A 72,089-nucleotide genomic window follows, 5' to 3' on the forward strand; every position below is an offset into this window, starting at 1 on the left:
TAGCCAAGACTGAACCACGAAATCAAACCCTCACCATCGCTTAATTAACCCATCTAATCGGCGCTCCTGCTCCACCGTGTTTCTACTCATTGCGTGTGATAGACGCTTCCCCTGCAGCTCTTCCGGTTCTAGCTTGACTTGAACCTTCGCAAAGGCCAGTCTATATGTATGGGGGTGTGCTCCAGGTAATCAAGTTTAGTTAGAATTACTTGAATATATATTCTATATATCCTATCTAACTACACCGCCTGTCGTACAACACTGATATATACTTGAAACTTCCCAGTACCAAAGGAAAAACATCTTGTGCAATGTGTCATACTAAAATCATTAAGAATTTCTTATTAGCGAGTCCATACCATGTGCCAGTCAGTACAAATACCATTGACTTTCAGAGTTGAGAAGATAAAACACACTGTGCAACATAGTTTTATTATTTGGTTTGACTGATTGTGCTTGAGTCTTGCACATTTATTTTGACCCACCCATGGCAACCTGCAGACTTTCAATAAACATACTAGTATTTGTTTTTTCTCATTCCATTTTGTATGCATAAGAAGCAAAATTCAGTAGACGTTCAGCCTCAGATGAGCAGAAGCTGCTTTGATATGTTTATGGTATGGATTGAACTGTTCACAGATTGCAATGTTGACACTTATATTTTCCCATACAGATGCCTCCTAAACATGTCCATTACATGGACAACACAGCAGAAATAAAGATGGAAGAATTAAGAATCTTTAAATGAAGGTTCTCCAGTCAAGCAATGTTTGGAGAGTGAAAATAATCAGTCATAAAAGACATATTTTGGTGGTTTAGGCGCTTAGTTCAATACTGAAGTAAAACGTATCTTTTCAGTCATCACTTTGTGGAATGATGTTGATCACCCACTCTTGTGTTGACGACGACAACAAACATGACAAAACCAGACTAACACACTATTGTGTGAATCTGTCCTGACACTAGATAAGTCCTTAACACATCTCTTAATAGCTGCTGGTTGATCATCAGTTTAGCTATTCTTGTTTCTGTACAGATAGGAAGCTTTCTAACCTGTTCTCCACTTTTAGTACAATGATCAGCCACACTGATTTTCAGCATTGTAAGACGTTGTGACTTTATAAGCATCTTGATAAGTAGATAAATATTTGAGCAACGTGTTGGCATAGACTGCAAGGTATGCTATGAATTCAGTCTCTTGCATCTGTTGCAGTTGCTGTGCGAGATTGGCCAAATACAACACAAGGTACTTCAGAAGATGTACATAATGAATGTCGAATCTTCCTGAAGTTGACCTTCACACTAGCAGCCTAGGATTAAAGATGGTTGTTAAACGTGTTAAATGTACTGTGTGACAGTGAACACTGAAAGAGCTTGTCAGTCCATATAGAAAGTTCATCAATAATGGCATTTTCTTTCCCTTCATTTTCCCCTGTATGATAAGACTACAGTGACCCTTACTGTAGTAATAGGGGCAAGTCTGATGTAAAGTGTTTTGTGCTGTGCTAGTGTAGTAGGTTAATGCCATGTGGGTTTTTTTGTACATCAAGGTATGTGTCCTGAAAATATTTAGGCATGCAATGATTATTCAGTGCCTTTCTCATTTAAAAATTAATGTGTGAATTTGCACCAAATGTTATAAATAAACTATATAAACATGGCAAGTCAGGTTTTCAGCATGCCATTCAAAAAGCATAAACTGAAATTTCAGATTCTTGAAACTGTCACCAACTGCCTATTTCAAGGGATCTCTCATGGCATTACATTCTATTTATATTTATTACAATCAGTATTTACATTCTGTTTCACAAGACTTTTGATGTGGAAAGGTGCTGCCTTCTTCCGCTGCCAAATGTTCCACTTCAGGTGTTTTGGGTGAATATTCTGAGTAGCAACAAAATATTCTCCACAGAGGTTGTTACAGAATGAGTGACTGGAGTGACCTACAAGTTTTCAAGCGAGTGCCAAGCTAATCTTTGGGCTTGCCTAACCATTTAGCAAGAGTTATGTACAAGCCTGGGCGTTTTTTAAAATGATAGCTACGTCCCTGGTTTTACTCCACTTTAAGCAATATTCCAGCAATATAACATTGGGGAAGATCAGAAGTAGGCTTCCCATGTTAGCATTATTTATCTCACTATATATGTCTATATCACTTGCTCATGTTTTTGTCTTATAATGCAACAGTCATTATTATCAATTATCAATTTTTATATTATCAATTTTATCAACAGATCAACCCCTTGCTGGACATTAAAATTGTGAAAGAAACCTGTTACTAGTTGAAGTCTTCATAGGTGACAGAGGCCATTTTAGAACTCAAAACACAATAAGCATGTTTCACATGTGACCACAATCCATACCACTGAATATAACCCATGGACAAATGTGTACATTGACTAGAAATATAATAATATCAGGTAGAGATTATGAATACACGGTTCCGACTTTCGCGCCAAGCTCCGCCCACCGTGTTACTGTTGCTACGTCCCCCGAGCTTTCGGATGCTGAGCTGTCAAAATGGCGCATAGATCTACATTGGCAGGCACCTATGTTGACAGTTGACAGTTTCAAACACAATATCTAATGTGTTTTAGCCAGATCACGCTACATTAACGCAGAAATCGCAGTGTTATGTCCATGACATACGAGTTTATAATTGTGACAACACCAGGGACATTGATGCCAAGTGCTGGCTGTCAATGTCGAAGAATTACAGACACTGAATGGTCCTTAAAATTACCCATTATATCAAAGACGTGTACGGGATGTATATATACGTGTTTGTTTGCATCAAATGCAGTGAACAGAATTGAGTTTAAATTGAAAAAAAGGAGTGTCCCGAGAATGTTATGGATGTAAAATTTTGACTTGGAACCCCTGCCACAAAACGTTCGCAACCAACAGAACGTAATGTACCGTAAGAGTTATCTCCCCTTGCCTGAACTAAAGTTTGAACCTCAGTATAATGTTAACTTAAGTGCACAGTACGACACAATAAGCATGGCATAGTAAGCACTCAGCGGTGATACAGGTAGAGGTAAGAGTTCCGCCAGTACCCACGTACCCTATTAAAAACCAAAATTACAAACTGACATGCATGCCTCACCCTACAGAACAGATATAAAACTCAATCACGAACTCATTTCAGCTTTGGAATATTACTACAGGGAAGGACTCCCTTTTACTGTGTAAAAAGAGAGGGTACGGGCGGATGGCTTTCGACGGTGCTATATATTTGCCCATGTAGATCCGGTACGGTTGGTTGTATTTACAATTCCAATGGTTCATCCTCGTGTTTGCAAGTGTAATTTTATTGAGATGGAATGTAATACGCACGTTGATAAGACCATTCGCCCTAAATGGAGCAAAAGTATTATAGCATGTGTACTTTCGCAAAAGCAAAAGAAAAGTCATGACGCTTAAGACAGATGTACACATACGTGAGATGATGAAGAAAATATGATATGTACTATCGAGTTCTGTTTGTCTGTGTTCCAGGACCTGTTCCTGCTTCTGAGGTACGTTGTGTTTCAAAGCAGATTTTATTTTCATATCTTATTTCATTTTTTTGTCCAAAACCTCTTGATTTCTGTGGAAACTTACACCTTTTCTCCGATAGAAAATCAAAACTTAGAAGTGTGAAAAATCCATGCTTATTTTTAGAGTCTGTCTCTCATTTTACTCTTGTGTAAAAGTAACAAAAAAATCTTAGGTTTGAGTCAAATTTCGTGAGGGGTGGTAATGAGAAACAAAGATATTTTATATATATGGCCTAACAATCTAACACTTTCAGTGTTGATTATATGCTAATGTAAATCCTTCAATAAGTGAATGGATTTCAACGAATGATCCACGATTAATGGGTAGATTTTCAATGCTCACCAGGTGTGCAGTACATGGAATCACCTTTGCAACAGGAGAGTTACAATTTAGAGGTAGGATATGGAAACAACCGACTGAAATTACCAACATACATTGCTAGGATCAGATTCCCGCTGATTAATCCATCAAAATGATGATATTGGTGTTACCATGATTTTTTATCTGAAAAAAAAACCTCAAATAATAATGTGCAGTTTACATTTTGTCTATACATATTTATTTTAAAAAACAACAACAACAACAACAACAACAAAAATCAAGCAAGCAAAAAAACCCACCCAAAACAACAAAAAACAAAAACAAAACAGTAACCACAGAAAAAAACCCAAGACTCGAAACAAACACTTGATCTAATTTTAAGTCCCTCTGAAGGGAGTGAGTGAATATGGTTTTACGCCAGTCAGATCACATCGAGGGACTCCAGAAATGGACTTCATGATAAGGGTCTGTCCTCGCCCACTATCGTGCACACAAGAATGCCCCATATGTTTGTCCGTGCGATCCGGATTAGAAATGGTCTTCATCAGCCCATGTTGAAACTAAGAGGCGAGTTGAGAATTCTTGTTTCCGTTGTGGTTAGCGTCATCACACAGTTTATGCCAAATTTGAAGCACCGATTTTATGACTGCTTCATACAATCAATCGAATGTGAATACACGGATGTACTCTCTCGGATGCCTCAAGCCGTTCGACATACATTGATGTACTAGGCGCATTACTCTCACTCGTATGGCACAAGAATAATTTCTTATATCAGTTTATTTGTAAGAGCACTTGTTTCAACAATAATATATAGACTGATACAAAGATCACTTTATTTCATCTGATATTCATCAACACCATGGATGTATAATTGAACTTTGCATACATCAATAATACATCATACTGCAAATATATCTAGCTGTCTGATTTATCACGATGGCTCATTTATCTCATCTGAATGTCGTATTAAACAGAGTGTATCGTTACTTTACATATGCCAATATATCTAAATTGCAATTATGGCGGTAGTCACGGTAAAGGTCCAGGTTCGATTCCCCACATGGGCACAGTGTATGAAGCCTATTTCTTGTTGTTTCAAGCCGTGAAATAGGTGAAATATTCTTAAAAACGGCGTAAAACTAAACTCATTTACTAAACTGCTACTTGTTGGAAAATATATCTAACTGGTTGCTTTGTATCGATGCCTGTAGTGATTTATCTCATCCGCTTCTCTCTCATTGTGCAGAGGATAGCACTGTTTACCGCTGATCAACGTCCGAGGGAGACACACCCAGGGATCGTCTGTTTCCCACAGCCATTCATACAGTTGCTTTTGCAGGGTTTTTAGCACTGCTTGGTGCGAAGAATCAAAGGCCAAATTTATCCTTTCCTTGAAATCAGCCCTGATATCGTAAAGTTCCCATTCGGACCGATAATAATACTCCGACATGGACTTGAACCATACCCATGGTTGAACACTTGACCTTGACCTATTTAGAAGGTCAAGGAAGGTAGGGGAGAAGTACACATCGGTTGCTATGGGATACGGGGTATCTGGGAAAATGTTGTGAATTAGTTTGTATTGGGATGTTCTGAGTACCCGCATTGGATAGTGCTGGTGAACACCATGCAAAGTGTGACTTGAGAACACGTGATCGTAGGTCAGGTTACTTGGGTTCTCGAGGACAGGAAGTAAGGATTTGCCTGAGAGCTGTACGACATCTGAAAATATCTTGTATTTAGGGTAGGAGACATTGAACCAGTCCAGTACTGTCGGCGTGAAATCCATCAAGCTTGCCATTGACTCGGTTACCTGAAACATAGTTCATTGACAGTAAACAACTGATAATAGGTTGACCAATATTTTGACAATATACGTTTTTGATACTGTTACACAAACATTTGTATTGCCCCGATATCCAGCTCAAATGCTCAGAGGCACTTTGTTTGAGACGAGTGAGTGAGTGAGTGAGTTTAGGCAGTTGGAGACAGTTACTGACCATGTGGTTTGAGGGATTGGGGGTTTGGGGTTTGGGGTTTGGAGTTTGGAGTTTGGGATGTGTTCTCCAACATCTTGCAGGATTTACTTGTTTGAAAAGTTTCATTGAAAGCAATACATAATCACAATCTAGATCTATTGTGCAGTTTGTAATATGAATATTAAAAACAATAAAGTCATAAGAATCAAATGGAAATAATTACAAATGCGAAACGTGATACGTCTATACTCTGGATCGTAGGGGTCACCACAAAGTGTTGGGTTCAATTCCCGATATAGGTTCAATGGGTCAATCCCAGTTCTGGAATCCAAGTGGCCTAACATTTCATGGCGAGTTGGATCTGAATGAGTTATTTTATAACCTTCCAGTCCATTATAGTGTTATATTAGTGATTTCACTGATTAACGGCGGTCTGTAAATAGCCGAAACTTGGCGAAACAATCCAGTGATTGATATTGTGAGCATCGACCTCCTCAACATGAATACGATGATATGGATCAACCAAGTCATCGAGTCTGACCACCCGATCCCGATTGTCGCCTCTTATGACAAGAATGGGTTGCCATTTCTGCCCGTGGAGTTCAGGTACGTACTTTTCCCCAACTGTCCCTGTGAAGTGGGGATGATATCATCATCGGCTCTCCCATACCCGGGTCATACAGATTTGTCTTGGCGCCCGGGAAAGGGATGCCGTTGTCGGACGAGAAGAGAATGAGAGTGTCGTCCATGTGCCCAGCTGCTTCCAAAAGACCGAGAAAAAGACCTATGCCTGAAACAGTAGACAAATAACAACATAAACACAGGAGCTGATGAGCAAGTCTTCTTGTTTCATGCACCATGGGCAATTTTGTATGGACGTTGCACTTCGAAATGTGACGACTGGCACGAAGGGTAAGAAAGAAATACACGAGATAAATTATATAATGTATTTTCTTTCTTACTTCAACAAAATATCAAGATTATGATTTTCGTGAGTCGGATCAGAGTTTAGGTCTATGCGTTAGCCAAAATCTCCTCTAAATCTCCACTACGAACAGCAAGCTAGCAAATGGGGTGTCCGCTACGAATTAAAAGGAAACGTGATACACCATTTCGACAATACTGAAAGCAATGATTATAAATAGGGCGAAGGTGGAATTCGAAACTTAGATAGTGATCCTGTCACATCTAACAGATTTTATGAAATTATTTGGAATTTACCCTGGTCCATTCGACTGAAGGTGGTGTACATATCAGCAATGTCCTGTCTGGCCGCGGGCGTGTCCGGCAAAAAATAGGGAACGATGACTTCATCAGGGCCGTACTTAACAGGCGTCCAGTCAGAGATAACACCCATCCCAGGTTCTCCATTTCCAAACCTCTCACAGAATGCACCATATTTAGGAATCTGGTCACATCGATGCGGATCGTGGAAACCAATATAGAGAAAGAAGGGCCTAATGGAAAAGAGTGACAAAACGTCAAGTATATTCGGTGTTAGTGGTAAAAAACCCTGGTTCAGTAATATTCGAGCTATGTGTCTGTAAATAACCGAATCTGGACCAGATGAATTGTCCTTTGAGTAATGGGTAAGTTAGTTGTGATTAACACAACTTTTAACAATGATCTAGCAATATCACCGCGCAGAAAGACTATAGATAGACTTCACACACAGTACCAATGCGGGGACTCGAACCTGGGTCTTTTGCGTGACAAGCAAATCACCAGGCCATCCCGGATTCGATTCCCCAAATAGCGTTACGCCCCCGACTTGGGTCGTGCTGATATTGCTCGGAAGTATTGCTTAAAGACACTCATTTCTGTCATATAGTCAGCTTCGAGAGTGAGTGAGTGAGACAGCGAGTTTAGTTTTACGCCGCGCTGAGAAATATTCCATCTATATGGCAGCGACCTGTTACTAATAAAGTCTGGACCAGACAGTCCAATGGTCAACAGCAAGAACATCGATCTACGCATTTGGGATACGATGACATTTTTCAACAAGTCTTCGAGGCTGATCACCCTATCCCGCTAGTTGCCTCTTACGACAAGCAAGAGTTATCGAAGATAAAGTTTAACCCTTATCTTTACGGGTATACTGGAAACACCTAAAATGAACCGACGGATTGAACTCTCCACGTCCCATCCACCTGCTGTGTTGTTGAGCTGAAATGAGAATGACGAGTTATAACTAAGTTGATGAACCCTATTACTGTACTGATCCAACGTACCTTGTGTCATTTTCCTTGAGGAATTCCTGAATATATTGCTTCATATAGGTGATATTCCTTCCTATTTGATTAGCATCGTGCGTTTCTTCGGTTTGTTCATAGTCAAACTTGTATACGGCATCAGGACCAATGTGTTTCTTGCCTACGATACCTGAAGATGGAGAAGATTGAATTGTGTGCCCTGTTTCCAAAACTTAATTATAGTTCCCTATTAGCTATTTATATAAATTAAGATTATGTACTTGTAAATATACAGAGGACAACAATGTGGCTTTCAACTATGACCAGTATTAATACAACTGCATGTATTAATATAACGTTATGGTATAACATATTGTACATGTAATGAAAGAAAGGGGCAGCAATAAGACTGATAGCTATTCCTTGTTAACTATTAAAATAAATGTGTACCGTAATGCTATAACGTAACTATAACACATTGAAATCGTGAACATCCGGGGTAGAAACAATCTTGAGCAACTCATGCCTGTCGTAACAGGCGGCTAATGATGAGATCAGGTCATCATGTAGCCTGACTCGGTTGACACATGTCGCCGAATACCATATGCATAGATCGATGCTCATGCTGATGGTCACTGAATTATCTGGTCAAGACTCGATAATTACAAACAGGTGCCATATAGCTGGAATATTGCTGAGTGCGGTGTAAAACTAAACTCACTCACTTTAACATATTTGAAGTGCCAGGTGTACGGGAAGCATATGCCGGCAACGTCATTGAGTCATGTGTCTGTGGTGTTCCGTCTCCATCCCTTCTCCATCATTAGGTTAAAGGTCACATGTTTAATTATAGTTGAAACATGCTTTTTTTTTCATTTTTAGGACATAAATTATGCGAAATACTCGACAAACTAGTCTGATGTACTTTTTATGATCAGCGTTTCATTGAGTATTAGAGCTGCAATTAATCGGTGCGCTTTGAGGCAAAGTTACCCAAATGAAGTGTTCTTACCTGTCCTGATGCCAGCGTTGTCGAGGATGACGGGAAGACTCCTGACGCTGTCGAAGGAGTTGAAATGGTGCCATCCACTATGGATTCCATACATCCCGTTCTGGTGTTCCGGAAGGCCGGTTAGAAGTACAGCTCTTATGGAAAAGGCCACGAGGAAATATTTCATTTCAAACTGTTTTGATCAGCGTTTTCTGACGTGTCAACCTAATATAATTGGAGCGACCATAGCATCGCAAATGTTGGAGTAATATTATGCTACAATCTGAAACCCAATGGGACAGTGCTGAGATGTTATATTACATGCTTTGTGTATATATTGTGTCCGCAGGATTATTGTTTGGTTGGGAATGTATGTCTTGCGTTTAAAAAGAAATCGTTTCATTATTTGATATAATAATGCATACAATTATTTCGACACAGGATGCGTGTCTGCATGTATAGCAGACGTACACATCTCTAAAGGGCATTTAGAAGTGGAATGCATTGGAAAGCCAGATTTATATATGTCAGCTTCTGTATTGTGGACAACACGACGTTTTGGAGAGTATGCATCAACTGATGAAGGAGCAAGCATACGCTCTGAAACATCGTGTTACTCACAACAGAGAAGCTGGCATCCCTTAATCTTGTTTTCGTTCGACACGTACATACTTTGTAGTTTACCTCTAGGCATCCCTTAATCTTGTTTTCGTTAGACACGTACACATTTTGTAGTTTACCTCCAGGCATCCCTTAATCTTGTTTTCGTTAGACACGTACACATTTTGTAGTTTACCTCCAGGCATCCCTTAATCTTGTTTTCGTTAGACATGTACACACTTTGTAGTTTACCTTTAAGCATCCCTTAATCTTGTTTTCGTTAGACACGTACACATTTTGTAGTTTACCTCCAGGCATCCCTTAATCTTGTTTTCGTTAGACATGTACACACTTTGTAGTTTACCTTTAAGCATCCCTTAATCTTGTTTTCGTTAGACACGTACACATTTTGTAGTTTACCTCCAGGCATCCCTTAATCTTGTTTTCGTTAGACACGTACACACTTTGTAGTTTACCTCTAGGCAAACAGATACACGTTTAGGGCTACATTGTGGTGTATGAGTCAGTTATACAGAATTAACAACTCCTATACATGAATGTACTATGTATGAACTACCGTTGGGCTACAACAACACCATGGTACTTGCGGTCACAGTATGACGTACATCCCGTGGGCTGGCCCTTATCACTGACATGGGTTATGCTATCAGCTTGGAAATCAGCTGCAGATTAACGACTCTGTTCTGGATAACGTCCTGCCTGCTAAGGAAACAGCTGCATGTCATTGAGCCCGGTATGATTTATTGATTGACAGCACTCACATGGGTTACCTAATTTCAGCAAGTACTATCCTGTGGACCCCATATATCGGCCATATCCTACCTGCTCGGTGAACAGCTGCTGACGGAGGTATATCCCTGTTTAAACAGCACACTTCTTGCAGCTAGTTTGTCGAAATTCGGTGTCTTGCAGGCGGTGTTGTTATAAGCTCCCATTTGAAAACCTGCATCGTCACCTGGGCATCAACGAAGATCAGTTGGACAGATTCCGCTTTCACAGTCTACCCACGAATACCATATAACATATGAATAAATTGTACATTATATGCACCACATGGACTTTTGCTTGATGTTGAACCACCGATAGCTGCAAATCAAACTAGTAACCGTTCACTGACTAGATTGATTTATGTCAAGGTATCTCAGCTGTGTAGATCGATGTTCAAGATGCTAGTCACTGGATCGTCTGTTAACTGCCAATTGTTTTTAAAAAATCAAAGCCGCCAAGTAGCCGGAATAATAGCTGAGTGCGGATAAAACAGAAACAGCCCAGTGTACGAGTGCTTTCCGTCTCCGATATTGCCAAGGAAGTGCCTATATACGAGCGAGTGGGTTTAGTTTTACGCCGCACCCAGCAATATTCCAACTATGTGGCGTCGCTGTGTAAATAATCTAATCGGAACCAGACAATCATGTGATCAACAGCATGAGCATCTATCTGCGCAGTTGGGAACAGATGACATGTGTCAACCAAGTCAGCGAGCCTGACCACCCGATCCCGTCAGCCACCCTTACAACCAGCATGGGATTACTGAAGGCCAATATTCAAACACGGACCTTCAAGGGTAACACGACAGGAATCTGTAACATACAAAGAAGTTACTTGTGTGAAATGCAACTACAAACAAGAATACTCGCTTCTGGCAAGCATGGGTTACTGAAGGCCTAATCTACCCCGGATCTTCACGGGTCGCCCATATATGAATAAGTACCTACTTATACCAAGTGAACAGTTTGTTTGTTTGTATGTTTAACGTCCCACTCACCAATATTCCAGGTCTATGTTGTTGGTGTGTAAATAATCAAATCTGGATCAACAGCATAGACACTGATATACAGATTCGGCATGCGATGATATTTATTCAGTCAAGACAACACGTCTGACCCTCCCAACCTAGTTAGTTGCCTTTAACGATAATCACGGGTTGCTGAGGACTAATTCTAGCCAGGAACCTCGCGAAATGAATTTAATATTATCATCACATCAACAATGTTTCAGTCACAGAATAAAGTATACACACTAACAGAATACCAAAAGCCTTAAAAATGCCGACAATATGCAAAAATACAATGGATACAGATTTCTGCTTAAAACGCGATTGTTAAAAAGATATCTCAATACAGGTATACTAAGGAACTTAAGATGAAGATAGATCAACATGACATGGACCATGTGATCTTACGATTTAAACATAAGAAAGAAGATCCAACTTTGCAGCCGTTCATGCCTTTCTGATCAAATGTAACAGGATAGATCGTGAGTACCATTTGCCAGACATTTAGCGGATTCATTTTAGCGGAACCCATGCTGGCTGAGTGGGCTTGTGTGCTTTGTATTAGTGAGGGTTCGAGTCCCGGACTAGAATCAACCTAACATCGGTATTAGAATCTGTACTCTCCTGAGAAGGGTTAATCACAAATATAACAAATATTAGCATATTATAATGTCACCAGTATAAAACCCTATCCCTATCTAAAAGATATTCCTAACACATGAACTGATACATACCCAAGATGAGAAGAACGTTTCTTTTAGCCCCTGTGATGACAAGTGGCAGGACAAGGGCGCCCACTAAGACACTCGGGCCGAACATCTTGCTGAAAGTGACTTACACAGGTGTTTTGCAGTGGATGGATAAACCGATATGTTAGGTCAGTAAATGGGATTATCATAACGAATATGTGGCATGTCTGAGATAACAAATGAGCTCTTGATGACAATATGCACATCATACGTAGATCGTACTGTGGTTCGGCGCTTACTAAAGAGCCAGTGCGATATCCGTGCGGAGGATGAGCGGAGATCGTACGGTGATAGTGCAGTTGCTGTGCGATGTTTTAAAACTACACAATAGTTAGTTTACCTCACGATCAAAGTGCGGTCTCCGTGCTGTGCCCCCTACGATGCCCCACCTACGGCTACAGGCTTACGGTTACTCCACATTTGTCAAATTGTTCGACAAAATCGTAGAGGCAACGGCGCAAGTAGAATCGTGCGAAAGATCTGAGGGCCGTCACACGACAACAGCTCGGAAATGGAAGTACGGGCTGTTTACGGACGCCGCAAACCAAACGCAGGCTAAATATGAACCAGGTGAAAGTAAATCAGATGTTCACGTATGGCAAAAACAAACATACATGGTTTTCTTGAATGTCCACAAGCTAACACTGCAAGGATAGTATGTACAGTTTACCACATGTATCTGAGAACAGTTGTGAGAGAGTGAGTTTAGGTTTACACCCCAACCACCAATATTCCAGCTGTGTGGCGGCGGTCTGTAAATAACAGAGTTTGGACCAGACAATCCAGTGATCAACAACATGAGCATCGATCTGCCTAATTAGGAACCAAGTCAGCGAGCCTGACCACCAGATACCGTTAGCCGCCTCTTACGACAAGCATAGTCGCCTTTTGTGGCAAGCATGGGTTGCTGAAGGCCTACCCCGGACCTTCACGGGTAGAGAACAGTTGTGACGGGTTGCAGTTACCACTCTTTTTCTTTTCTTTCATTAAATAACGCTATGGCATTCCTCCACTCTCCTCAAATGCACAATCATTTGTTGATATCGCATGTACAAGCGGAAAGTGAAGGTCAAGTACACCTGAAAACAAAACCAGACAATAGCCTTGACGTCGATATCGGACTGATAAAGTACTTCAGCGTTCAGAGTATCGAAAAGACTCGTCATGTTACAAGGCCTCCGTAAGGCGGTTGATATGTTCATGGTGGTTTGTACAAACACTTTTTATAGCATTGTTCAGACGTTCAGATATGACGAAGATTAATTTTTTTAGGAATTACACCATTAGATTTGACCAAGCGTGCAAAACAGACCCTCACTGACTCAGAACTGACTCGCTCACTTTAACGCGTGCGTATAAGGGACACATAATAGCTTCTGTTCTGTTAATGGGTTCTGTGAACAATCAGTAACTTTATTACTCAAAATACTTCGTTTGTTAAAACTCTGACACGCATGATTAAAATGTTTAACGTGTTCTCAAGTTTGCCATTACCTGAAACCACGACATTCATAAAACGTAACAAAGTTAACTCATTTGGTCTTCAGTAGCCCATACTTGCCATAAGTTTATTTGGGTAGTCAGGGCTCAGATTTCCGAAGCTCTTTTATCGCTAAGATAGTCGTAAGTGCCATATCTTAACATTAGCTTACGACTATCTTAGCGCTAAGACAACTTCGAAATTCTAAGCCCAGCCACGGAGACATAATCGTAGTATCTTATGTACGTAGGTCCATGCTCACGATGTTAATCACTGGAGTGGTCAACTGACTGGTCAACATTCGGTTATCTACAGACTGAACAAAACACGATCTAAGCTACGCTATATGAGACATGTTTCCTATAACACAGAAAAGCTTTGCTGTAAAACTATTTTTTTCCATTTAAACGATACATTTCCAATACAATACATATTCTTAATTATAATCGTATTTATACATGTACATCATACGTAAGTAACAACTATATTTACCCATTTTCAGAGTTGTTTTAATTGAAAACGTCCAGACGAAACGCATAGGTATTGAGTTGTAACATTATTTCTTAGTCATGGTGGATTTTTATCTCTGAAAGAGAAAACCCAAACCCTCTCCTTTAATTATGTTAAACGATGGCGTAGAACAGCCAGCAGTTGTTGCCTGTTTGTCTATACATCGTCTATACATCATTGCTTTATCGGTATGACTGAAAGAGTGAGTGAGTGAGTTTAGTTGTATGCCGCACTCAGCAATATTCCAGCTATGTGGTGGTTGTCTGTAAATAATCGAGTCTGGACCAGACAATCATGTGATCAACAACATGAGCATCGATCTGCGCAAATGGGAACCGATGACATGTGTCAACCAAGTCAGCGAGCCTGACCACTCGACGCCGTTACTCGCCTCTTGCGACTAGCATAGTCGCCTTTTATGGCAAGCATGGGTTGCTGAAGGCCTATTCTAACCCGGACCTTCACGGGTCTATGACTGAACAGAAAGCCTTTGTGACATTAAATACTAACCCACTCAGTCATCATGTGTTACTCTTAAGTTGAATCTTGACTGTTGATTTTTCCCATTTAAATATGTGAATGTGATGTTTGAGATTTTAATGATCTTAAAAACACAAAATATGTTTCTCGCAGCGAATAGCTACAAAAATGCTGCGACATTTCTCACTTACGCTCTCCCCACATGGACACAGTATGTGAAGCTCATTTCCAGTATCTCAGCTTTGATATCGCTGGAGTGTTGCTAGTCTAAAAGTGGCGTAAAACTAAGCTCACTCACTCACTTACTCACTAACTCATTCCGTCTCCACTGACAAACATTACAGCCCCCAAAACAATCAGTAATGTTATTTCAGATCTGAATATAGTGTTTTTTCAAATCTGAAGATTGTGTTCTCTTACTGAAAGTATTATTAGTTGTGGCCTTGAAGGGCACTAAGTATTCAACATTCACTTAAGTGAGTATCGTATCTCCATACCATTCAACGAATATCATATCTGCTACTTTTCAGCTGCGTTTGAGGAAATACGGACTTTACAAGGGTCTTACAGCCCGTACAGACTTTCAAGACACCTTGGAAGTGAAAGTATTCAATAGCTTAACAGTTATGTATTTACCGATTTTACATTAATATTTGTGATGTTCTCGGTGCTGTTTCTGTCCATCGTTTACAGGTTCATAATTTCTTTTCACTCAATAGCCCTTGTTACAACAGGTTCATAAAATCATGAATAATTTATGTATCATGGATCGTTTTAGTCACATGGCTGACACACTGTCGATGTGACTAAAATCTTACCTCACACACGCTCGAAAAACTCAACGATTAAGTGTATGTTCCATTTTATTGCGTACATCGGTAAGCTCACTGTTTGGAGTATTGTCTATGCTGTCAACCCATTGATGTTCTCGTCTTGATCAAGGGCGTTGAAGTAGCCAAGTGGATAAAGCCTTCGCTCGCCACGTCGAAGTCCCCCAAACCCGAGTTCGATACCCAACATTATTACAATATGTGAAACCCATTTATGGTGTCCCCACCGTAATATTGCTGAAAAATTGCTAAAAGCAGTGTAACCTCATTTACTAATCTCACTCATTTACACGTCCTGATCCGGGTAGTGGCAATAGTAATGTTTCGATATCTTGCACAGAGTACTGTCCCATAAATACTTCATGTCTCGCTCTTCATACTGAACACAGTTCTGAGGCAGCACAGTATAATCCGGTTCGTCGGGCAGCCAGTAGAACCTTTCTATGTCCCCGCCATCAGTCCACGTCCATTTAGCAGAGGCATTTGCTCTTGATGCCCCAACGAAGAGTGGTTTACCGCTGGCTGTAAGGATAAGTAAACGATACCTAGTTGAGGATTCACATTATCAAAATGAGGGTGAAGTAGTCTAGTGGTTGAAGCTTTTGCGTGTGAAGCCAAAGATCAGAGTTCGACTCTCTACCTATGTACTGAAATTGTGCTAAATTCACTCACTTATCCTAATGAAAATCACATGAATTTATATTCAGGGACACGAGCTATCCAGATCCCTCTATCTAACTAAACTACTTTTCTGGATCATAAGATGAGGTCATTTCAAGAGTAGATGTTAAAGACACAAAGCATACCGCTATAGTAAATTGCGCTCACAAGGAACTAGTCAGTGAAAATGGTTCTACGCCAGTTTTAGCAATATTCCAGCAATATCATGGCGGGGAACACCGGGTTCCGCCATAACGAACTAAAAGGCAAGACTAAATACGGTTCGTTATAACCGACTGTTTTCATAGTCTCTAAGCACTATTGTCCACGTGTCATTGAAATGTGTAACGATTAGAAAGGAGAAGGTCTTACTGTGCGAGAGTAATGTGGCCCCTCTTTGTCAAATAGACGTTCCTTGCACTGAAGAAACGACATAACCAATTCGGTTCGACTATTCGGTGACTATCACTCAAAACACTATGGTCATAGCAATCTGGTGTCACTTGTACGAAGGTGACACTTTGCATGTTTCCAGTATAAAATGTTGAAGAGGATGAAAACTCACTTTCCCTTTTGACTACTCTATCGAAGAAATTGTGTTTAGCAGGGCTGTCTATGTTGAAAAGTGTGCCACCGAGTTTTTCACAGTCGCGCTGGGCGTTTTCCCAATATCTCTTAATGATGGACTGTCGATAGCACAGTCCTTCAGTCTGGGCAAAACGATGACCCTTTAGGTGGCATTCTTCTTCTGCAACAAAACAGGAATGAGTAAGATCAGCATAAAGAACTTCCTTGCAAAGGGTTAACCTTTAAAGGTTACAGTACCTGTAGTTCTTGATGCCGAATGACCATCAGTGGTTCCAATTACACACGTAAATGTACGATCCACACATACAAGTCTGATATTAATTTACAGAAATTTTAACTGCCAATATAAAATGCGCCAGGAGAGCAGTATACCTGATTTTCTTCACCAGTCACATTTCGAAATATCTTTAAATAACCAGGGCACAATCTACTCATTGATTTCTGCGGAGTGTGAGAGAGTGAAATTTTATGCCGCTCTGGTATTATTTCAGTATTATTTCAATGAAGGGGGATAAGAAAATGGATATTACACAACATACCAATGGTCTTCGACGTGACTAGGCAACTAATCCTACATACTAAAGTCTGTACTTCTATTGACAAAACGTAAGGTTGCAGCAGTTTCAATGACTGTACAACAGTATTAAGAGATAACGTTGTGAAGTTTGAGTACATGAGGTGAATGTTAACGTCACTTCATTGCTTTCCAATAAAACAATATTTTTACTGAAGCAAATATCACTGTGAGACATGGTGCAATAGCTAGATTATCACAGATGTCAATGTATCAATTAAACAACACGTAACAACAATGTGTTATGGATATCCCCAGCAGCAATAGGTACGTCACCAGCATCTCAGCTTGAAGTTCCTTTAGTAATTCCTGTAGTTCACCCCATTTCCTTCTACGCATAGTTTTGCCAAATATTAATCATAAACAGAAAATAGAATACTTTGAATGAATTATAATTTACATGTCTTATTGGGATAATTTTCAAACTGTTTTAGAGGCATTTTAGAAGTTGCTAAGCTAAAGGTAAAGGAACAAGTTTTATGGATGATCAACTTCTTTATTTTCACAATGGCGACGTTTCGGTATGGACTCTCATGATTGAAAGTGGTATAAGAATCCATACAGAAACGTCGCCATTGTGAAAATAAAGAAGTTGATCATCCATAAAACTTGCTCCTTCACCTTTGGGATAATTTTCAGCCCCAGTAAAGGATACAGCCACTTACAATGTTTCTTACGAGCAGTACGTGTTCGCAAATTGTGAACACCTTATACAGCAAATATTTTAGTTAACTATATTTATTCCAGCGGTCAGTAATGTTCATCACGTGAATTAGCGGCACTGTTTGCAACTGTGGTCATCATTTATCAAAATTGTATTGAGAGAAAACGTGAACTTAACTTTATTTTTGGTTCCTGTGAGTGATGGATATTATCGAAAGGCTGCATGTGTACTAAATTTTAATACCCACTTTATGTTATGATGAATTCTAAACATACTCCTGTATTTATCAGAGTAAATTAGAGTTGCTGTTTGGAGATCCTTTGATAAATGTCTTGGTTTCTTTGTACACACGAATGTTGACGAAACTTTTTGACATAACATATATTGATAACTGACTAATTACCTTTGCTGATCTGTTTCCTGTAATAACTGAAAGCTCCAGTCCTGTGCTCGTTTGTTATCTGAATGTTGCTAGAGGAAGGATAACATTTCTGCAAGGTGGGGTCATAAAAAGAAAGAGACGCAGGTGCTGTCCCCATCACACGCATGTCCGCATTTCACCAGGGACATGGTCTTCGGAAGAGAATCGACATCATTGGTGATGGCCTGTTTCTTAACTACCATAAACCGGACCACTGTAATGGGATGCATTACGATTCTACCTATTTGACCCTATCTGAAACTGATGTGATTTGGAGCAAAGAACAAGTCCAATGCTCTCTGCGGTGACACGCTCCTTCCTTAACAATACTTTCGAAAGTTTTGCACGTTACTGAAAACATAAAATATTACTGATAACATACCACATACGAACGAATGAAACATGACGTGGAACGTCGTTAAATGCACGGGATTTGGAGCGGAGATTGGTTTCAGCCAGCGTCGTCTCATTGTTGCTCTTCCCAGTCGTTTGTTTTCTCCTCCATGAAAGTGATAATTACACCATGTGAACAGTCCGAGAAGTCTAAATTATCTTCATAAACAGATCAGTTACGAGTTTTATGGATAACAACTTTCTTATTAAACCTTTATAGAGTATGGGCTATTTTGCAAAAGGTAGTTTAGAACAGATGCCTGAAGTAAGTGGCCAAGTTAACACTAGTGAGGCTAAACATTTGATGTGTAGTATATAGTGTAATGTTAGTTGATGGACTACTTGGGATGGTGGGGTAGCCTAGTGGTTATGAGCGTTCACTCGTCACACCGAAGACCTGGGTTCGATTATCCACCTTGGTACAATTAAAGTGGATGTTTGAATCTGAACTCGCCCATTGATAGATTATTTAGTAAATGCATCTGAACAAGTTTTCAGATATGTGTGGCGGATTTGTCGTTAGCTGTATATCAACAACAGGACAAACAGGCATGTTAAACTCGCTAGGGACACTGGTTTCGCTTCATTCTACATGGCTTAATCATATTTATTTTCAGAAACCTGGGTTGATAAACAAACATTTTTCTGCTTACACAAATACCGCCTCGACAACATAACTATTCCAAAATCGGGATGGTTACAAATAAACGAAAATAATTGATAGCTCCTGTTTTCATAGATGAAGCAGAGTAAACGTACAGGAATACATAATCATGCGAAACATGCCTAAGTATTTACAAATCGAGAAATCGATTGCTTTTAGTTATGAAGTGATAAAAATATTTCAAATATATCCATTACAACATTTTTTGCTAAAAGATCACTCATTGAGTATGAATACTGCACATGATACAGTGGAGGCGGATTGTTTCGGGGACTGCCGTGCACACGAGGATGCCACTTTGTATACATCTTAAAGGAACAACATACAGATCTGGTTTAAACATCACATGACACAATGGAGACAGATTGTTTCCGGGACTGCCGTGCACACGAGGATGCCACTTTGTATACATCTTAAAGGAACAACATACAGATCTGGTTTAAACATCACATTATTCACATTGTGTGAACACTGTGTGCAACATTCATTATTCACAGTGTGTGTTCTCGTCCTTGTCGAGAACATTTTGAACATGGGACACCGTACTTCCTTTTTCAGCAGCAAACAGCTATGTGTGTCATTTCAAATGCATTATTAAGTGCTGTAAGTCTGAAAACTGCCGTTAGGATTAATAGTTCTCAAAACTACCGTTGTTTTGTTGTATTTTGCAATAAAAATGTGCGCAAATGATTTTAAGGTTCATTTAGAAAAACATAACCGTTTCATACCTCGTGAAAGTTCCTATACATGTCAGTGAGATGAAGATATGTCTTTTATGTTCCGAAACATGATGCATATTTTGCCTATCAAAAACTCCATGGGTAAACGCGTTGTTTTTATCCGGTACCGATGTTTAATTATCAACACACTAATTTTACTTGTCACAAGCTAAAGATGGATTTGAAAACTGGTGCCATCAGAAACTGCTGAAACACATGAATCAGTGTAAGCACGCTTGTGGGAGTCATCCCGTGTTTGAAAAATGGTAAAATAAAATATTGTTCCTGTGTTTGCTTCTCTATGACTTGCTTCATGTAATACTTTAATCTTAAGATACACCACGGCAGACATGGTGTCTGAATGGGAAATCTGTTCTTAGGGCCTGATGTGAAGTTACCCAAGGGTGAATTCATAAACTTTTTGTGACTCGTGTCCTGAGTACATTGGGCCACCTTCAGTTCTATATGCTGGATGTTTGTTAATACATCAACCTGAATCGTAGCATTATCTTAAAGTTGCATGCTTGCTTTTATACTATATACCTATAATATTCTAGCTGCTACTGTCCTTTGTTGACAGATTTTACGTCGATATCCATCACTTGTTTCAGTCAAGGAATTTTACAGCATAAAACACGGTAAGCTGTATAGAAATTCTGTCGTCGAAGAACTGTATGATAACTTCATTATCACATTCTATTTTAAAGAACTGTTAGAGAGCAGGTAATATGTACAAGAAAAAAGTATTTTAAGACCTAGGATTTTACCCCTGTATAGAAATATAAATTTTATATTCATATCCATATTGTGTTTTTATGATTATTTGGACTCTTCCGGCACTGCAATCATTATACAGTGGAAACTGTCAAAACCGGCATCTCTCCAATCCGGCAACTTGTCATATAATCTCCCTCCCTCCGTGGTTTGTACAATTACCATCAGCCCTATAATCCGGCACATTGCTTATACTGGATTATATCTTCCGCCCCAGTGCCCACTGTACATTTATTCCATATATGTAAAGACTACGATCAAATGAGAGCACCACTTGCAATAACTGTACCCTTTGAAGAACAAATACCAAGTTCAGTAAACTGTTTCTACAGTTCAGAAACAATTGTTCATTAATAAATATTGAAGCTCCTCAAATGACAACTGCTCAAAGATAGCAAGATACTGGTATACAGAAGGCTGGCATGGCATTGAGGTTGACTGGTTGTCATCCAGCAACTGTCAGCCGATGTACAATGACTTCATTATCACATGTTATGTTTAAAAGTTGCTAGAAAGCAGGCACTATACACATGTAATACAGTATTGCAAGACCTATGATTTTACTCTTGTAGACCCATTTATACGTATGTCATAATTATTTTCGTATGGCTATTTTGAACCTTCTAGCACAGTATATACTGTACGTTGTATCTAGAAGTGTACATGTCACGATCAAAGCCGAGCGCCACGTGAAATAACTATACCTGTCATTAAGCAAATACCAAGCTTCAGTAAACCGCATCCATGGATTACTGCTCAAAAAGCATCAGCAACTGATGTTCGGGTGGTTGGTACCTTCAGGAAATCCTGGAACCAGACCGTAAGGATCTGGGAGGGTAGTATTTTTTAAGAACATTTGACAGGTAGATGGGGGCAAGTCCAATCATGCACTTGAACACTAAAAACAGTATTTTGTACTGGATCTTGTATCTGACTAGCAACCAGTGTAGACTGTAGCATACGGGAGTGATGTACTCGTATTTCTGGTGACGGGTTATCACCCTAGCTCCAGTGTTCTGCACGCGTTGAAGCTTGCCAAGTAGATGCTTGGATGTTCCAAACAACAGCGAGTTGCAGTAATCAAGTCTCGACGTGATTAGGGCTTGGATAAGAGCTGAGGTGGTCTTGATAAGTGAGTGAGTGAGTGAGTTTTACGCCGCTTTTTAGCAATATTCCAGCAATATCACGGCGGGGGACACCAGAAAATGGGCTTCACACATAGTACCCATGTGGGGATTCGAACCCGGCTCTTCGGCGTGACGAGCGAACGCTATAACGACTAGTCTACCCCACCGCCCCGGTCTTGATAAGAGCTGAGGTGGTATCTCGAGATACCTCCTAATCATGCTGATGTTATGAATATGGAAATACGCACGCTTGCAGACGCTATTGATATGCGATTCCATGTTCAGGCATGAGTCGAATATTACACCCAGATTCAGGACTTCCTTGCTTACAGAGATCGTACAATCACCAATACCAATGCGGAACTCTGGAAGGGAGAGAGAATTTTTGCTTCTTTTAGAGCAGAATACTAGAAGCTCTGTTTTCCCTCATTCAGTTTCAGGAAAATAGAAGTGTCCGTCAGTCTGACTGTCGTCTATTGGGTATTGAGTCAGACAAACGACGATGTGTGACATGTCACACAGAACGGTCAGAAGTCGCCTAAATCTTCAGAGGTCAGTCGTTATACTCAAAGCAAACAACAGCAAGACCTTGATGTCAAAGTCGACGTCACTGGAATGTGAGGTCATGGGCAATGGTCAACTTCATTGCTACACCAGAGAGATCCCCCAGTACAAACTGTTGATGTTTTGGAACACAGCCTTCATCATGCCTGAACGACAATTTCAACGCATGAGAAGTAAATTAGGATAATGATTTGCAGTAAGCGGCGCTTATTGATACTATTGTGATTTCATGTATGACAGAATCGTGAAAATTACCGCACTTGCAAACGTCGTTTGACCTTGGTTACAGCACTAGAAAATAACTCAAGATTGTTTTCCGAGGTATCCTTCTTTGAATACAGTTTCTCGTCTTTCTTGTGATTTGATTTGCTATTTGCGATACTTTGTGTCATAAGGGTAATAATAACAAGCTACCAGTGGGCAACACAATGAAGGGGGATAGACCGCTGGCAACAAAAGTAAGACCGCCATGCTAAAGGTCTTGCTAAGGCACGGTTCCCTAAGAGAATCCATTTCGACTGTAACCAACTTCATCCATTGATCTAAAACCTCATAGTGGACTACGGAGACAATGAATGATCTGGCACTGAACCGCAATAGAAAGGTCACCCTAGCAAAACATTTGCCAGATATGTTTCATCGTAGTTTTGCTATTTGTTTTTCACTTTTTATATGGTAGCCAGACCTGGTTTGTAGCCAGTGTTCAAGAAACTTTGGTTTCTGTATTTGATATAAAAAGCATGTCGTCAAAATGAAGTTATTAAAATTATGACGAGGCGTCGTTCTTGTGCGTATTTCATGAAGTGAGTGAGCAATATTCCAGCAATATTCCAGCTATATGGCGGCGGTCTGTAAATAATCGAGTCTGGACCATACAATCCAGTGATCAACAACATGAGCATCGACCTGCGCAATTGGGAACCGATGACATGTGTCACTCAAGTCAGCGAGACTGACCACCCGATCCCGTTGGTCGCCTCTTACGACAAGCATAGTCGCCTTTTATGGATGTTTACATGATGAGTTTTTAATACACTGAAGACAAGAAAGCGAGCCTGCATATATGATGTATTGTTTATATTTGGGATGTCTTTCAATATATTTAAGAGCTGTTAACATGGCACTTGCCTTTGCAGTAAAAATAGAGCCGTTATCCGGTAGTCTAGTTTAAGGATTAAGCGATGAAACCCTTTATCATGCCACATTTTGGTCGTCATGAAACCACGTCTTCCGGGAGTAAAGTATTTTTTGGAGAAGGTTTAGTATTGTGATCTACCTTCGGTTATTGTGATCTATTATTTTGATATTGTGTTGTCTTTCATAGTAAAACCCTGAGCTAGATTCTAAGTAAACGTATCAAGAAATTGAATAACTTGTTTTAGTCACGCGGCTGACATACTGCCAATGTGACTAACATCCTAACTCAATCGCACTCGAAAGGCAACGATAAAGTGTATGTCCCATTTTATTGCGTAGATGGGTCATCTCAATGTTCGGAGTACATGTATATGTTTTGTCTACGTTGTCCATAGACAGATGCAATATGCAATCCATACATTGCCAGAGATTCTTTGAGACATTCAGGAATTGGGCATTCACATCTGACAAGGTGGTCTTTATGTACGTGTTGTCGCTAACAATTGTAAATTCTGAAAACTGTATATCAAATGGTCATCCCCATACTCTTTCCATTCAAGTCCTCGTCTTCATCATGGGTAATGACAGTAGTAATGTTTCGCTATTATGCACTGAGTACTGTCCCATAAATACTCCATGTCTCGCTCTTCATACTGAGCACAGTTCTGAGGAACTAAAATAATGTAATCAGGCTCCTTGGGCAGCCAGTAGGACAGTTCAATGTTCCTGCCATCAGTCCAAGTCCAAGCACCAGAATCACCTGTTCTCGATGCCCCAATGAAGTTCTTTCCACTTCTGGCTGTAAGGATGAGTAAACGGTCGTTAGTTAATGACATTATTGCAATAGGGACGGTGAAGTCGCCTTGTAATTAAAGCTGGAGACACCGGTCAGATAATGCATACCTATGGACATGTATAAGGGCTATCTATGGTGTCATGGTCCCGGACAAATAGAAATTCAAATGGTTCATCTTACTATTCGAGGTATCTTTCGTTTATCCTCAGGTTCATTTTTTATTTCCGATAAGTATTTTGGAGGATGTATACTCACTTTCCCTTCTTACTACTTTATCGAAGAAGTTGTGTTTTTCAGGGCTGTCTATGTTGAAAAGTGTGCCACCGAGTTTCTCACAGTCGCGCTGAGCGTTTTCCCAATTCATCATAGTGGTTGACTGTCGGTAGCACAGGTCTCCGATTTTGGAATAACGGTGGCCCTTTTCGGAGCATTCTTCTTCTCCACCTGTGCATAAGTAAGTAAGTAAGCGAACAGGCGTGAATGGGCGACCACACATCTGTACAACAGTGTTGGCTTCCATCAACTACTGGAAGGGTACAGTATTAAACATTAGAGAAGAACCAGAAAGCCTTATTTAGCGTTTAAGTATATGAGATGAAACTTAACGTCAATAACCGAAATAAATTTATTTTGGCAAAGTCGTGACGAGTGTGACGTTCAAAAGCAATGGGAATAGGTCGATAGTTATATGAATACAACCTGTGAATAGCGTGATTTGAAAAAGACATGAATCTTATTGAAAAATATATGTTTAGATGAATGTGTGTTTACCTTTGCTGATCTGTTTCCTGTAATAGCTGAACGCTCCAGTCCTGTGCTCACTTGTTATGTTGCTAGAGGAAGGATAACATTTCTGCAAGGTGGGGTCATAAAAGAAAGAGACGCATGTGCTGTCCCCATAACATGCATGTCCGCATTTCACCAGGGACATGGTCTTCGGAAGAGAATTGACATCGTTGGTGATGGCCTGTTTCGCAACCAACATAAACCGGACCACTGTGATGGGATGCATTACGATTCTACCTGCTTGCCCAGTAGAACCCGATTTGAAACTGATGTGATTTAGTGCAATAAAATCCCAATGTTGTCTGTGGTGAAACCTTCTTTTACTGAGCTATATTTCTAAACGTTTTGCACGGTTTTTGATCACGTGAAATATTACTGTTCCTGAAAACGTAAACCACACGAAAGAAGTAAATGTGTCGTGTAAACCTCGTTAAACCTCTCGAGCGAAGAAAGGATTCTGTCAGTGTCTTCTCATTGTAAAACCTGGAAGTCATTTGTTTTCTCATTCGTGGTAAGTAATAAATACAAACTTCAGTCTAAAATTCCAAAATACCAAACGAAACTAATCTGTTGGGCGTAAAACATTAAGTCTGTGTTACAGATATAATTAAAACCATCAAGGTGAATCGTCGTTTGACAGTCTCATTGTCCAACATACTGTTACAGTGTCTAATTCAGGACAGCCATCATCCAAATATTTCTAAAATCCCAAAACTATGTACCGTGTAAGAATCTACATCGAAACATCGTTGTAAGGATCTATGCAGTAAATAGGAAGTTGTCACCCATAAACTTATATCTTTCTCTTTGACTCACCAACTTCCTGAATGCCTATCAAACCATTACACTCTTGCTTGGCTTCTTCATTAGACTGCATTGAGTGGAAGTCATAAGCGTGGAAAGCCTCGCTGAACACTCTTCTTCTTCTAATTATGTACCTAAATTCCAGCAGTATCAAAGACAACAAGAAAAAAGAACTATTTCTCTCAACAATGTCCTACTTCACGACCATTTCAAAACCTCTTTCTCTGGTTCAAATCCATGAAGACATTCACCACAATACGATTGAAAAAATGCTACTTCGCGGTAACTTTTGCACGTGAGTAACAATATTATATTTATAATGTGAATTGCTGCTTACGTGTTATATGAAATATATGCGAGCTGAATACACAAAGGAAAAATGTACATATGGTGCACATACATTTTCATTGTTCACCGATATAGTTAGAGCGAAGCACATGGTAGCCATGTCTTAAAAAGACAGGATACGTGATTGACAACCAAAGATAATTTGAGAAACAAAATCAACATAATAATAACACTGTTTATGATAAATATGATATCCCTTCTGACGAACGTCAGCGATAAAACCAGTTTTGCATGATAACCAGGGACATTCTAACCAAATCTCACTGTACACATATATGCGTTACACATGCACACTTGTACATTGCTACCTTTTATTTTCAGGTGAATGTCGGCAAATGACATCTGACGTTTACTGAGAAAACTGTATCTGGAATGCTGTACTTTGTGAACATCTTTGTTAAGGTTGGGGTAAACAGAAATAAACATGTATCTGGCATCTCCATGGGTGCTATTTACTCAAATATGGGTTTTAGCTAGGGTTGCCACAATCAAAACCATGGTGAAGTTTATTATGGGGATACTCTTATTGTAGCTCTCGGCTTCATAGTAACGAGCATTCGCTGAAATATTAGTTAGTATCATAGTGATGTCTGCGTTGAAACGGCACATGTGGGAACGTTACTCTGGGGTTTGGAGACGGCGACCTGGACCGAGGTCGTGTGGCCATAGTGTTCACTTGTGTGTTCACTAACGTGGTGAGCCTTTCCATTTGGGCTTGAAGGGTTGCTAATGACGAGGACAGACCGTTCGTTTTTCTGATGTGGGTAGTACATTCTCGGCCAGTCGTGCCGCTTCAATTTATTTCAGGGTCTTGGGGGACGTCATACCCACAGCTGACTGGAGTGATGGTCTCAGACCCATCAAAACGACCTGGCGGACTTGGTCGAGATCGCGGTCGAGGCGTCTTGCAAAACTGGTGATTTCTGCCACGAAATCATCGACGGATAGGTCTGCTCCCTGTTTCGAGTGGTGAAACCGCTGGAGTAGTTTTATATCTGTGGCGGTCATGTCACTGTACCTGTTAGGAAACTCTGTTTTTAGTCGGGCCCACGATTCCTGAGACGCTTGTGGTAGACCGTCATACCAGGTCCATGCCGTTTCCCTCTGTAGCAATGGAAATGCATTGCATTTTTCGTGGTACATGTAGTTCCATTTCTTCAAATAGAAAAAACGCTCAAAGCGCTGAAACCAAAATTGTCCCATTTGTTCAGTTCCAGGCCAAGGAGGAGGCGTCAAATTGTTGGAGAACTTATGTTCGTCTAGAGGTGGTGTATTGTCGGGTGCCTGTGCTATGGTCGGTTGACGTTTTTGCGTGGGTTCCCCAGTCCGAGGGCTTTGACTTCTCGTTACAGGACCGGCGTTAGATGGTTGGGACACCTTTTCCTTGGAAGCCATGAGACCCACATTTCCACCACTTGTTCGTGTTGTTCTCTATACGGCCAGAGCCCAACTGCTGAATCTCGTTCGGACCTCCCGGGATATCCCTCGCCGCTTACCCTCACGGGTCATCAGCCGGTCATCCCGGGGGTCCGGAGAGCTCAGCGCAGCTCAGCTTCCCTTATAAGTACATACAGTAATATAATCTGTCTAGCCTACACATGCACTAAATTCTTAATTCTACATTGCCTACTTTCTTCCACTATGTTTCATTTATATTTATACCACGTATACTAACATGTACGTATATCACAGCGACATTTATATATCTATGGCATCTATAACGTATATCTATAACATCGATAACACCTGTATATCTATAGCGTCTAAGACATCACTACGATAGTAGCACAATTGTACAGAGATAATTCGGAGCCACCTTTAAAAGTAATGCAACATTTCTGAGAGTGACGTTTCTCTTTCTGATAGGATATTTATATAGCGTACATGTCTACCCAACTAGTACATGCGCAAGACGCTGACACTTTTTCTCTCGATCATTGGATATCAGCCTTTACCTTTGTCATAAGCCTTGGATAAATTACACCTGTTTTGACGCAGCAAAAATGTACAACTCATGATGATGTTGTTATTGATACATAACAGTGATGTGGATAAGCAAACACCTATGGTGCTATGCAAAAACATCCCCAAAGTTGTCTCCAGTCAGTGCATAACAGTCAGTTTACTTCTGGCAATTGTAGACATCTAAACGCAGATAGTAACAAGTATTTACTGATACTGTTGCAACACCTTTCACTGATAACGACAAAATCCTTCCTTCACTGGTATCATTCATATGAAGAGTGGCAAGATCCGTGTGTCATTGGAATCACGTTAGATACACGCTAGTGCCGTTGTACTCATATCAGGAGTGACAAGAAAAGTCTTTTATTGGAATCACAAGTTATATCAACACATCAACAATACCAAATGTAGAATTCAGGGAATCAAACACATGAGTAAAGAATGAGCATCCTTAATGTTTATTAAATGAATACTATGTGCAATAGGACTATATGTCACATTAAGTATGCCTACGATTCGAGAATCATAGCTACTGTAGTAGATGGTATTTCGATATAGTCTCATGTTCCAGGGGTCGGCGTTCAGTATGGCCACCCGTGTGGTGACATTACTGGACACAGTCTTCTTCATCGGTTTATTGGCGTCATTGTAATACAACACACCTGCTGTCTGATCCAGTGTCACGGCATACACTTGATCTCCTGTCGCTAATGTTGCCAGACCTTTACCATCATATGTCATGGTGAACAGTTTCAAGTAATTGCACCAGTATATCCTCTTTCTCTTTGTGTCAAGAGTGAGGTGTCTGGGATGCCAGCTATACTTGGTTAAGTCAATGATGGCAGTGAAGTCTTTCCCCTGTGGAGACATGCGGCTGATTGAGTCAAGTGGTTTCAAGGTTGTTATAAATATGATGTCCCGACCTTCATCCACTGCTATGCCATATGTCCGTACGCCTTCTCTTAGCACCGCCACGTCACTTGTACTCAGTGTAGATGTCAGTACTGCATCAGGGTATTCTACTCCCATTAGCAGTTTCCTTGTCTTTCTTGCATAAGCAACATACGTAAGCTTCCTCATGTTGAGATACGGGTAGACACCAGTAAAGTTACCGTGAATGTCGATTTGATGGAACTGGTGTGGTATATTTGACCAGACTGCTGCTACCAGGATCACTGGTGTTCTCGGTGGCGTGGAGGTTGGTGTTGACGGCACAGACGGCGCCGAGGTTTGTGTAGCATTAACATTGGCGGGGGTACAAGCAGATACAGTCAGATTTGTTATCAACTGCGACATTTGTGATTGACACGTCTTCCTTAATGCCGTGCAAACCTTAATGATCGCTGTCAGATTTGTAGTGGTATCACCTGCCTTCTGAAGTTCAATTTCCAGTGTATGCTTTTCTCTGATACAGATGTCACTTGAATTCTCCCGATTCCACAAATCTGTCTTCTTCAACAGAGATTCTTGAAATACGGCGGTCTCATTGAATGAACTAGAGACCCGGTGCAGTTGCCGCTTCATTTGATGGTGACTATGTTTCAGATGCAGCAAGTCAGAGACTACTTGACGTTTCAGCATGTCATGAAGGAACTCCCCTTGTAGAATCTCTACCATTGCTTTCCTCACTTCACCTTGTATGTTTTCTTTTAACTCAGCTCTCAAAGATGTCTTTGCGACCTCGATGAAATCTAGTATCCTCTTCTCCATACGGATCATATCAACCTTGTTAATATGCATTTCCTCCTGAAGCTTGTCCAGTGTTTGTATGATCGGCCCAATGCTGTCCTGACTTGTACAAAGACTGATCAGGGAAGTACATGTCAGCAACCAGGAGAGGCACTTCAACTCGGACATCTTTAGAGGTGTGTACATATCGATAGAGATGCCTTGTCCTTGATGTGCACAACGATTCGACGTTTGATGCTACTGACTGTTGAGTACATATCCATTTGCAAGGTTATCACTACGCAATCAGTACTGCAGGTCAACATATCTTGGGTGTAAAGGACATTTGGTTATCGCTGTTTCCGATGTAGCAGACTGCACTATCGCGGGCGATTCAAGTATGTCACACATGTGGTGTCACTGTATATTTTCCTACATCATCTGTTGTTGTGATGTAAATACTTAAATACAACTTTAACACTTTAATACTTAAAACAGCCATATAGCGTTACCTTCTCGAACATATCGTACGATGTGGTTCCCAACTGCTCACAATGATGACGACGTCACTCCTTGCAGTGCCATGCAGCAGATGATGTTGCAGTTCTTCTTGCCTTCAAAATATAATTATCTTTACATCTGAGTTTTTGCTTGATTCGTTTATAGTTTCCGACGATCGTCTTCTGATTTATCATTTCTTTTTTTCTGAAATAAGCAGGTAAGGCACTCTTGCGACAAAACATATTTCCTCATTCCTGTAACACACTTATGACGCTAACTTTTCAACGTATATAAAAGTGACACAGTCAATAAACTTGGTAAAACACAAGATACAGCTTCTTCATGTGTACGTATCCCCGTGTTTCAAAAACATAAAACATATATTCATTAAATCATGAGGACGTTATCCTGTTGACTGCCTCTATGTAGAAAATAGTCGACCTTCTTTGACACAAAGGCGTTGATAACTTGCAAAGCAATATATTCCTAATTTGAAATCATACATATTGCACTGACGTAACCACCAGAACAAGAATAAAAGGAGACCAGTGGAACTGAATCGTCTGATCATCATGGTGGAAGCAACAATATCGTGTTCTTGGCTCAGCCTGGACTGAGTGAGTATGATCTTATGTCGCTTTTACCTATACCGGTGTTCCATCAATAATGGACACGGGAAATGGGCGTTTTTACGTAATCAATCAAATTTAGTATTCTCTTCTCCATACGGATGATATCAACGCTGTTAGTATGCATTTCCGCCTGAAACTGTAGTGCCCAGTGCCCAGTGCCCAGTGATCGAGCCAGTACTGTCCTGGCTTGTACAAAGACTGATCAGGGAACCAGGAGAGGCAAGCAGGAGAGGTACTTCAACTCGGACATCTTTAGAACTTTTGTTCCTAGTTCTGGTGTTTTTGTTGTTGTTTTTGTTGTTGTTGTTTTTTAAAAACGATCTCCTGACATCGCGTGGAAGAGAGGATTCAAGTGTATTCAAGTGAGTAAACAAGTATAGTCACTAGCAATCTGTCATAGTTGTGATTACGCAACACCATTTTAGAAAGTGGACAAATACAACATATGTTATATATGAGATTTTACCTAGAAATCACCCTAAATTCGTTTTAGCCTTGTAAGGATCTTATTGTTGGTGGTTTGCTCTAAAAGGGCCATATACTTGGCAAAACGTGTCAATTTATGAATATACAGGACACTCATGCATAACACAAGTAACTTGCGAATGACAGTGGGTGTTAATTAATCTCCATCGAGAAGCAAAAATTACCCAGCGATGTAACTGAGAGTAAATCAGTTTCAATGGTCGGTCCTATATTTGAACCACCTTGTGAATGTTCAATTACTTATGCAATATTTGTGCTTCTGTCGTTCCCTAAAGTTGTTGATCAGGTCTTGAAAAATTCAAAACAAATTCCTTTTGTTTGAAGGCTGATACGAACCCGGTATGTGAACGGATTATCATCAAACAGTTTCGAACGTGCAGCTTATTCCTCATAAGTAACCTACACCCGTCGTTAATGTTTCCACTTAAACACAGCAGATTAATGGACAATGGTAAAGACCTTCGTAAAGACGTCGATGAATCCATCTCCTCGTTAACAACACGTGTGGGGCTCATTAGAGTAATTCCTTATGCTGTATCGGCAAGCGGTGTGGAACACGTGTTGCCTTCTCCAGCTGTGACGTCACCAGGCTTCGTGGAACCACTGGGTGGTTGTTCTGTTATAAATATTTTGAGCAGGGACACTTTCGTGACATTGTCGTTTAGACGAGATCGCAACATGAACGTCTTTTTCTTCACCTTCGTCGGCTTCCTCGTGTGTCTATTGGCTCTTCGTTGTTCAGGTAAATATGTTGTTTGTGTGTTTGCTTGCTTTTCTTTAAACGCTGCACTCAACATTATTCCACCTACATACGTGAACTAGACAATCCCGTGATTCGCATTATGCATCTCGATCTGCGCAAAATAGATACGATGAAATGTGTCAACCAATTCAGCTAGCCGGACCACCCGATTACGACAAGCATGGGCGTCTGAAGACTTAATCAGACCCGGAAGCGCTAATTTATTTGTGATGAAAAATAACAATGTATCAGTGGGGTAGCAGTGGTTTAAGCGTCCGCGCGTCTTGCCCAAGGACACGGTTTCATTCCCTACGTGGATACAATGTGTGAAGCCTGTTTCTGATGTCCACCATTGTGATATTTCTGGAATATTCCTAAAAGCTGCGTACAACTTAACTCACGCACTCATGTTGCAAATATTGATCTATTTGTTTTTTTACAAAGCTCAAGCGCTGAAAGAGGCTATATACTACCGACGTTTCATGTTTATTGTCTTTTCTGACAAAACTGGTGTCAGTGTTTGAGCCACTCACTCACTATACTGCAAATATTAATGCATTTGTTTATTGCACACATTTAGTATATACAGCCACATGCACACACCACACTCACTCACCCTTCTTCTGTGCAGGACAAGGAGTTTCGTGTCGTCAGTTCCGCTGTGCAGAAAACGCCATGTGCGTTGATGGTGAATGCATTTGTAACCCCGGTTACGTCGGATTTGGGCGCTTCATTTGTCAACCAGGTAAGAGCAGTGTTTGTCACGTGATTTTCACATTAATTTATTGAGATTCTGTGGCATGCTTTTTGATTGGTAAAACATCTTTGTTCATCCTTTCATCTAGAGGTTATTCTGTCAAAACGTCCTCAGGTATCTATACCGACAGCAAAAGAAACGCGACTGTGGCGTTTTGTCAAGCTTTTATGTAGAGAACAAGAAGATAAACGCTTACTTTCATGACATTTCCTTTTTCGAAAAATTGCTTTAAATTTTTTTTGCTGTTCAGTATATGATGCGGGTGTGGCGTCGAACAGCTTTCTCTCTATTCGATCATGCATCTCTATGCCTTCACATGATGACTAAACTCTCTCACTCCCCGTCTTAATGTGTATTTCTATGACAACTTTGGCATTTCATGTGTATGTAAGCCTATTTATGAAGATATTACGAAACGTCATTGTATCACTTATTTGACTTGAGTGAGAGATTGTCTTCATTCTCCCCGAACCCTATCATTGTGGGATTGGATCCAAATTTGTTTGCATGCTGTAACAATGCCGTTACTCTTAAGTCCTACATCGAGCTTTCCTTCCCAGTAAGACTAACGCTTTGCATCTGAGCATATTTAAGTTTTAAAGAAACAAAAAAAATTCGTTTAAACCGAGCCCCAGAGAAATGGGAGATTCAGATCCTGAAGAAATCTAGACTTGCTTCATTTAGAGATATAGCATTGCGGGAAGGGCTTGGCGGAAGAGACGTTAGTGCAGTTCAAGGAATGTGAGACTAACATGAGACTGGCACCCCGTGAAATTCTGGCCAAAGCGCCCATGCATACAACGGACGTAGATACAAGCCCCATAAGTCTCCATCTCATGTATCTTTTAACTACGGCTGGTTGTCGATATCGTTATCCACAGTGTTAACTTATTCACAGTATTGTCTGCAACCTCCAGTACCAAAGTTATGTCTTAACTCCCGGGCGATATGTGCTGGAACTCGAAGTCCCCCTGGTACTGTGATATTTTAAATGTAATTATTGATGTATATGGTTTAGTACATAACTGAAATGGTTAGATTATTTTACGAACGCTTCATTTATTGATTGACAATCTGAATGCAACTGTCATTAAATTTATGTTGTGCGTACACATGAGTAGGGAAACAGGTTCTGTAGAAGCAGAATATATAATGGAAACAGTTTTATAAACGTTACTTCTCAGACGCTTTGACACTGTACACTTTCTAACTGTACAGAAACCAAGAAGTGGTCGCTTGACGGGAAATTGAAAATCCACAGAAATGTTGATGATAGTACACACGTACTCTGGACTGGAGGCCTTGGATGTGGACTATAACATCTTGAATCTTGGAATGGTTTAAATATAGGATCGAAATTTGTGATATCAATTACTTCAGTTTGTGACAGATAGTTATAACAAAACTGTTTTCGTCACTATATGGTTCACTTACACACTCACTCACTCACTCACTCACTCACTCATATTTTCCCAGTTGGCCGCTGTCCGTGTGCCAGTTTTGGTGACCCCCACATCCGGCTGTTTGACCAGGGTCGGACTAGGAGCGTTCTACCGTGTCAGTTCAACCTAGCTGGTTTCACCACAGGGTCGGGTTGCGATGTCCAGGTGGGTCTATCTTAACATTTGTAACCCCCTTGGGATTGCCTTAATCCCCTTGTAATCCCCTTGGGATTATCTTATACAGCTTAATTATGCCCATACGAATTAGCATGGCGACGATACCCCGCCGTGTTATTGCTGGAATATTGCTAAAAGCGGCGTAAGACTAAACTCTCTCACTCACTCTGATGAAGGGGTAGGGACGGGAGAAAGTAGTATAGAGTAGTATATCTCATTATCAAGCTAGTACTAGAATACCATGACGTGGATTCGAATCACAGATTCACTGTGAGGTTTGTTTACGTGGATCGTCAGCACCATACCGCGAAAGTAGGCTTCACCAGCAGGTATCATCAAACACCATTTGTTGACCTTCCATATCAAACTGACGACAACACACGCCGTCATCACAGCCAACACTTTCCATTCAACAAGCCGGATATGTTTAGAGGGAAATATGCAAGAAAAACGTACGACATGATGACTTAACACAACCATTTATATGAAGAAAGCTCTGTGAAAAGTTTGATAACTTAAAAGTTCCATTTTGGCACAATTCCTGATTCCAGGTTGAACTGGTAACAAAGAGACCGCTGAATCCGCTCCTGCCGTTCCGAACGTTTACGATGATGCTCAAGGTCAAGGCCATCAGGGACAATACTGTAGTGGAGTTCACGATTGGGCCAGGGGGTCTGACGCCGGTGAGTAACCTTAAGGAAACCATTGCCCGAAATCCGAAACATGTTCTAGGTATATACAGAGAGAAGCAAATAAAAGATCACTAGAAAACTCAAGAGTTCCTTTATCATTTTTCAGTTTTCATCACCACGCCGATCTATTCAAGGCTGGTGACGAAAACTGGAAAATATTTAAGGAACTATTGGATTTCCTTGAGTACTTATATTTGTTTCTCTCAGTATATATGCTCTCCCAAACTCTAAAGAATGAACTAAGGAGGGCGTCATTATTCAGTGGAATCACTAGACTAAGCCGGATTGCCTAAACTGTTTAATTTAAAGAAGAAGTTGCTGTCTGGGATTATGTATCTATTTGTATATACTCTTTAGATACATATCACCACACAAGTGATTACCTGAGCGGTAAATGGCGGGGATCAAAGCGATGTCAAACCACAATCACTCAGTTTCCAAATAATTTGTTTCTACGCGCAAAATAATTGGATGTTAAACCAACAAAGAAAACTAAATTATCAAGTATTTTACAGTTAATGTATCTTACCCCACACATAACTGTATTTCTAATTGGTCGAGAGCTCTTCTGTTATTTTCAATGTACCTCGCTTAAAAGTGAGTAGCTGTTTTCATGATTCGTTCATGAAGGACGAACACATTTGCTACTTAGTGTTAGTAATTCTTTGTATCGAACATTTGAGTCACGTATGAAATAAAGAAAATACCAATATTTTACGAATCTAAATCTACGGATGGGCGACAACTCTAAATTTGTTTTATCTTTTCTGCTAAATTCTGTGTCACCTGAAGATCCAGAACCGGCTAATTGCCTACCTGTGGTACTCATTATACTCCTACTTCAAACAATGCAAAAATAACATCGGGGCTCATGAGCTCATGTCTCCTTCTTGAACTGGGTGGCGGGTATTCTAGTGGTTAAAGTGTTCGCTCGTCACGCCTAAGATCCGGTTTCGATTCCTCACACGGGTAGAATGAGTGCCCATTTTTGGTGTTCCTCTGCTGGAATATTGCTAAAAGCGACGTTAGACTAATCTCTGTAGATCCCACACTTGTGAACCAGGTTCACAAGTTACTGCATGTACAGTGAAAGTGAATACTTTTACGGTGGCAATATACTATACAAACATTAAATAATCAACAAAGACCTATGTGAAACAATGCTGAAGCTTTCAGAATAGACTATGGCCCCTGCAGGGTGAAAAACAAACCCGTTTTCTAAAACCCATGAAGATCCAGGTTAGAGTCTTCAGCAATGAATGCTTGTTGCAAGAGGCAATTAACGAGATGGGGTGGAGTCGATGAAGTAGTTGTCACATGTTATTGTGTACCAGTGCTTTCCGTACATCAATGCATACCATGTCAGTCATTGGCTTTTGTGGACCTTGTTCCATTATTTACAAGCCGCTATCATATAACTGGAGTATTCCAGATCAATAAACAAACAATAACAATAAACAAAAAATGCACCTCCTGTAACGCATGTACAGTCTGTAGCACTTTGAATCAGATGCAAGAATTCCGGAAGCTCTAGAAACCTCCAGATCAGTCTTGACTCCCAGTCGACATATAGTCACTACTGTCTTACACTTAGACCCGTGGTGGTCCGGTTTACAATTTGTCATCATTAACCCATGCCGGTCGTAAGTAGACACGAACGGGATCGGGTTGTCAGTCTTGCTGAATTGGCTGGCACATTTCATCGCATCCCAACTGCGTAAATCAATGTTCACGTTTTGATTACTGGATTGTCTGGCCCAGACAGTGTAAAGACCAGCACTATATAGCTGAAATATTGCTGCTTGCGGAGTTACACAACATGCAGTTCAATCCGACACTGAACCTTCATAGGATTCAACTGAATTGCAATACTGTTCCTCGGTGAATTATACTGTTACGTAACCTGAGTCTCAAGTACAATATATCTTTGTTTCATATCACCCACTTACAGGCCGCCCCCGTGGGTACTGCCATCGTCGGCGTTCCCGACGCCATTCCGGGCGTGGACATCACCGTTACCTCAACTCCTTTCAACAACTTTGCGAGGGCCCTCTTACCCCAGTGCGACAACACTATTATCGGGTTTGATCCAATCCTGATGGCGTCTGCTGTTGGAGCTCCAAACACTGCTGTTTTCCCCAATGAAGGCTTGTGCGGAAACTGCAACGGCAACCCTGGTGATGACAACGAGTTCCAGGCACTTCCGGGAGTAACTGCCAGAGAAGCGGATATGGCTTTCAGCCTCCGAGAGCTTTCTCTTGAACAAAGGTTTGTAAATCCTAGTCCCTTTGAATGATGAAAACTTTTTATTCCATTTTTCCAAATATTTATTTCCATTCCTTTCGTGCATCCTTCTCAGCTCTTGCAGTCTACTTTCACGTCGAAACCTGAAATCAGTCTTATTTTAAACCTATTTTCTTCACCAAATAACAATTGTCGTGCGGGGATTGTAAGTGAGTCCGTTTTTCGAACATTTTGTTTTGGATGAACTATGTACTACTGTGATAGTCGTTTCTGTTTTCCCGAAACACTAACGATATATACGCTTTATGTTTGAAATATTTCGCTTGAGTTTTCTGTTGAGATTCTGCATTTGATGGTGATCTGTAACAGAATTCGAGGACAAATACGTGAAAGCTAGAGAACATGAACTCCATTGTCTTGTACTAGTGCCTGCATTATTGCATTATATGTGTTCTAGAATCTCAATGTTATGTCCAGACAATGTCACAACATCAACCTTATTCGTGACCAAGCTACGCTATTTCAGGACAAGTACAACGACTCATGTCCTTCTGAAACAATTTCATATTAGCGTATGAATATCAGAACTGCTTTACACAATAACGATAACTATTCCTTGCTGCAATTCCCGATGGTGAAGCAGAAATGCTATTTGCACTGAACAGAATATAAATTGTCTCAAGAGACGTCAAATACAAGCTCAAATGTAACCCACCATAAACCTCGAGTTGCAAATGAGAGTAGCCTCCCTTACACCAAGTTGACCGAAAATGGCCACGTGGTGTAGCTTAATCTACAGCATGAAATAGCCAACATGAAATGGTGATTTGATTGTCCCTTGAGTTTTCGTTAAATATATACGTCACTAAAGTTGTGATTGGAATTGTAAATATTGCTAATAGTGATATTAGAGAACATGGGTTTGGGGTGTGAGTTCTAATTGTTGATCTCAGGCAAGACTGCTACATGGAACAGTCTGTGTTCAAATCATCATCAGCGCAGAATTGTTATATTCACATGCATTATTTTATCAGCATCAGATTTCAGTCTTCATTGTTGACTGCGTGCAAAGTTTACTCGAATCTTTAAAACAAAACAGGGCCTCCTTACACTCGAAGTAACTCTTATTAAGGTTAACCTAAGCTCCCATTCCTTAAGATGGCACCTTAGTGACTTACGATCACCTTGGTGCTTTGTGAAAGGAGGCCCTGGGTCCCGCTCCTCAAGGCGTAACGCTACGATGATTGTAACTCCCATACTTTAACACAGACTTACGATTGTCTTAATGCTACGATCGCTTGAGGAACGGGGCCCTACTAGTTAACATCCGATCCAAGTATTATTGGCGTGACTCTCTGACAATGGTGAATTTATGTCATCGTGTCCCATGTAATGCTGATGATGTAAATCACAGGATTATCTGGTCCTGATATAACATACCGATCGCTGTAACAAGCTAGCCAGCCTTAGTGCAGGTCTTAGATGTAACGTGATGTAACTATCGCATAATAGTGATGCATATAGTTGGAACAGTGCTGAACACAACAAGCAAGCTGTTATTATGATAATTATGTTTTATATATTTTTTGCAGTACCCCTGACGGACAAAGATGTACCGAACTTCGTCTGGTGGCTAATGGTACACTTTGCGCCCCTCCCGCTCAACTCGCTAACGCCGTTAGGTGCTGTGGGATCTTTTACGACAGCCCCTTCGCAAGCTGCTTGCTGGCGAACCCCTCCTTACCCGTGAACAGGGACTTATTGCTGACTCTGATGCGGGACTGCTTGTTGAACTATTGTGTGACCGGTGACCGGGCGACTGCAGCTAGTTTCGTCCCAGCCCTAGCGGTCACTGGATGCGTGGCGGCCGACTATGTGTGTCCTCCGTAATACTCCGTAATAGGTGGGCCAACCTAGTGGTTAAAGCGTTAAAGGCCCGGGTTCGATTCCCAAGATGGGTACAATGCTTGAGACCCATTCTGGCCTCCCCCTACCATGATATTGCTAGAATATTGCTAATAGAGAACTTATACCATACTCACTCACTCACTGACTTGTTAACATACAGCAACTGTAAAACTGTTTAATTAAAACAAATAAATAAAAATATATTTGTAATTCAAATTTGTTTTATGAACGCGATGAATACGCATACAGACACCTTGAAATCCAATAGATCGAATTGTGTGTTTATGTCAATCTCATGCTTCAACAACCAGATTAACTTGATTATTGAGTCATTTTGAAAAATACTTAGAAATCAAACCACCTTTCTGAGAATAACAGACAGATTGGTTTCAAGTATATTATAGAAATATTCTTTTACGCCGTTCGTCCCACGGCAATACCTACTCTGTGCCCGCATGACCTTTTTAGGTTGATGAGGTAACCTGGTGGTTAAATCGTGGTCGACGTTAGTCCGGAGACCAGAATTCGATTCCCCACTGTTCCGCCAACTGCCCGTCAGTCTTTCCTATGGTGGCTCTATGTTCTATGTAGGGGTGCATAAAAGCGTATACTTTTGATTGTTGTACTACTTACGAAAGGAAATAGAAAGTATATTCAAATGAAATCCATATATATATTGGAACCTACATGTGTACACAGACGGAAGCAGAGCAAGTGAATGAAGTGGAAGTGTACTAGATGAGAGAGAGAGACAGAGAGAAAGGGGAGGGAGACAGAGAGGGAAAGACATGGAGAGATTTTATAATACGCCATGTAAGCGAATACTGTATCAATAACACGCCTGATCTCCAACATCGCAACGGTAGTTCAGGAACAAAGGACTGGCTGAAATTTCACCCTATTCAGAGAGTGGTAAAAATTATCCGGGTTCGTTTCGCATCGTTGTCGTTGTCACGACGTGAAATGTACACTTTACGTACACATTACACCAATCATAGGGACGTACACATTATGCAGATACAGACCAATGATGATATCATGAACACGTGTCAGTGAATCATTATATCATAGCAAAGATCGCGTATAGGGGAGCTGCCCCCGTAGCCTCTTTAACACAAAGACAAGCTATGATTACACGATGCCATTTAGAAAGTGGTCCAATTCAACATATGTCATATTTGGGATTGCACTTTCTTAGTAAAGTACAAAGTCTAGTACTTTTATGGTTGAGTCGCAAGCTAATTGTCAATCTAAGTATTAAACTTACCCCCAGTGTTATTCTTTACACACCTACACTTGGTCAGGAAGACTATATAGAGATGTTATAGATTATCCCTGGCTGGCTCTGACAAAACATAGTGGGAGGTTGCGCCAGGAAACCTTTGAGATTGACCAAATCACGAAAGTGGACATTCGCACATACCTTTTGAACGTTTACCCACGCAAATGTTTGTACCCGGACGATTCCGAATGCTATTTTCCCCACGATCACTTCCGGGCGATGCACATGGAGCACGCCGCAACAGTGGATAAACAGTCGCTGAATATAGCGTTTTTGGCAATATTCAAGGATGTCAGCTTGCGGAAATATTAGCGACTGGTAACTATATCAACAGAAACCAAAACGCGTATAAATATCAGTGTTATATGCGAATTTTCCTTTGTTGAGAGATCACTGTCAGTGACAGGTGTATTTTGTAAATCCCACTAAACCCTTAACCATAGACGTTGTCTAATTGGTTAAATCCGTTTAGGCGTATATTCTGTAAACGGATAGAATGACCATTCTGTGGAATACCAAATTATGTATAATATGATATTAGAAGGATGACTAAAAGGTAAGTTCTACTAATTTTCCCTCATCAGTGTAATTGTTTCATCCATGACAGAACTGCGTAATAAGTCACGCTCATGTCACGATGGTGGCTTAACTGTTTAATGTGTGTGTGTCTAAGTGTGTCTTTGGGTATAAAGCAACACTTTGTTATGACACTATGACATTTAAGAACTAAGACAATATTTTAACTTTACTTTGCATATCAGACAGACCATTAATTTGATTGGACGGTCATAGGTTGCTCAAAGGTTACCTGATGCGACCTCCTACCAGGTTTTGGTAGAGCCAGTGTAGGAGTGTAACACTTAGGTTCAGTTTACTAAGACTAGGACAAAATGGTAAGTAAAAATTGGAAACTGCATCGGGTACCATTCTTGTTACAAATACACAGGTTGCCCTTAACCCTGAAAAGTTGCAAGCACTAATGACCCAGGACCCAAAAAGGTTGTGCTCCCTGTTCAGAACGCATAGGCACTGTATGTTACCCACAATATAAGGAATATCCAGCAAACAAGGCCATGAGGACTTTTGAGTGATTATCAGTTGGCTTCGAACTCTGCACTGATGTGTCACATATGTGCCTGTCCTTTACATATGTGAGTGAGTGAGTTTGGTTTTACGCCGCTTTTAGCAATATTCCAGCGATATCACGGCGGGGGACACCAGAAAATGGGCCTCACACATTGTACCCATGTGGGGAATCGAACCCGGGTCTTCGGCGTGACAAGCGAACGCTTTAACCACTAGGCTACCCCACCGCCCCCTTTACATATGTCTGTTTAAACGTTTAGAGAGTTTTACAGAGGCCTTCAAGACTGTAACCTTGATGAAACAAAACATGAGCAAGTTCTTTGAAATCGCAGAGAATGCATGGCTTTATTTTATGCATGCAGCAGCAACTGAAGTCGTGCACTCACACACTCACTCATTCTTTGCTTCAAGTCTAAGTCCGGTGTTAGGCAATGTGATGGTTGTTTAACCGTATTAGATCAATGACATAGCTGAAGCTTCAAAATTCAACTATTTGGCTAGATTACCTTATTTCCATCCCGAGATAACTAATTATATTCATATGCATACCGAACAGATCCGCAAGAACAGATCAGAGAAGCAGAATTTGCATCCATGGGCATTGCAACGTATTGACTCCTAAATTGAAAAAGATGAAGTATTGTTCTACATGTTGAAGTTAACAGGAAAGCTGCATGCAAAGGAATTGTGATATGAGTTAAAAAAAACAAAACAAACCCCGAAAGTTGACATAAGCGCTGCACACACAATCATGCATAATGGAAATCAATACAGATCTCTTTAAATGGCAAAAAGTGGCAGTACAAGTACAGATGATTGATGTATATGTAAATTTTTATCAGTACTATAGGCCTATGGCCTTTGAGTATTAAATAAAAGATTGATTGATTGATTAAAAATTGCAAAACGGGGCAGTACAAGTACATGTATTCATTTGGCAATATACCCTAATAAAGTCTAATCTCACGGTAGGAGACTCAGAAACATTCTCCTTCGGTGCTCTATCATCATGAGTGCGTTCGCTGTTGTCATCCCATCCAGAACACAGCGGCCTATATAAACCGTGAACACATAATGCTCTTCATCTGCAACTCCAGCCTGAAATTCAAGAAGTTAATGCCACTTCATATTCTGCACTGATGAAACGCAAGACTTATGAACAGTACTTACATATGTGTGGAGAAACCTGAAAATTCTGATTACCGCCTAACATTGCCAAATGAATTTAGCAGAAAAGTAAAACGCAGACGTTAAAGCATAAATTTTACATTGTAAGTGAATACATAATAGACGGGGAATAAAGTTTCCGAGGTCTTGTTCACTGGGATTAGAACCACGGCACTTTTGATCTCAAATCGAAAGCCATGTCCACCAAGGCAAAGAGGTTATAAGCGACCAAGGTGAGGATATCATCGACGGGATGATTCTACGCTCTGGTTACTGTTGTCTTCACCCACATCATACGTACGTGACAGTGCTGTGATGGTTTGAGTTAGAGGGAAGTAAAAGTACTTACAGGATGTATCGAGGCATAATGAGGAATCCTAGCTACGTATTGGGCAGCGTCTTGGTAAAGATCTCCCAAGACTGCCTGGTATCGCTCCGGCTCTGTGATGAGGAGGCGATTGAGGATTTCCTGTCTGGTCATCCGTAGTCGTTCGAGATCGAGTAAAACCTGTTGGATATCAATAATGGTTCCCAGAGTAAAACAAAATCCTTCAGTAATCGAATCCACAAAATCTAAAGGATAAAACTTTGAATCTCCAGGAACTTCTTCAAGTGGCATCTTAATGCAAAATCACTTGTTTACTGACACTCTGAACCTCTAAACCGAAACTTCGTATTCGTGACAATAAGGTTGTCTATGAAAAAATGTTTCCTCCTAAAGGCGAGCGGGATTCAATTAGGTGAGTGACCTAATATTCCAGCCATATGGCGGCGGTCTGTAAAAAACAGAGTCTGGACCAGACAATTCAGTGACCAACAACATGAACATCGATCTGCGCAACTGGGAACCAATGACATATGTCAAGCAAGTCAGTGAGGATGACCACCAGATCCCGTTAGTCGCCTCTTACGACAAGCACAGTCGCCTTTCATGACAAGCGTGGGTTGCTGAAGGTCTATTCTACCCCGGGACCTTCACGGGTCAAATTCAGTTAGCAGGCGTTTAAGCAGTATTTCATTTTTATCAGGATGTCAGTAAAAAGTGATTGAAACGCATAAAAAGACACTAGTACAGGCAGTAATAGTAAAGCAACCGTATACATATACACACGGAAAAGAAGTACGTCTCTAGTACTTGACAACTTTTACAAATTTATGTGAGAAATAAATAAGAAGTATTGTAGTTTGTGTTTGTTTCTTACAATTGGGTAATACTTGTAATATAATAAATATATAACAGTGGTCTGGATATCTGAATCAGTTCATCCATAATGGTCCCATAATGATCCTACATTTAGCGACTGTTATCTGAGTAGGCATATGCAGACAATAACGAACTGTTTACCACAGAGTGTTTAATTTAGTAGAACATGGTCCAACTTCAGATATTGTTTGAAGTAGGCTGCGTAGATACTTTCAAAATATTTCAGATGCATAACACGATTAGTGAAATTTAACGACTATCACATGCACAAAAAGAATACATGTCTGTAGATCACCTTTTCAAATTCAGTGTAAAGAATTAACAAGCCTTTGTCACAACGTTGGAGAAAATATCGCGCAAAGACATTAGGTGTATGTTGTAGTTTTCACCAATTTACAAAGATCATTCAATTTTCACTTCTAGCGACAATACCACCAATCTGAAAAAACCCCGAATCACAGGTCCTTTTTCCAAAACTGACGTTTCTAACAGAAGAATGTATAACAATGAAATATCGCCAAAATGTTTGAAAGCGTTAAATTGTTCACAGCCTAACTGTCAATTCTTTGTGAAACACACATGTCACGTCTACAAGATATCTGTACATAGTCCGGTACTAATTTCTTTATTGAAAAATAAACAATAGAGGACTTGAGATGCACCCTTGTCGAACTCCAAAATGTTTCTGAATTTATGGAGGCATCTCGTGACAGAGTTTCAAACATAACTGATGGACCTGGTATGATGTTTTTCATGTGGTTGATGTCTACTTGGACGGGTCCTTTCCTTGGAACTTTCTATCATTACTACTATGTACATATGGCTGTACGGATGGGCCATAATCCGCTGCTTAGAATTGTGTCCCTTGGATGTGCCGTGATCCAATGTCTCATGCATTATCGTGAAGAAATGCACATTACAAATGAACTATTATTACATGCCATATTATATATACATGTATAGAAAAGTAAAATGATTGTGTGCATGACATGTTAAACACTTTCAACCTACTTAACTATTTTCATCTCACTGATAGCTGTTCATTAGTGTTAGTTCCCCTGTATCCCATTACTTTTTTTAGCTTCATGACCCGGTTGCCATTTTGATAGGTGACCGTGAGTAACTACGTGTTTAGTTCGGAAAAGTGTGGGAAATATTTAAGGGAGTCACCGAATTTAATTAAACTATTTATATTAGATAATAATGCGCTTATCCGTGTTTGATACAACTGTTTTTAATGATGCTATTAACTAATGATGCATTAAGGATTCAAGGTAACATTAGGGTTTAATGCTGGCATTAGTTAATGAAGCAATAATACAACTGGATCCTGGCTAATCACTTAGCATGACTGTTTTACGTGCAGCTAACACATTCGCCACGCCACGCCACGCCACGCCACGCCACGCCACGCCACGCTACGTAATGTATAAGGGTGCCATCTGTATCATTGTACACAAGAATCAGCTGTCAGTCTCTGTTTTGACTACTGGTAGCATGGTGATTTTTGTTATGATAAACATTGATTCCGCATCGACGATTTGTGTTTACAAACATTTTGTGTTAACAGTGGCTATCTGCGATGCATAAGATCGACTTCAGGTAAGTTGTGCATGGTTATGTTTTGTAGGTATAGAATAGTTACTCTAGGTTAAGTATAGGTATTACGTTGTAGGTAGAGAATACGTAAGATTGGTAAGTATGGAAGTAAGGTAGGTAAATATGGAAAAGTTGAGTTAGGTAGAAGCGATTAGTTAGGTAGGTATGAATTAGACAGATTACGTCAGGTACACTCAGATTGCATATACTATTATCTATATCTGTTTGTCTTTATATACATGTTGTTAGATTTTTAACAAAGTGGTGTATAACAATCTAATTATCGCTGTAGAACCATCAAAGTATTGTTCACACTCCAGTTGTCAATACTTTGTAAAGCCAAATGCCAAGACTACATGAATTCTACACATTTCGGGTACTAATTCATTTATTTGAAAAATAAACAGTTCAGGACTTAAGATGCATCCTCGACGAACTCAAATATATGTAAGAAATTATGGAGTTACCTCACACCAAACAACGAACATTAAGTACTTGTAATAAGTACAAGTGTTCGCTGAAGGAAAACTAAGTTCTATGGATGGTCAACTTCTTAATTGCAGTGGATGCCACGTTTGGCTGTAGGCACTAATATAAATACCGTTATCAAGCAAGTGAACTTGCATAGAACTTGGTTTTTCTTCATCTATACAACTCCTAAAATGCCTTTCAAAGAAAAAAGTGTTCGCTGTTAAGCTCCTGGGTGCTTGGAACCTCCCATCACTACCTTTATGTACACATGGCTGTACTGATGGTCCAGTTGTTGCATTCTGCAAAACTCGCTGCTATCGATAATTTTGAACAAGATTGGCATTCGTCTTTATATGAAAGTTCAACATATAATTGTTATCATGAGTTTAAATCTGTACTTAAACCCTGAGTCGTATCTGTATATCATAGTCAATAAAACTCTGCGTATTGTTTTCATGCGGCTGAGACTTGATCTAAATGATATATCTATCAATCAAGGAAGAAATTTATCTATTATAAAATCACAAATGTTCTGTCCATTTTGTAATACTAATACTATTTATTTCTTTGTCCTGTATATAAGGATTTGAGGCAAACGTATTTTCCACAATGGCTACAATCTAATACTGATGCCACAAACCTGTATTCAATACTTTGCTGTAAAACATCCTTATTACAGTATAAGATGGTTCAATTTATTCATCGTGCGCTCGTATTGAGAAGAGATTCAATATGGAACGTGTGTGGCGTATGTTGTACATGTTGAAGATATTATGCATACAGTATTTTGCATATGGGCCTATGGCCTTCATGCGCTAAACTGATTGACTGTATAAAGAAAGTGTTTATCCCAACGCTTGCACTTCCTCAGATAACACCTGTAATGACAACAGTACATGTACGATATTGCACACACATGACATGCATTGAACATGCAAAGGACTCTATTCGTGCCATGGTAAAAACTAACACCCTATCTCAGTACTGTCATCTCAGATGGGTAGATAATAGAAAGTTATTACCCACGTGGTACTTCGTAAAGGTGTTTCATAACAAAGTGTTATGACACATATGTATCATAACACCTTCGAGTGATTTGATTGGCTAATACGTGAACTTTGATATTACTGGTACTACTTTCATCACTCATTCCATTCATGATTTTCATTCAAGTTTTCACACCTGAGAGCATGTAAAAAACACTTCTATGGAATTAGATAAAATTTATTTCATTTAGTGTGGTCACTAGCAGTATTTTCAATTCTATGATAACTCAAGTTTCTGTAATAAAAACGAAAATAAAACAATCTATAAAAATACGTAAACAAATACGTCTAGTAGGCCTCTCATGAGTGTAAACAAATATGGCGTCGCCCCTAAAACTTATTGATTTCATCAAAATTGACGGACAATTGGTTGGAAGAGTTGTGAATGTTATCAAGAGATCGAATACCTTCTGCGTGTATGTTGTCAGGACTGCACAGTAACACACAACATCAAAAGACGAGCGGCTCTCTAGTATCTCTATCACTGCCACTGTCTGCCGCATCCATTCACGTCCTCCCGCACAAACATATTGTCACTGCCATGCCTCCCGTGGTTTCTTATGTAGGGGTCAAAAGCACTTGTTTACTGTCTTGTGATTCGGCGCTGTATAGGAAATACATTGCCTCTACGCAACGTACGTTTTCGTGGAGTGAAGCGGTTGACATTACAATCACCAATACGATGTATTACTCCGCGTTGTATGGTTCTATATAGGAAAGCAAAATATTGCTTTATTTTAACGAAATTTTCACTTAGAACATGGGTAATAAATAGGATACAAAACTCGTCCCCCTTTCATATCAAGTTTATGTCCCCAGTGAAATAATTATGACAAACCAAAATTATTTCACTCGGGACATAAACTTGATATGAAAGGGGAAGCTCGTTTAATATCCTACAACAGATATAACAATACTATGATCTCACATGTGACTATATCTTCCCTTCTGTCACTGCTCCTACAAGTCATTGTGTGTGTAGCTGCTACAAATCAATAATTTTTCCAATAACTATTCTCTACACACAACGTAACGCACATTTTCAAAGGGTGTCAACGTTGTTAGAGTACACCATGCATCAACAGTCGGTTGCTATGTATCTGTCATTGTTAAATTGCCAGTTGGTGTTGACTGACTGATGTGTTCACATACTAAATGTTAAACATACTAAATTGCTTAAATGTGTTGCACACATGTAGAGTGTACGATATGTATATGAAATCCGAAAGGGATTCTGGATGCGAATCGAGAATCCAAATAATTTTTCGATGCACACATGTAGAGTGTACGATATGTATATGAAATTAGAAACGGATTCTGGATTCGAATCGAGAATCCAAATAATTTTCGAGATTCGGGATTCGAATCCCCAATCTGAACTTTTTTCAGCTTCGGTAATCGAATCCTCAATTGAATATTGTTTTAAAATTATAATGAGGGTTAGCACATCAAGAGTAGTTATCTGTAGCTCTTGAAGCAGATACTGTATCAGTGTTGATCCGAAGTGTGTACGTGGGTTGAGCACAGGTCCAGTGTTCCAGGAGTTTGAACAGGCTGGCATGGGCATGCACTTTTGGACATACTACAACAGCATCACGCAACACGTAGTATGGACTATCTCCTTTGACGTGTAAAGCTAAAGTTAACTGTCAAACATGATGGTTCTTTGTAAATGGCAATTTCCCTTGTTATGACTAGTGTCTGCTTTCTTGTAAAGGTTCGCTACGTTCATGTTGTTTTACTCTTGCCTGAGTCTTGGGTACATGGCACTAGCTCAGGATTAAGCCTCTGCTATCGTCTGCATATACCCCGTCATTGCTCGCGGGAGTATTTGCTGTGAATTTAAGGGTGTGTCAGGCTATAAACCGCTGGTTTCATTACAATACACTACACCATTTCAGTACTTTACAAGGCTCACATATTACGGAAAAATATTTATGGGGTTCTCTTGAACCCTCACTTTTGCGAGTGAAGGTAAAAGTCTAGTCCTAGGTTTTGCATCTGAACACTGAATTATTATTAGTCTTTCAATCCTGAGTCAGCTCCAGACAGCGTCCAACAAATCATTTAAGGTCACCTGTATCAATGCACGAACTTGAAAGACTTGAACTTGAAATATGTTCTGTTGTTCCTCTAACACCTGAAAATGAGAGTATCTGTTGCATTGTTGGGATACATAATGTCATGATGTCGTAGCGCCGTTTGCATTTTTTAGCGTTACTATTTGCTAATTACGCACAAAGTGATATGTCCATTATTTCAATTTGATCCGCTACTAGTCAACATTAGTTCAGTAGGGGTCTTCCCACTTGCCCAGCACCTATTGTTTAAAGGTTCGAGATCAGTGGAGTGTGATAATCCCAGAGAACAAAAGGTGAACTTTCTATTTTGCTCTCCTGTTGGTCTGTGATATTTGGTCACCCAGGCTTGTCAGAGAATATTTGGTTAACCGATATATAATAATAATTACGAAATGGAAAAATAAATACATTTTACACGTTGCATCAGTAACATTAGATCTAAGCCCATGCCCATACCCTAACCCAAAAGTAACCCTAACCCAAACCCACAAAAGTAAATCATGACTGATACTTTAATAAATTTCATTTCAGTTTATGAGTGCTTGACAAATTCCACAGTTTCGTTAAGTGGTATTATACGATTGGGACTTACACTTTGGTAGACTGGGGGGATATTGGTTCACATTTGCTGCACCATTCTAGCACAATCCTGGCTTCTGTCGCAGAGACAATCCCTGACCTTTTGAGCATTTTCCAAAACTCCTTTTTTCTCTTTAAACTCTTGTGAAGCACCTAGTCTTGACTCGTATTCATTAATTTCGGTATGTAGGCAAAATGACTTTAGGCTTCATCGAATGTATACGTTCAACAATCAGCCATATATTTACAATGCTCACATTAGCATTTTCCCATTACAATAGTTCATGGTTTGCAACATAAACACCTGTACTAAATATATATTTATCAATGTATTTCCAGAGCCGTCCTCTCAATGATGTAATACAATGAGCGTGAACAGGCATGGACCTTTACAACATCCGGGCGGAAAAATACCCAGTTTTGACTCCAACTTTCTTCTGTACTTTCTTGCAAATTGTGTAACTGGAGGAAGCTGCCATTAATGCATGCTTACCATTCTCCAATCTACCGTCCGTCCAAACGAAACACTGATTCTCGAGGTAAGTTATTCTCAAGGTTTGGGGCATATATACATTATTGGATTGGAGCAATCACCAAGCGCCAAGTGGTGAATTCAAAAGGACATGGACAAAAGTTTTCATCTCTATCTGTGAAATCTTTGATTTCCTTATGACCAAACGCCAAATGGGGATTTGTGTGAATGGCATTCAAGAAGTTGGTGGTATGCACCCCTATGCTTGAAAACGGTAAAACAGGTTATGCTGAAAAGTCGTTATTGTCAAAATAAAGAAGTTGATAATCCCATACATAAATGTCATCGCCAAGTGGTGAATTCAGAGGGACATGGACAAAAGTTTTCATTTCAATCTGTGACGAAATATCACCTTCCTTGGAATTCACAATTAGCAATTCACGTGAGTATACTTTGACATTTATTTGTGTGGATTTTTGGCATTTACATCTAAATTTGGTATCACTGGTATTTAAGGTAGAACCGAGTTTATGCAGACGGTTGCGATCCAAGTGATTTCACCCAATATATGAACAAATAGTGGGAGTCAATACATTGGCAGAGCATTGTCATTCCCTATTATGCATTTCCAGATTAAACAGATTCTCGTTATTTTTTCAAACGCTGTCATGAAACATCACTTTTATATTAGTTCAACCCCAGTTTCTTATTTATTGGATGGTGGTAACTTTTATGTTTAACCGCGATGGGAAAATGCTAACTAGACTAGCTATTTTAGGACGAGGCTCTGGTCGTATTCGTCCTGTTTGCCGTTTTCCGTCTCGGCTTGTGCCACTGATCACGGATGCAAATATGGCTACCGATATGTTTTGTGGTGTGCATGCCCACAAAAGGATCGATGTCACATATCTATTGTCAATATAGGAAAAACGGAAAACCAATATGATTCGCTGCTTAACATAATTGCAAGTTTTAGCTCGACACATGTGTTACCGAGTGCAGTCTGCCTGTGCACGGCACAGAGAACCCACGTGGGCACTGCCGGCATCTTATTTAACATTTCGCAAGGTTAACTTACCTCACAATTGACCTCAGTCGCCACCATGCTGACCACTGGTTGGGGGTTTTGTCGGGATTATTATTATCGCTGTTATTTCTGTGCAGCATATTTACATACGTACACCAACCCGCAACGTGTTCTGCATTGATTCGATGCTGCACCCCTGGTGACCTAGGATCTGCCGCGTATGAATATCGTATGACTGTAAATGGTTTTAATTTGTTTTAGGAATAAACATGGTAATTTCTTAGTGTCCTGAAAACATGACTATGGACTACATTAAGACCGCCATGATGCCGAGTGCGGCATTAGACAAAAGTAAGGCATATTTTGTTGATCGGAAGCACATCGTGGCATTAAGGAAAAACAGATTTGTACTTTTTCTATTTTCTAATTCGTTTAGCATAAGATATAATCAGAACAAAAAATGGAATGTGTCACTTACGGAGCACTGTAAATCAGTCATAGAAAATCATTGTTTGCCACATCAACAAACATAGTTTGTATTACTTTATAACGTAAAGAAAACCTTTTCCATATCATGAGACTTTAGGGATTTTTATGTTAAAATGGAAAATGTTTTTTTCTTCGTTTTTTCTCTCTTTAAATTGCTTCAAATCTATGAAGAGCATTTAGAAGTGGAATGCTTAAGAAACATATATGACCCTGATACTACCTACCATTCACCTGGTAAAGGAGAAAGCACACAAGCGTTCACAACAATGAAATTTACATCCATAAATATTGCTTTTCATTACATTTTTTTTTTTTTTTTTTTTTGGGGGGGTTATTAATATTAATTAATCTTTATAAATATATATATTTATTAATGCAATTAATATTGCATTTTATTATAATTATACGAGCCTGCTTGCCAATACCTGTTTCTGTGTACCAATAACAGGGTGTTTTGTTTATGACCTTCAGGCTGCATATTTCTTTAATCTGAATGCTTAATACAGTTTCGTTTCATATTTGACAAACAGGTTGGAGTGAGGTTGGATTTTTTCCTGCTTCCTCTGCAAAGACCACAACTGTTTGTCTTTACTGTGCTCATTTCAGTACATTTCTACAGTACATGTATTGCTGTGAAAAACATCCATCTGGGGCGGTTCAGTATACTCAGTCATTGTATTGGAAATGCTCTTGAAGAAACTTGGTGAATATTTATCTGGCTGTGTATGTTTGTTTTAACATCACTCAACTCTAAAAATATTTACAGCTGATTTGGTTTGATGTTTTTCAAGTCAATTACAGAACAAAACCTCCTAATTACATTGTACAAGAGGTTTCATGTGCAGGGCACTGTAGCAAGGTTATGTTTTGTATGTTTACTTAAAATAACGCATAGACGTTTCCTATCGAGTTCACAGTGCTTTCTTATTCTATGTTTGTTTTCACAACAATTTTGCTTAATACGGAATGATATATGGTTGTTTATTTTCATTTGTAGTAACTGTATTCAGTTTTTTAAGTTACCTATTTAAGGTACCATTTTAATACATATCTAGTACGTCGTGCAGAAGTATAAATAAAGTGTCCTAATATTTGAAGAGTAGCTATTTCATCATATTGAAAGTATCTTTAAGTCAGCTATCATTACAATGTTTGCTATGTTTTGCATTAACAATAAAGGATAATAAGAGGCATGTGTTATCACATATGATATTTCGGATTTACATACAAGACAATGAATGCTAAATCACGGGATAGGGAGACTGCTTGAATAACGTTGATGGTCATTTTGAAAAGAAAACATTTCTGCATTAAGTTTTGAACAACATGTAAGGAATATGTAAAAAAAATAATATTTCACACAGAAACAAATCAACTAATGAATGATGTGCCGTTTGGTTAAAATACATTTGTAATCTAGTTCAAGTGAAATCTTTTTTCTTTGTACCGTTTTCCTATTTTTTAATATTGTTTTTGTTTTCTGTTTTCTGTTTTATTTTATTCTATTTTTTTAATTTTTTTGGTTTGTTTGTTTGTTTGGTTGGTTGGTTGGGCCGTTCACCCTGAAGTTCACCCTTTATCTTCACAATTATGGAAAAAACGCCTATGTGTTCATGACCTTCAGGTCAGGGAACCATTTTCGTCCAGAATTACCGTAGATCTTTTTATTCATTCAAATCAGTAGATGCAAATATACAAAATACATATACATAATGCAACAGAACTAGTAGACAATAAGACAGGTAGACATTACAAATACTGAAAATTTCATTGATATTACGCTGGGGGTATATGCAATAGTGATGACCTTTTCCTCTCAAACTGTAATATTTGTTTTCATGTTTGATGAGAGGTTTTCTTTGCCATTATGTCCACATGATATTGTAGTAGCATCATGGTACACGGAATTATGGTTACATTGCCTGATTTAGAGGATATTTCCAGAGGAGATGTAAATGCAAGATTTCCTTACATACATATTACTGTATGAACTGTTTATGATTTCGTTTTGAGATACGTTATTACAGTTGGTTTTAATTATTATATTTACGGTGGACAAATAATAATAAAAACTTTGATAGTGATCTAAACTTTTAAGCTCATTGCCATTTTTTTAAACAAAATCCTTATCAGTTAAAAATATAAACCATGCTGACATGTGGTCAGTAAATTCCACCACCCCGTGGCCTTAACCTTCATGTGTAATGTCACACAACTGATCGTTTAAAAACTTATGGACAAAACGTAACTGTGGTGACATAGCTCGATTTTAAAGAGGGAGATTATATGTTGTCAAAAGTCTCATGACAAATACCACATGCTTCGTTGTATGGAGAAACTAACATGGAAAAGGTACGTATATTTCAAATCCTCTAAGAAGAACAGCATACAAAGGAAAGGTTACCCTCATATCCCTATGGATTACTGAAAAACCATCGAAGATGTGTTAGCAGGTTTCAGTTTAAAGGACAGTTGAACAACATAGCTTCAAGAATAAGTCTCATATTTCGGTGAATTCTGTCTTTTGCAGAAGAATTGTATTGACCTATTTTCGACCATGCCGATATAAACCAGTAACAGTGATTGAGATGGCCAGATGAAATGTTAAATTACAATTCTGCTTTGGGACAAAGATAAAACATCTAAAACACCGTTTTCCAGCTGTTAAAACAAAACAAAAAACCAACTGTTCTAGAGTGATCAAAGTTGTAAAAGGACCATGATTCAGTCTTTTACAACAGTTTCTGTTATTTGCATTAGTGAACACAAGTTAGTTCATTAGTAAAACGTATTTTTGATACTGCAGAGAGGGTTCGAGTGATCCAGCAGTCAGGCCAGTAAGGCTCATCATCAGCTCAGGATCCTCACTCCCTCTACATGCAGCCCAGACGGCGAATGGGACTTCTCCCAGGAAACACTGCCTAGTCGAACCCACCAAGAACTTTCCGAAGGATATGAAGGCTCCCCAACACTGCAGCCTCCTGCATTACCCAGATTGTCAGAAGGGCTGTGCTCCCGGTGGAGAACCCGGGCATTATCCTGATGTGCGCCAAGAGATCAGGAGGAACCCAAACCAAGGGCACCGAGAACAATGGTGAGCCTGACGACAGTGTACTTGGGATGCAAGCGAGACATTTCAAAGACGAGGTCCGCATATTTATCATTCTTTTCCCGAATCTTGCCAATCACACTGCTGTCAAAAGGGACAGAAAATTCAATGATAAACATAATTTCATTTGGTTTGACAAAAAGGACAAGATCAGGTTTGTTGGCAGGAATTCGTCTCAGGCTGTATATTGGCCTATTCCAGAGAAGTTTAAAAGCATCAACTGGACATGTTACCATGGATGGACCTCGGGATCAAAGCCACAGGCATGGCGGAGACGATAATAAAAGCAGCGAGCCATACCATCATGTCTTTTAAGACGAAGAAGTCGGTTGGATTCCTGTTCTGTTCCACACACTGCATGTACACACGATGCAATGATTTCTCAGATAGCTTCTCCACAAAGGACCGACTCTGGGCAGACTTGGTAAAGGACTTCACCTGGTTTACTCCCATCGCTGTACCGTCCAGCCGTACATCGCCATCAACAAAATTAACCTCAAATTTCAGATTGTGTCCAACAATCTTGGCACGCTTAAAATGACTTTGGAATTCCTTGCTTTCATCGTGAGTCTTGACGTGCATCACCAGAGGATCATCCGATAAATAAATATGTGCAGAAGTACACAAAATTCTATCATGAAGAGCTTCCACATTAATCAAACCCCGACCTCCTGAATTGATTGGCATATATAAACGATTAAGAGAGCAACGAGGGTGGTATGCTCTGTTATCAGACATGATCCTTCTGGTCAGGCGGTCAAGACTCTGGATGTCTTGTTTTGTCCAATCAACTACTCCAAAGGAATAGGAGAGGACTGGCACAGCAAAAGTATTGGTGGACCTTGTTTCGAGCATTTAGCTCTGAACTCCAAATTTTCTTCAAACGAGATGTATACTCGGCCCGAAGTTTATATTGAATCTGGGCGTTCTGGAGCTTGTCTCGAACTTGCATTCCCAGAAAGGCGTAGGCCTGAACTTCCATGAGATGCTCAATAACTCCTCCCCCTTGTAACTTGACCGATCCATCATTAGTTACCTTGCCACGTTTCAAATGAAGAGCATTACATTTGTCGAGTCCAAATGTTATGCCAATATCCTTAGAAAAGGACTCGACAAGGAGAACCCATGGTGCCTCCAGGTTACAGTTGCCGGGTAAAGACCACAACTGTTTCCAGAACCTTTCATTGGCATCCATGGGATACCGTTTGTCATGCTCACCATCACCACTTGTTGCAAGTTGCCTATAGAATCGTTTTTCATTATTCCTAAACATTTTATTTTGTTTGATAAATTTGTTTTTCTTTTCCCATTTTTTCTTTCTTTCTGTAAAACCTTTTGTTTTTGCCTTAAGGGAATCGACAATTTGGAGAAGTACCTTTTCTTTTGTTGTCTTGTACTGTAATTTTATTTTTCTCCAAATTGCCTTTTGTCGTTAAGACATTGAGATTCCTTGATGATCTTAATTTCAGGCACAGCTCTATCCAGGAAATTTGTTTTCCTGTTTCTGTTGATTTTACGTGAAAGCGGTTTTTCTTTGGTTTATTTTTCTTAGTGTTTGGTGGTTTTTCTTTGGTAGCTGTGTGAAGCTCTGCCAAGGTTCGAGCAGCAGCATAGACACAACAATTTACTTCATGTAATGAACAGTCCTCAGAAAGTTTCATAGAAATAATGTCATTTAATAAATCAATTTCATTTTGGGGAAAAGATATATTTGTTTGTTTGATTGGCCTCCGTTTTTCCAAAGGTATAACAGATATTTCTCCATAAATAGAGTGAAACAAAATATACACAGGGTTTTCTGAAAGGTCAGCAACTGAGGAAGAGGAAGAGCGCGAGTCCAAACTTTCGGGGCCAGTTGCCTCTAAGGCAGAAGAGTTTGTTTCGGGAAGAGGTTCACGCAGACGTCGATAAGAAGTTTAGAGTCTGCTGCCACTAGAGCATCCTGCTCATGCAAAGGTTCCTGACGGGCACCAGTTCTGGTTTCAACTGGCTCACGGGGCATAAGATGTTTAAGCCGCCGGAGTTGATCTCGGAGATTTTGCTCCGTCAGGTAAGCATACATGGGCATGGCATTGTCTCAATGTAGCTTAAGCGACTTGCCATTGATACGTGGATTATCGGGCCATCCAGTCGCCATTGCACACTCAAGTAGTTTGGATTTGAACTGTTCTGACCAAGATATTCTTGGTCGGGTTCTGTGCCTTCCCATCTCCAGTGTGGTTGGTGTTACTACTGGAGGAAGGCTGAGTGGGCTGCGGAGTTGAAAGATGGTTTACTCCTTGTCTATCAGTAACACAGTAAAAACCAGCTTCGGTGGGCCAGCCCTAACTGGGTGATGTACGTTTGGTTCAGTGAATAAAATCCCCCTGTCTAGGCCCACCATGAAGAGGCGTACATCATCAGGCCCTATTATTATTATTATTATTATTATTAAAGTATCATGCATTTCCATAGTTTATCGTGGTATGTGATGTATACTTGTATCTACATTGACATAACTTATAGTCACTTCTAATATGGATTGAGAAAATTGAAATTTTCACTTTCCATATGTTGATTAAACAGTAATCGGTTCCATTGTCCGCTCTACTGCATGTTCTTTGTTATTTCCAGATCACATGTCCAAATCTACACAACATGGGACTGACCAGATTTGTTACCAGTCTTTTAGAATACTACGATTTGTCAATGTCGTCGTCAATTTGCTCAATGGCACCACAGGATGTACTGCTCTTCTAAATGGATTTCAAAACCCCCTTTTTATTTTAGCTTCTCCCTGCATCAAAGCACCAGTATCTATCACTATGCATTTATCAGAGAATTCGTTCATCATATCATCCTCACTTTTCTGATAAATACTCTGATACAATATTTTTCACCTCACCTTTATTGGTTTCTGATCACATTTGGTAGATGGGTCACATGATATTATTGTTACCTACTACTCCATCGTTTCTTATATATGCAGGTGATGAACTTATTCAGATTCTCAAGAAAGGTGTTCGTTTTATTGGACAATGGCAGGCCATTTTACAGCTTTTTTGATAATAGAATATGTCTTCAAGAAACACTGCCGTTACTTTGAACAAGGTACACATTCTAATAACATAAAATATTTCGTCTGTGTTAGGCAATTGGCAGGCTGTATCACATTTCAGTATTGTAACATATTTTCCCCACCAGGAAAACGTGACTATTTGCACAAAATCACAATGACGGTTGTAAAATCACATCCGACCTAGAAATTGTGTTCGATTTTAAACATTCTGTCTCCAATATGTATTTGTAACTATTTCATTTGGATCTGCCGTCTTTGAAACTGTATCAGTTCATGTTGGGCGTTTGGTGATTTTACACAATGCTTCACATAGAGCTTTGCTTTTGTGTGCCACATATACATTGTTTTCGCTTAGTTCATTCTTAAAGTTACACTCCACTGTGCCTGCCGCAATGTGGCTAAAATGTTACCCAAGATTTGGAATGCAATTTTATACTACTCGATTCTCAGGTTGCTCCAAATGATACATGGATATTTGAGTTCCTTGTATCTCTAGCATAGGTTTTTCTATACTCTTCTGGATCTATATGAAGACATATTTTCCTCTCGACAAGCGATTAAGTCAAAAGGATACTCGAAACAGTTTTCTGTTATCAGACATAACCTCACTTGGAATTAGAGTGTGCATGCTTTCCTTTGGAACTGGAACTAGGACAAGTCCTTCTGAATGAAACTGACTATGGATATGTATACACAATGCATGTGAGTATACTTTCATGTTCATTTGTGTTTGTTTCATAGTGAAATGAGATATGATACGGACATGAACAAACGTTTTCATTATAACATTTCCTGCATCATCATCATTATTCACCGCAAAATGCCTATCAAGGCAAACGTCTGTTTTGTGTGTATTGCATAGTTGGTATGAGTGTAGTATCCATGTATAATAGAATCTCAACAGAATATTAAGGACCTGGATCCAGATCCAAACACCAGGGAGGCTTCATTTTGATAATGAAAGTTAGTGTTTCAAAATGGCAGCATGTCACCTAGACTAGGTCCTCGGTCCTGTTATCGGACGGGACTAACCCTGTGCTTATTCCGAATTAGTAGTTTGTACATTCCCAAATAGGTCGATGTCATTGTACACTTTTATTGCATATGTAAGGAGAAGGTGGAACAACTGTGGAAAGACCTTTCCTGATGCTGATATTAGTCATAGGAAAATGACACGTGTTTGTAGTATAAAATGCAGCAGTGTGTGCTATCCCCTTACGCATGCAGCTGTAACTCTCTACAAGATCAATTTCATATTTTCGAAAATAAACATCACTTACCTCGAGATTGTTTTCACCCACAACCATTGTGCTGTCACTGATTAAGTCAGTTCACAGAAAATCAAAGAGTGATGTGTCAGCTCTTGACCTTGTAAAAGTCAATGCCTCATTGTGGAATCGTACGCGTGTTGTGCAGGACACTTCCTGTATCTCTGTCACAGGCAGGTATTTTAAGTAACACGCCAGTATCATCGGAATAGACTCTGATTTAAGAAGAAACTTCAATACAGCTGTAATATTACCTAGCTTTCAACAAACATGCGTTATAAGTATACTATCACGATCTATTATCATGAATGTGGAAATGTTTTGCTTATTTTATTACATTTGGTAGTTTGTTTGCGAGGTGAGACTTGTTCCTATTTAATGGTGTAATATACATTACAATTTCCCTATTGCATACTTTCAGGATAATTAAAAGTGTATTGTTAATGTTTCCTGTAATTAATATAACGCTTTGAAAACGATATATTAGTGTCGCTTATGTTTACATTCATCTTAACGCATTCATGTATAGGTCCCACGAACCAATGTACAAATTAAACTTTCATATTGCTAATTGCTAAACTAAGTGGATAATGAATCCGGTTTCGTTATTTTTAATAAGATTTTAGACACAGAGACACACACGTGCGTGCGCGTGCACAAAATATTATGTGCAGGACACAGCATGCTGTGGACATGTGCCTGTGCAGATGCATATGTATACGTATATGCAAATTACTCTCAAGGTATTACGCAGTGCTTTCACGGCTACGTTGCCCTTTGCATCCAAAATTGTAACAGTGGATTGTCGAAACTGGTTAGTTACATTTGTCCTGATTTGTACTTGTCTTTATTACATTAAATCAGATTTTTTCGTAGTGCATATAGATGGGAGAGTTCGAGGCTGGACAATGAATTATATTTTCTCCTTAATGAATATTGTATGAGATACGATGTTGTCGAACTGCCTGTGAAGGACTTAATTGATTTCGATTGTTTGCATATCTGTTTTTCAGACGTTATTATTTCGACATGCAAGTGGTATATTTATGTCAGCTGTCAGAGGAATAATTTAATATGCATAAAATTAACATTGTATATGTATATAAGTAGAGAAAACCCTAACGGCATGGAGCAACATTTTACATTTTTTAAATATTCATGAATGAATAAAATTAAATTTTCAGCGGAACTTAATTGGATGTTGGCACCCTATATCTTGTCAATATCTTTGTCAGTTAACCACTGGATATGCTTTTCCACACGGATTTTGTAAAATTAATTTATGTTTCAATCTATCACTCCATCGAGTGCGGGATTTGAGCCCGTTTATGATATAATCCTCGTGTAGATGCAAGAACTCAAAACTGATACTTGCATCAACAGGGTTTATTGAATAGAGATTTTTGTAAGTACAGTTTATTTATACAATGACCTGAAGTGTTCATGAGGTGTAGAAAACTACAATAAACAATAGTTGGGGGTTTTCTTATGACATTCAGAAAATGTACAACGGGTTTCATTGTAAATGTGTACACAGTACATTCAATGCTTCATCCAAATCATGTTTGAGTGATGTATGAATAAATTGATATTTACAACCGCAAATTTACAAATATGTAACATGTATTTAAACAGTGTTTCTACTAACCAATTAACATTGTGGCATCTATACATTTTCTCAGAGTAAGTTAGAAATACTACAAACTAGCAATGGCAGGGTAAGGTACTTACATATGTGACTTTACATAGTCAACTTACTGTCAGCTTGGGGACAACCAGGCAGCATGGAGGTCCACAGACACTGAAGGTCATGACCTATGAGGTTTGACGTTTGGTTAAGGCCACAATATAAATATTGTTTACACCTTTAATTCATCTAAAGATTTAAATGGAAATGAACTTTAGGCTTTTCGAAGTGTTTTTCTTGTTGGCCCACAATATATAAAGTAATTAAAACCAAATGTAATAGCTTAACTTATGGTTACCGTTTAGTCGAACCTTACAAATTTCATCGAGATGGATGTTTTTTCTCCTCTTGAAATACTAAGTAACTTCACAAAGCAACTTCAAAGTAACCTAACCAAAACATCCTATAATCATCTTATGATCAAGACATGTATTAAAGCACACACACACACACACACACACACACACACACACACACACACACACACACACACACACACACACACACACACACACACACACACACACACACACACACACACACACACACACACCACAGCTACCACCACCACACACCACACACTCAAACTGTACAAAGACACTTTTGAACAGGTAAATAATCGATATTAAAAGGTGATCGTTGTCAATAGTAATAGCTTGTGTCATATCTGGCTCACGATCCAAGGGAGACAAATTTCCAGAATCCTAACTTTAACGAAAGTAGTTCTGTCAATTATAGGTCATGCATTTCACGCATATGATACATCATCAGTCCTTAACTGATTTGTTCCTCTTATTTCCTCTGCATGAAATCTCTCAAAAATACTAGATATGGTTTTGGTATTTACATTTACTTTGGATTTCCCATATAAATCCCGCTGCTTATGATTTTGTTTACATGCATTTACATTTTAATAACAGCAATATGTAAATGCCTTTGAGGCGTGTATTACTGTTAGTTAGTTAGTTAGTTAGTTAGTTAGTTAGTTAGTTAGTTAGTTAGTTAGTTAGTTAGTTAGTTAGTTCTTGTCTAAGATTGTTCTGGTCTTATTACGTATCCTTCTAGAGTGTGACAAGTCCCTGTGAAGCTTGTCATGGCATAACTCGAGTTGGTTACGGATGACTGCTGATTAACATTAGCTAAACATTTCATGTTTGAAACGCTTTACATGATATTCAGATCAATACTTTTCTTTCATTTGATATCTGAAGATATTATGTACAACGATTCTCTGCTGCTTGTTATCTTGCCAAATGTATATTTCTAAACATTGTTTAAAAGTGTATAATGAGGAAATTATGTCTGATAAGTGCAATTTAACGTCTTCAAATTTCCCATATATTTGAGAACTGCAAATGGTTCCTTGAATAGTCAGTCATTTACATAAATACTTTTAATGATATTATTTTTATGACCACATGTAAAGCAATTTCATATGGGTACTCTACTGTTATTCACCTATTAACGTAGTTTCAAGCTCGTTTAAACTGGTGTTTGACCTGAATATAATTATTGTTTTTTATTCCTTATTCAATAACAAATATTATTTATAGCATTAAAAATTAAGATTTGCAAGCTATCATAAGAAAACTATTTTAGGGTGATCTCCCCTTACAAGTGACATCTTTCCGATTGTGTCATATATGATGCACACCGCTTGTTACACATGTTCATATTGTGCAGTTGTCACCTGTACCAGCGTGTAATATCCAGTCAATATATGAATGCAAACAGGCATGTTTTGTGGGTTTTTTTGTTTTGTTTTTTCTCATGGAGGCCGGTGTCTGGGATGACCTTTCTGCACTAAACAAGCAGAGCTTATGTGCGAAACCGCTGAATGACTAGCTAAATTGCATGGAACAAGGCCCTATAAGGGAAATAACTCCAATGGGAAACACTAGATTCTAGGAGATAAAATGTATCATATATGACGTGGGGCACTAGAGGGTTAAACATTCTGTTTCCAGTATGTTTTTGTGACGATTTTAGTGATTTTAGCGAGTGTTTTAATGGCAGCATTGCTTTTGTGTGCCACAGATATATCACAATGTTTTTGTTCACTTCATTCTTAACATTCCTGTGCACTGTGCTTACCGAAATATGTGTAAAAATATAAGAGTTATAATTTGTCTGTCCGAATGAAGCTGCTACATATTGTTAAGTAGAATACATCATGTAGGACACTCAATACGACCTGTTATGATGATGAAAAGTGTTGAGTCAATTGACTTACAGGGAGATGATCTTAAAGACTTTATTACTCAGCAGCCTTCAGATGCAAAGGAATAGGCCAAGTATGAACGTGAAGAACGACAGAAAGAGAGAGGAGAGAAAGAGGGGGATTGTGAGCTGGAAAAGTCAAGGTTAGACACTCAGAAAGAAATAGAGCTGGCGAAGATTAAGGTAAGAGAAATGGGGGTAAAGCAGGTAAGGGCTGAAGGTAGTCTTAATACAAGTCGTGAAACACTGAAAAGGGGGTACAGTAGACTGGGGTGTAACGGTAACTGGGAGGGATACCAGTGGAGCACACCGGACTGACCATGGTGGTAAGGATGCCCAACCTAACAAATCCCGTTCAAGGGTGAAGACATCAGAATATTAAGAGATATCGGTTGTTCGTCAGCCTGTATTAGGAGAGCTTTGGTGCCGGAGTGGACGGTACTGAATCGTCAAGGCATGTATACAGGCATTGACAATGTGGAGAGATATGCTCCTATGGGAAGAACCTTTGTGAATACACCTTACTTCATGGGTGAGACAGAGGTTATTGTGTTTGATAATCCGTTGTACGATTTGATTATAGTGGATTTACCAGGGGCAAGGGAGAGGAATGACCCAGATCCAGAGTGGACACATTTAGAAATCCATGAAGTGGCAGTAGTAGAAACCAGAGCTCAACCGAAGAAGGATCGCCCGACAACCCTAGGAGTTGGCAGTGACTCAGAGATTATGAAACGGGAGTAGCAGAGGGATGAGAGCTTGTCCCATTTGCACGAACTGGCACAACAAGATGTAAGTAAAACTATAAAGACTAATGTATCTGTTTTTATGTACAGGAAGGGTTTGTTGATGCGACAATTCACTTCGCTCAGAGTGAAGAATGGAAAGACTTTTACACAACTGGTCGTCACACAGACGTTCAGAATACAAGTCATGAAGCTCGGACATGAGTTGGTGATGGTGGGTCATCTCCGGACTAAGAAGACATTGGAAAGGATTCAACGACAGTTTTACTGGCCGGGGATTCAGACCGAAGTCAGACGATTCTGTCGAGCATGTGATGTGTGGCACCGTACAGTGCAAAAAGGAAGAGTGCAAAAGCACTGCTAGGTAAGATGCCTTTGATTGACCTTCCCTTCGATCGGATGGCAGTTGATTTAATAGGACCTCTTGACCCAGTAACTGACAGGAAGAACCGCTACATTTTGACTTTAGTGGATTATGCTACAAGATATCCCGAAGCAGTGCAGAATATTGATACAGAGACAGTCACGAGGGTGTTGGTGTCCATGTTCCGTAGGAATACCCAGAAAAATTCTAACAGACATGGGGACGCAATTTACATTTGATCTCATGAAGGAAACAGGGTGTTTTGAAGCAGCTTGTGACCACACCATACAATCCAGGCTGTAATGGTCTTACAGAGAGATTTAATGGCACATTGAAGAGCATGTTAAAGAAAATGAGAGTCGAAATTGGGATTGGGGTCGTTACATAATGCCTTTGTTGTTTGCATATCGTGAAGTTCCACAGGAGAATTTAGGATTTTCACCTTTTGATTTGCTGTATGGAAGAACTACACGTGACTCCATGGCTATCCTGAGAGAATTATGACTTGCAAGTACTGAATGACAGTTGTGAATTAATATATGCAGCAAATTTTCATAATCTAAAAAGGTACCTGTGGTGCCAAATTTTTGGTTTAACGAATCTTTTGATAATAATCCAGTTTCATCACAAATACCCCTAATATTTACAGTTATTTAACCGCCCTCTTCTTTATGTAGTTTGATGAATTCTTAAAATTGTGATTGAAATAAACCGGTTTGGAAAGAATTTCAATGATTTTATTTGGGTCAATTTAGTATTTTGTGACATAATTACCATGCTTGTAGCACAAAATACCAAAAGGATTTGCATGTTTCAGAATTTGGTCCAAAGTTAAATATACCTTTGAAAGGCATATTGCATGTGGTTTTCTTACCCCATCTTTTGAAATATGGTCTGAAAGTTACGGAAGCGTAGTAAGGCCACGGTGAAACTTTTTTCAGCTTCACTATCCCCTACGTAGGACTTAATAACCCCTATCTAGAGCTTTTATCTGTTATGTAGAACTTAGTATCTGCTACTTAGGACGTAGTATCTGCTGTCTGAAATGATCGATATAAATTTATGTTAATATACATTAATCAAAATTGGTCGACGTAAATCCCAAGCCACGCAAACAATCTACCGTTTCACTGTTTCAGTCACTGTTATGTCTACAAAACATGTGATTCATTCGCTTTTAGAATCTATCGGTAAGTGTTACATTTACCATTAGTGTACAGTATGGTTCAAAATTACTGAGAATAGCTAAAGCATTTCATATTATTAAACGAGAACAAATCAGATAAAATTGAATGTATTGTGAAAGTGAACTGACCTTTTCATGTTGTGTAGGTAACAATTTAATATTTTATCAAGTCTCCTTGAGCTTCACGGCACATTCTAAGACGGGTAGGCATACTTCCTATCAGAGAGGTTAGTGTCTCGTGAGTTATGCTGTCCCAGTATCGGACCACTTCTCTCTTCATGTCTTCAATTTTTGTCAACCCCTTTTGATTCACACATTCCTTCATCATCCCCCAAATGTTCTCAATGGGATTTAAGTCAGGACTATATGCAGGAAATGGTAATGCAGTCACATTTTTCTCCTGAAACCACTGCTTGGCATGTTTTTCGGTGTGTTTAGGATCATTATTTTGCTGCAAAATCCAGTCATTTCCATAAAACACATGTGCACTTGGAAGGAGAAAATTATCTAATATGTTAGTGTAGCGTTGACTTGTCAGATTTCCCTCAAACACACACAGCGGGGTCGTTCCTAATAAGGATATCCCTCCCCATACATGAAACTTTGGGCTGTATTTATGTCGTCGATACAACGGTGCTGACGCAGACTTTGTCCATATTTTCACATTATTGGGATATACCCATATTGAGCTTTAATCAGTAAAAATCACATTTTCCCAGTCAAAGTTTTCATGTGCCAAACACCACTCAACACGCCTGTCTTTATGTTCTTGTTTCATGAGAGGAGAAGGAATTCCAGTCTTTTTCTCCCATCCAAGATCAATCAAATTTCTTCTAACTGTAGATTTTGATACAACTGTTGATCCCCTTTCTATCATTTCATACCTGATGTTGGAGATGCTTGCCCTTTGCTTTTTAGACGCTAAAATTCCCAGCCGGACGCGATCTGAGAAGTCCAATTTTCTGGGTCTCCCTGCTCCTTTCTGGTGCCCAAAATCCTTTCCCTCTTTGAAATTCTTCCTAATCCTATACACAATAGAAAGAGGAGTTCCTGTTCTCTCTGCCAATGTATTTACATCATCAATTCCTTGATTACACAACTCAAAAATCAACCTTCTTTTATCTTCAGCAGACATTGTTGACAGTGCTGAGGAAAATGACGTCTGCTACAAATTCAGGGGAGGTAACTCTAATTGTACTATACTCAGTAGGCCAAGATGAGTTACCTCCCTTATACCATAACTTAGTTTTAAGTATCAGTGAATCAGTTGAGGTGTTAGGATAGCTCAAAGTAAGAAGAAAAATTCTCAATAATTATGAACCAGACTGTACCATCGCGTGTTTCATTAACTATAGGAGTATACTGTTTCCGTCAGCATTCGACTCATGCGTTCAACTAATTGTTGGACCGAGTGTAGTACTTTGCTGCCTCGTGTTCAGTTTGCTCCACTGTTACGCGTCGCAGTTACTTTACTGTTATGCGTTGGATATTGCAGAGGTTGCTGCACCTGAGTCAGAATCTACGTGCACATGCGTGTCCTAGATTATCGGTGGCAATCTATGCGTATAAACTGGAAACGAGCCTTGTATCCGATCCATCCTAGCCCCATCTGAAAACAAACAAAAGCAAAAACTTGTGGAGGACATATTACATATTATAATATTTATTTAATATCAGATTATGAGCATCCCTCATGAGCCCGTGACCTCTTACAAAACAGGGACACTATTTGATTGTGCGAGATTCGAATTGATCATCTTCAAACATTTCAACTAGCATTTAGGTTAAAATGGCCGTATTTGCCGCCGACGAGTTTTGTCAGAATTATATATGTAGGTTTGTCACTGTGACATATATAAAAAACTGTGGAAAATCGCAGTGTGTAAGCAAAGAAACGGTCAAAGGGAGGTAACCATTAATTGATTCTATGGCTGTGTGAACACTGATTTCATATAACATTTATGTCACCAGTAGATATGTCACTTGGAAGCCTTGATGTTAGAGTTTCATACCTGTTTTAGGACAGAACATACGTTTGCAGTGATATTCATAATCCAACTATTCGAATAGGCTTATTGACTTAAGCCAACGCCCTATCTATTAGAGTCCTGTTTCCTCAACACTACAATACTGCAATACAATACCCACTACGTAATCAATACCACCATTATAATGAATAAAGGCATATGGATCACAGTGGTTGAACGTTAAGTATATTATTTAGGATCCTTTATTCAAACTATGCATGTCGTATTTCATTGAAGCTGTATCAGCGAATGAGTTTTGTTTTCGTATTATTTGTGCAGTCTTTATCAATTCGATACATTAATTATAGAATATCATATGTCCATGTCACCAGCATCGTAGAAATAATGATTTGGTTAATAACTGCAAACCCGCAACTTGATATTTTCTTGAACGCACCTTGCAATGGCAATCAAAATGTAAGCCAGGTGATGAAACAATCAGTTTAAACACGAGATACTCGTTACCTACGGAGTGCACATTGGTAATTAATACCTGACGCCATGGTCAGAGATGCCATGGTTTGAAATAATGTTGTTTATTTTTTTAGCCTTGTCCGAATCGCAATAATTGAAATTAAATTCTGCCTTCAGTTGGTACAATCGACTTGAGAAGAACAAGACTCGCATTTGAAATGGACACTGGCACTGGGTTCGTGACATGTTTCCAATTGTCTGAGTGTCATATTGAAAGGTCACTCTTGATTTCTTGTTCATCTTTTGTGAAAGGCCGTTCAATAGAACTCACTTGAACATAGCGAACGCCCAGTTTTTACTATTCTCAGAGTTAGAGTTGATACACATAAGACTCAGGACGTATGTACTGTCTTATGTAGCTCTATAACATTACTGAGAATATTATTATCTGTATCGTTTCTATTTGAATTTTGTTGTTGTTTCATTCGATTGACAATCAAAAAAAGAGGTACGATACTTTTATGGATAAAACATCTTTAATTATCTAATGATGCGACGTTCTGGTATAGATTCTTCTATCTTGGAAATAATTAAATAATTACATGTAATTAAATTTTCTTCGTCGTCTGACACGAACAGTTTCCACAACTATTCGGCTTATCCAATAAGTTGCAGTTCAAATATGTCATATAAGCATGTATAACGTGGATTGATATGACGAAGGTCAAAAAAGGTATACTGTGCTATGTCAAGATGAAGACGGAAATGCCTACTGCTCGGTAAATCTTGGTGAACCTCCTTCGTTTATGATCCCTAGGAATAGGACGAATGTAGAGAATGACTTTCAGGGCTACAGTTTTACCGAGTTTCCATTTCACTGCCAGTTGTGGCGTTGTCAGTGTCGATGCCGAATAGTCCAGTCTTCCTCGTTCCTGACAAGAAGACGAAAGAAGAGCCCGACTGGCACCAGATAACTTGGCTTAGCGAAAATGGGAATTGTTTGTGATGAATACTTACTGTGTATATGTCTTCTTGTGTGATGGTATACAGCGATTACATTCATACGTGATTGAGTGCATGTTTCTAGTTTATAGTAATACTGAGTCTTCAAGACTGCATCACCCTCATGACAAGGCCTTTGTTCCTCTATGTTTCTTTACCATGTAGCAACGAAGATCCGTGTTAGAATTGGTCTTCAGTTACCCATGCTTGAGGTAAGAGGCGAAGAAATGGATCGGGTAGTCAGACTCGCTGACTCGGTTGACACATGAAATAGTATCCCATTTGTATAGATTGATGCTCATTTTTTGGATTCTGGATTATCTGGTCAACTTTCGATAACATGTATTTACAGACCGTCGACATATTGATGGAACAGTGCTGAATTACTATCACGGGTCTCCAGAGAGATTTGAGCATTGGGTGCGTCCAAACAGTTGTGGATACCTACTAATGAAAGCAGACCCGAACATGTCCAGAATGGTACACATATATGTTGCTGAGTGCGGGGTAAAACTTCACTCACACATATCTTACAAAACGGTTAAAAGAAGGTTTATGTTGTTATGCATTTAAGCGAAGCCTAATCCTTTTCATCACTAATTTTCAGTGATGCATTCAAGCATTGCTTTGGGCTATGGGAAAGCCTTGCGGATAAATAGCTCGCTCGTCTTGTCGAAAAACCCATGAGACTAGGCTAACCCACCAAAAAGACCTCTTTTGATACCACCTGGGCAGGTGAGTGAGGACATGACAGTACTGTTTGTTCAGCTTGACCTTATCAAGTAAATGCTAATGCTTTGCGTGACTGTGTCACAACTGGTTTGGTCTATTATTGTGAAGGGGTGCACCTTTATTAGGTGGATGTCAGCATGTCAGTACAGTACGCAACATTAATAACATTTTCTGTTCCCCCATTTAATGAAGTTAACTCGACCTGCCGTTTGTGTCATTTGACCTCTCGGGTCATGCATATGTAGAGTAGCTCAGGTCAAGCTGTACACCGTCTCTCATTCTTCCAGTGTCTGTCTTTGTTGTTCGTCATTCTCAGATAACAAAGATTTCGTCTTTGGGTTGGTATGTTAGAACATTCCCACATGATACACGTTCTGGAATCGCTGCCTGATCAGCTTTAACCTTCATGCTGAGCTGGACACACACAATAACTATGTGTATGCCTTTCACCCGATGTACTTGTTGATACGTCATTGTCACCCAGCTGCGTAGATCGTTGCTCATAATGCCAATCACTGCATTGTCTGGTCCGCCATCATATGGCTGAATGTTGCTGTGTGGAGTGTCAAACAACAAACAGTTCTGTCAGAGAAACAACGTACATGTCATAACTCCCTACCTGTAGTATATTTAATCGTAACACATATAGCTGGTTTGTTTCTTGAATGTTATTTGTGTTTTGTTTTGTCTTTTTTTCTTTGTTTTTTTCCTGTGAATAGTTCAGCTCCACAGTACGCCGTGACATGTATAGAGCATAAGGAACATTTCAGAAAATTGAGTTAGGGCGTACTCATGCTTGATATGGAATCGCTGCCTGATCAGATCGTTCTGCGATCTGTCACATGCAGTCAAGGGAAGTAACTCATACCGTGCTATCCCATGCCATACTCTCTAACACGTCTGTAGAGTACGCTCGAAGCGAGACTGCAACCCGCCTCCGCCATACATCAACATTTTGGGTATTCTAATACAGCTGTATTCTGCAGCCTGGTATGAACTGTACAGATTCCGTCCAGGATACGGTGATATAGACTGGCTGACTTAAGTGACTGACTTAGTCGCATCTCAGTTGCGTAGATCAATGCTCCTAAGGTCAATCACTGGTCGGCCTTCGCATCACTGGCATATTGCTGAGTGGAGTGTCAATCAAGAAACCGATGTTTCTGCCAGTGAGACAAAGTATATGTCCTAAGTCACTACCTGTAAGTATATTTAATAGGAAAACGTATTATCCCTCAGATGAATAAATAACACGTTTCATGAGTGGCAGCTTCTTTTTATTCTTTTCACTAAGTCGCGAGATAAATGGTATGACAATGTAAGACAAAGCCAGTGATTAAAGAACACCGGTGTTTACAGTGGGACGGTTTACACTTGGTCTCAGTTACTGGTTGGCCTCCTTCTCAAATGTCTTTTTTTGATATTTCAGGTTCAGAGTCATTTCGTTACATGTATAGAGCACACGGAACATTTTAGGAATTTGATTTACAGCGCACTGACAGAACCTGACACTGACGCGGCTTATCCTGTCCATTCTGCCAGTACAACAAACACAATACTACCAGAATATACGTTCTACATTCTGTCACTACGACAATCTACATGATATCAGGCTATCCGCTCCGACCGCTATTACAACAATCTACTTAGATGAGAAAAACAATCCTTTGATAAACGTGTCCTCCCGCCAGGATGTTCCTGTTCACTCCTTTATAATGACTAACAATTGAAAGAGTAGGAAGCATACTGATACTACTACTACAAAAACTACAAACGATGCCCGTTTTTTATGCTCGAAGAAAACGATACGTCTTTAGTGCTGATGTGAAGTTTGTCGTTGCCATTGATGACCTGGGAGATCGGAGAAGACTGTTCCAGAGATTGGAAGAAGCGAACGAGAAGGGTCTGTCATACATGTTTGTTTTTGTGAGTGGAGTAAGTAGGAGGAACTGGTTCACAGAATGAAGATATCAGCAGGGCTTCCAAGAGTAATTAGATCTCTCACACAGATAGATGCACATGTCTTTGTTGTAGATACAGTTGTCAGTCAGAAGAAGTATTTTGGAT

At 39.5% G+C, this 72,089-nt stretch overlaps 3 protein-coding genes across 3 annotated transcripts; all 3 read right to left on the reverse strand.

Moving 5' to 3' along the window:
* Positions 1-4,626: 4,626 nt before the first annotated feature.
* Positions 4,627-12,249, reverse strand: LOC137281655 (N-sulphoglucosamine sulphohydrolase-like). Its single transcript, XM_067813042.1, has 7 exons — positions 12,159-12,249; positions 10,473-10,605; positions 9,051-9,184; positions 8,078-8,228; positions 7,068-7,303; positions 6,461-6,636; positions 4,627-5,680 (listed from the first exon to the last, which is right to left on the reverse strand). The coding sequence occupies exons 1-7, from the start codon at positions 12,241-12,243 to the stop codon at positions 5,048-5,050; spliced, it is 1,548 nt and encodes a 515-aa protein (XP_067669143.1). The 5' UTR covers positions 12,244-12,249; the 3' UTR covers positions 4,627-5,047.
* A 3,510-nt stretch (positions 12,250-15,759) lies between these two features.
* LOC137274230 (C-type mannose receptor 2-like) lies at positions 15,760-26,217 on the reverse strand. Its single transcript, XM_067807298.1, has 5 exons — positions 26,157-26,217; positions 24,810-24,998; positions 24,378-24,557; positions 16,699-16,881; positions 15,760-15,995 (listed from the first exon to the last, which is right to left on the reverse strand). The coding sequence occupies exons 1-5, from the start codon at positions 26,215-26,217 to the stop codon at positions 15,760-15,762; spliced, it is 849 nt and encodes a 282-aa protein (XP_067663399.1).
* A 2,654-nt stretch (positions 26,218-28,871) lies between these two features.
* LOC137281664 (uncharacterized) lies at positions 28,872-30,314 on the reverse strand. The gene has a single exon (XM_067813054.1). The coding sequence runs from the start codon at positions 30,312-30,314 to the stop codon at positions 28,872-28,874; it is 1,443 nt and encodes a 480-aa protein (XP_067669155.1).
* Between the last annotated feature and the right edge of the window lie 41,775 nt (positions 30,315-72,089).

This window comes from Haliotis asinina, chromosome 1, assembly GCF_037392515.1.
Source record: "Haliotis asinina isolate JCU_RB_2024 chromosome 1, JCU_Hal_asi_v2, whole genome shotgun sequence".
NCBI classification, from domain to species: domain Eukaryota; kingdom Metazoa; phylum Mollusca; class Gastropoda; order Lepetellida; family Haliotidae; genus Haliotis; species Haliotis asinina.

Coding starts and splice junctions, on each gene's coding strand:
- LOC137281655 (XM_067813042.1), bottom strand. CDS start 12,243: ATGTTCGGCCCGAGTGTCTTAGTGGGCGCCCTTGTCCTGCCACTTGTC. Junction 9,185..10,472: donor AGCAGCTGTTCACCGAGCAG/GTAGGATATGGC, acceptor CTTTTCCATAAG/AGCTGTACTTCTAACCGGCC. Junction 8,229..9,050: donor CAACGCTGGCATCAGGACAG/GTAAGAACACTT, acceptor CTCCATCTTCAG/GTATCGTAGGCAAGAAACAC.
- LOC137274230 (XM_067807298.1), bottom strand. CDS start 26,217: ATGCAGTCTAATGAAGAAGCCAAGCAAGAGTGTAATGGTTTGATAGGC. Junction 24,999..26,156: donor GATAGGCATTCAGGAAGTTG/GTGAGTCAAAGA, acceptor ACTTATGCACAG/GTGGAGAAGAAGAATGCTCC. Junction 16,882..24,377: donor CATGGAGTATTTATGGGACA/GTACTCAGTGCA, acceptor GTTTTGTTGCAG/AAGAAGAATGCCACCTAAAG.
- LOC137281664 (XM_067813054.1), bottom strand. CDS start 30,314: ATGTCCGAGTTGAAGTGCCTCTCCTGGTTGCTGACATGTACTTCCCTG.